At 44.7% G+C, this 52,394-nt stretch overlaps 1 protein-coding gene across 1 annotated transcript; it reads left to right on the top strand.

Annotated features, from left to right (window-relative positions):
- The first annotated feature begins 21,609 nt into the window (after positions 1-21,609).
- On the top strand, positions 21,610-51,430 carry ATP1A1 (ATPase Na+/K+ transporting subunit alpha 1). Its single transcript, XM_067546015.1, has 23 exons — positions 21,610-21,855; positions 29,936-30,046; positions 30,941-31,000; positions 32,994-33,197; positions 33,592-33,705; positions 34,322-34,456; positions 34,656-34,773; positions 35,989-36,257; positions 37,379-37,577; positions 38,848-38,957; positions 40,018-40,152; positions 40,670-40,862; positions 41,406-41,581; positions 42,431-42,567; positions 45,005-45,155; positions 45,947-46,115; positions 47,023-47,177; positions 47,565-47,688; positions 48,452-48,597; positions 48,724-48,854; positions 49,316-49,417; positions 50,155-50,246; positions 51,121-51,430. Exons 1-23 carry the CDS (start codon positions 21,844-21,846, stop codon positions 51,147-51,149), a joined length of 3,072 nt encoding a protein of 1,023 aa, XP_067402116.1. The 5' UTR covers positions 21,610-21,843; the 3' UTR covers positions 51,150-51,430.
- Positions 51,431-52,394: the final 964 nt, after the last annotated feature.

The following is a 52,394-nucleotide window of genomic DNA, read 5'->3' as shown; positions in this document are numbered from 1 at the left end:
GGGGAACACAGATCAGAGGAGCAGTGTTCAAGTATAGTATGTCCCAGTCCAAAGTGCGTTGTTCCTTGAATGACATTGTCAGGGCAGTACACGGCTGTCTGCCAAGTACATGTCTCACCAACAGCCAAGAGTGATTTCCCTACTCCGCACCCCCATGGGGCTTTTTGTGATTGAGTAGTTTTTAGATATACGTAGGCTTGGCTTGCAGTGCACAGCTACTGTCCATATGAGAGTATCGTAGAGAGACAATGCAGAAGCACTGGATGCGTTGTTGTTAGAGATATGAACCATATAGTTTAGGCCTATTAGATCCACCCATAGTCTAGGGGTATTCAACTCCATTGGGTCTGTTTGTTGTAGATGGAAGGTGCCAGCCATGAAGTTTGGATACAGATAGGAGCTTTCCCACAGTTGTGCAGATCCAGGATTTTAGTTTGGCTCATCATAGAGGCAGAGCTCAGCCATGGAGTTTGGATCTAGATCTGAATATTAAAGTTCAGGGGTGTTTGGATCCACTTGGTAGAGTCAGGCCCCATCTCTAGTGATGAGGAGTACCCAGTGGGAAGGGATTGAATCAGCATTGAGTAAAGGAAAGTCTGTGGGGAAATTCAATCTGGGGCCAGGTCTACACTAGGAATTTTTGCCAGACTTGCAATGTTGGTTAGGGGGTGTGATTTTTTGCGACTTTTCTATACCCGTTAAAGTGCTAGTGTAGCCACAGTTATACAGGCATAAAAAGTGGTTGTGGCAGTATAGGCTATTTCACTTGTCAAACCTGTCCAGTGTAAGCTGCACCTACACAAGGTGTGGTCAGTATGGCTATACCAGAATAGCTATACCAGCAAACTTTCTCTAGCGTAAACCTGGCCTGAGTCAGAAATGTTTGCAAAGAATTAGTGAAAAGATTATTGGGATAATAGCCCTCAACTGCTCTCTCTCGTCCTCTGTCTTGCTCGCTGCACTCCACACAGAGATATGGTGAATCTTGGAGCCTGCCATGGGTGGCGCAAGCCATCTGTCCGGTATTTGCACTCAGACGACCAGCAGAGCAAAGAAAGGCAGGAATAACAAATAATGGTGCTGTCTTCATTCTTTTTACAATTCCGCTTTTTTTTGCTTTTTTTTCCCAGAAACCGTTCCCAGGCGCTGCTAAATTCAAACCTATCTCCCACAGGGATGTTCAGAATAGCGAAAGCATTTCATACCTAGATGAACTAAAATCCTCTCCCCCATATATCTCTGAGACCTGTGCTACACGACACAGTTCAGTCGATGCAAGGGGGCTTACGTCGAGCTGCGGAAGTGTCTTCACTTAAAGTTGGCTCCCTCTTCTATGCCTATTTAGTAACACCACGTCCCCGAGCGGCACAGAGTCACAGTCAACGCAATTAGGTCGCTGCAGTGTAGACACCGGGTCGCTTATGCCGACTGTTACTGGCTCTCAGGAGCCATCCCACAATGCCCCACGCTGACAATACAATTGATACAAGCGCGCCCAGTGAGGATGTGCACCCCCAACGTAAGGATTAAAATGTGCACGCACCCAAGCGATTTAAGAACTGTGGTGGCTGTATGCTGACGAAAGCTAGGTTGACATAATTTTGTAGTGTAGACATGTCCTGAGCTAGGCAGCAGGCTGCCATAAGCCAGCACAACATTAAAGTCAATGGGTCGTCATTGCCTAGGCACTGTACAAACACATAAAAGACACTTCCCTGGTCTGAAGAGCTTCGAATCTAGATAGATGAGACAAACAAAGGGTAAGGGGGAAACAGAAGCACAGAGCGGTGAAGTGACTTGCCCACAGTCACAGAACAAATCAATGACTGAACCAGGAATAGAGTCCAGGTCTCCTGAGTCTAGCGCCAGACCTATTGGGTCAAACCTTTTACTTTGCTTTACTTCCTCAAGGTTGACCCTTTGGTGGGGAAGTAACCAAGACTGCTTGTGAGAGAAAGTGCTACACCACGCTACAAAATTATGATGGCATATCTATGATGGCTAGGACTATGAAAAAAAATCACAGACGCTCAGCTGGTATAGCTATGCCAGCAAAACCCCCAGTGTAGATGTAGCTATGTTGACAGAAGAGTGCTGTTAATAGTTAATGTTGTTTGGGAAGGCGGCTTAGGTTTGCTGGCAGAACACCGGCTTCTTTCGGCATATGCTACACAAGGGGGTTATGTCAGCAGAGTTGGCGTAGGTTCTGTAGTGTAGACATGGCCTAAGTGTTACAAAACTGGACATGCTGTGGAGCTGTTACTGTCACGTCTTTCCTTTCCCCCCCCGTTACATGCTTTTTCTCCTGGCTTCACAGCTTGAGGAGATACCTTTCTCCTGGTCCTTTGTATTTTGTACAGCACCTTGCAGTTTCACTTCTAAACGGCAGTCGTGTAAACTCACATACTGCCGCATAGCAGACCCTGGTGTTCACTGAGAGCAGTAAGTCGGATGCTGACACTTCCAAAACAAGAATGCACCAGGAGAAAAAATATACATCATCTCTTTCCAACGAGCCAAGGCACAGAACACAGAGGGCTCTGCAACCCTATTCAGTCAGAGAAACCCTGGGGGGAAGCCAAGAGAGACGCTCTTGCTGAGCCAGAGCACTGAACGTGAAAGCAACAAATTGAGATGACTGTTAACAGAGAAAAACCTTTAACATCAGTAATGACTAAACCAGTTCAAGGGGGGGAGGATGTTATTTATTGTTGTAAATGTAGATAGCCTCAGTAAGAAGTTTGTGTGTGTTGAGAGCCACAGGATGTACAGTATTCTATGTCCAGTTGAGAAATGGATTTAGGCCTGGCCTGGGTGGATGACTATCTACAGCGCCACATTTCATGAGGGCACTGAGGCTCTGCGAGGAGTTCCACTGCAGGGAAGATACATAGGAGACTCTATGCTATGGGACACCATCCCCAGATCCCCGGGGAGAGGGGGGAGGGGAAGAGAGAGAGAGAGAAAGGGTAGACAAGGTGGCCAGAAGACACTTCTTTGGTTGAGAAAGGAATGGGGGAATTTAAGGGGAAGAGAGAGAAGGAGATCCAGGAAAAGTTAGGAAATAGGGGGCCTGCTTTCCTGAATTCAGAAGTGCTCTGAAAACATCATTTGCCTAGTCACCAACTTACCTACGGCCAGCCCTGCACCACTGCCAGATTTTCCAGGATCACCCCTAACAAAGCCGGGATGAGCCCACAACCAACCGTGACCGTCACGCTGTCTGGAGCGGCTCATGACTGAGAGTGCCAACCACCACACTGGGTGGTGTGTTCTGTAATTAGATTTCACCAACCCGTGAACTCCTGGGTCACTGTAACAGTCTTATCATGGGGTCACAGACAGTCCCCTTGGGCTCTCCAGTCTATCTTGCCACCCAGACAAGCTGGACTTAGTGATAAATGGCCACTTACACCAAAAATCACAAACCATTCAGGTCGCTCCCGGTCCCAAGAGACCAGTCACTTACCTCAGATCATTCGTACCTTCGATCTCAGTGCTGCTAGCCAATCCGATAGCAGACTAATTATGGATTTATTTACTAGGAAAAAGAAATGAGAAAGTTATTTACAGGTTAAAGCAGGTAATATATACACACAAATGAGTTCAGTCTATGGTTCCAAAAAGTGACAGAGATGTGGTAATCTGTCAGCACTGAATGTCTTTTCAGGGCTAACCCGGGCTGACCCTGGGGATCTCTGCTTTTTGTTTCTTAGCTCCAGCCCTTGTAAGAGTCCAAGCAGCAAAGAGCTGACATGAATGTTTTTCATCTATCTTTATTTCCCTCTTCCAGCATTCACACCGACGGGACGAGGCCTTCTTCACGTACTTCAACATGGGTGGATGGGGCAATCAGCAGAGCTTTCATTCAACAACAGCTCACTTCATTTTGGATGGGTGGGGAGAACCACTCTTCCCCTCTGAGTTCACACGTTCAGAGTAGGCATTTTTACAGTTATAAAACAAACATATTTGCTATATTACCTTATAGCATGGAATACAGAGGTTACAAGATTAACTCATACAGCAATTTACAAGCATTTTAAAGAGTCTAAACACTCAACACATCCTTACAAGTCTAACACTTATACTAAGCAATATTAACATATAGGTGAGCTGGTCGGGTTTCCAGCTATGAATTTGTCAGTGCTCAGCTGATGCCGACAGACTTGGCAAGAGCTGGCACCTGGTTTACCAGCACTGCAGTGACATCAGTGGATACTGAAATCACATTCTGGGCCTAGAAAGGGTAATTGCAATGGGACAACTTGACGTTTTGACCAGAGATGGAAATCCATGTGTGGTATCCTGAGGTAGATAGCACAGCGCCATGGCATACTGGGAAAATGGCAGCCCTCATCCCCTGTGGCCAGGTCTCCATGACTGCAGGGGGACCCAGGCCTAGCTGGCACTCCCTCCTCTACCTCTAACTAGCCTTTCTTTTTTCCTTCAGTTCAATTGCATGTGAAGAACCTTCATTTTTCCTGCCCTGCATTAGTTCAGCCCTGGCCCCAGGACACAAGAGGCCTGTTATAAATCCCTGGCCACTAGCAAGTGTATTGTTCAGAGAGGGCTGTGGCAGAAAATGAAGTATGTGTACTTAGCTGCAGTTTACACCTATTACTGTTACCAGATCTCTGCTGAATCAGGATCCTTCTGGTTTCATGTGGCTAAGGCAAGAAAGCCAAGTCCTGCACTGCCAGTCTACCTGAGGAGTGAGTTAATCAGCACATACTGCTGTCAAATCATTGTACAAAGGAATGCCTTGAAGGGAAAGGGTGGTGTAATATAAAAGGTAATCTAACCAACCAGCACATGCTTGGTGTGCTCACTGCATGGAAGAAGGCATGGACATGTGGGGTATGGGTTTTAACCAGGCCACTAGTCAAATTACCTCCAAGGTTCCCATCGGGAGACAGCCAGCGCACCCCATTGATCCTTTGCCAATTCTTGGGGGCTCCCACCTCAGGGGGGAGCCAATCATCACATTAGAAGGGTCTCTGGGCACCTCCACTCGCCCGCTAGCATCCCCTCCACCTTTTGGGGGTTGAGGCAAGAGGGAACCTCGACCCCTGAGCCAACACCGCCATCACGCGCACTGGCAGAGCAGTCCCCCTGGGTAACACCTGGGCCCCTGGTTCTGATGTGCCCCCAGTCGGTTAGACACGATACCTGCAGTTTGAAAGGAGATGCCCTCAGGGTGCCCACAATGCTACCTTTTGGGGTCTGGAGCCTAAATCAGTGAGTTCCTGCACTGGGCACCTGTCACAAGGAGGCACCAGCATCAGCTTGGCTGCCTGCCTCCCCACCCCACATGGGCTGCCTAGAATTTCAGCCAGCCCAATACAAAGTTCATCCAGGAGCAAATCAGTGCCTAGATCAGAGATGCACTTCGCCCTCTCTATAAAGCTCCGCTGCACTCTGGGTTATGTAGCCATGACTGATCACTCAGACACCCGTGGAGTCCAGCCCTGTCACTGTTTTCCAGCTGGCCTTCCTGCGGGCTCTATCTATCTTTAGCGGGTGTACTGCAGTCCACCAAACGCTGCGGGCCAGCCTCTCTGACCGTACCGTCCTCACGCCAGGGAGCATGTTTGTCAGCAGTCCAATATGCCACTTAGCCTTCAAAATCAGCGTGAGGCTGGAGCACGTTCCAAGGTCAGACGCCTCTAGTTGGATAAGAATGATGTCCCGTGCACTCTCCTGGGGCACCTGCCCAGGCAAGGGGGGGGCATGAGCTGGTCCAAGCATGTGCCCTGTCTGCCATGCCCAGGCAAAGTGGCATCCCTTCCAAGGCCCGGCTCTGAGCCTCTCGCCAAATCACATGCTCTCTTGTAAGCCCAATGCCGTGCCCGCAAAGCCATAGCCCCAGCCATGGGCATGCTGTGGTACATTCTATGGGATTGACAAGGGGAAGGAAACAGCCACGGTTACAACTCATGGTGCTTACCGCCCACCTCTTGCATTGGCTTCCCCTCAGGCAGTCACATGTAGGACTTGTAGGCTCTGGATCACCAGCATCCGATAACCTGGACCTCTGACGCACTCACATCCAACCAGGCATTCAATGTTACAGCCCCTGTGTGGAACGAGTGGAAGCCAGACTTTCCTGGTGACTCCAGAACCCAAGAATGACAGCCCCTTCCTACACATTACCACAAACTGATCTCAGTTACAGTGGTGTGACTCCAGAGTCACTCAAGCAAAGCCACTGGAGGGGTTCACTATGGATTTACACTGGTATAATGGAGAGAGCAGAAATTGCATTGTCAATAAAGAAAAAGTTAAAATCGAAGCTGAGCCAAGGATTGTGATCCAGAGTCTACTTAACCTGGAGCTTGGGTTTGGGGCTGAAGCAGGATGAAGGGTCTGGGTATACAGACTTGACAGCACCCAGACCTCATCCTCACTTTCCATAGGATTTTAGTACAAAACAGTGCGGCCAAAATCATTTCAAAACCTCGGGCTGAAAGTCCATGAGAAGTGGTTCTCCTAGGATTCCAGCTGCATCCTGACTGGAAAACAGGTCTTTTCTGGTTATGGAACTAACCCAGAATCAAATTGATAGTGGTTAGGTTCCAATCCAGAGATTCAAAGGGATTTGGATTGGAGATCTTTGTCCAGGGGACAAGGCTGGCAAAATGGGGCATGGTCATGGCACCTCTACACTTCAGCTTTACCTACCTGTCACAATTGGCAGAGCCCACCATAAATTAGAGCGACTCTTGGACTTGTCTAAGGGCTGGTCTACACTGGAAGATTAGATTCACCCACCTGCACCACTTAGGGTTGTGAAAAATCCACCCTCCTAAGTGATGTAGTTAAACTGACCTAAATCACTGTGTAGACAGAGCTAGGTTGATGGAAGAATTCTTCTGTCAACCTAGCTACCACCTTTTGTGGAGGTGGATTACCTACATCAATGGGAGAACCCCTCCCATTGGCATAGGCAGTGTTGACACTGAAGCGCTACAGCTACACCGCTGTAGCATTTCAGGTGTAGACAAGCCCTCATTTTCAGGGGGGATCAACTCCCCAAGGGCCTCAGAACCTGGTGATCAAAGATGGCATACAGCCATGTGCAGCTTGGGCACCACTTAGAATCCATGTCCATGGTATGAGCCTGAACCAAAATCCCTGGGTCCAATTTGCCACCTACACAGGAAAATTCCACGGACATCAAGAGGAGTGATTTGCATGTTGCAGGGAGACCATCAGTCTTCTGGATCTGAAAATCCCTAGTCTTGGGGGAAGCTTGTATCTGAATCCCAGCTTCATGGCTCACTGTAATTAACCTGACTTAAAACCCTGCTTCTAAACAACCCCAATCTTTGGGTAAGCTCCAGTCTGAACTTGGTGTCCTAGGACTTGTCTACACTTAAAAAATAAGTTAACCTAATATAGGTCGACTTACAGCCATCGCTGTAACTACAGTGCTGGCTGATGTCCACGCTGCCCTCCGTGGGTCGGTGGAATGTGTCCTCACCAGGAACACTTCCACCGACGTAAGGGGCAGTGTGGGGAGCTGAAAGCCCTGTCTCTCAGCTCCCTGCCAGGAGCCGCACAGACTCCTGGGCAACTCTGTGGGGTGCCCTCCCACCGCACCTCCTGGTCCCATCTGGGAGCTTGGGATAGCCACCAGGGACTTCTCCCTTTCCCTGCTGAGAGCCAGGGGGAGCTGCACCAGACGTCTCTGTTCCCTAGTCTGCTGCAGAATGGGCAGCCATGTCAATGTCACAGCTCCAGAAGGGGAGCAGGAGCAGAAGCACCTGGACTTCTGGCCCCAGCTCCCAACCAAGAGCGGAGACCAACAGTCCGGGCTTCTCACCCTGCTCCCAGCCGGGAGCGGGAACCAGCTGCCAGGGCTTGGGCTTTGAGTGGTGAAATTGACAAGAATGACAGCCTCACAACCAATGTAAGGGACACAGAGTCTACACTGACACCGCATCACTCCAGCTATGCTGACAAAAGCCCTACACCTCTCGTCGAGGTGATTTTATCTTGTCGAAAAAACAGGGCCGTTTTGTCAGGGGGGTTGATTGCAGTGTGTATACCACCCTGTTTTGCCCACCAAAACTGACTTTGATTGACAAAACTCTCTAGTGTAGACCAGACCTTTGGCGCACACACTTCCTATAACCACAGACAGAGCTGCGTGAAACATGAATAAAGTAGGGTATGAGAGACCTGAAAGACTCAGATCACATTCCCCATAACTTTTGTGAACCTGCACTGGGTTGCAAGCAATCTTGCCAAGATTACCCTAGAGACAGCAGCCAGGAGCAGAGAAGCCTTGTAATAAAACTCCTTCAGAGGTGGAATTCCTTCTCCATCTCTCTCCCAGAAAGATGAGCTGGGGAGGGCACAGCATTGTTAGTGATTTCTGTTCCAATGCCTTTACCTGCGTAACTAGAGAAGCCATAGCATGAAGAATTGGAAGGCGAACAGAAACTGATCTGGCCCACACCTGCCCCATCTACTTATCCTATTGCAGATCCTGCCATGAGGATGTTAGTGCAGCAGTATCAGAGATTATTACAGAATGAGTCTTGACTCTTTTATGTGTTATTAATTTAAAAACAAACAAACCACAGGCTGGTGTATCTGTATTTCAGGTGCCCAGAATTGGAGTGCTCAGATTAGTTCTGCAAGTAAGCAAAGGAAGGGGGGAGTAGGGGAAATGAAAGGGAGAGTAAGAGATCTGAATCTCACGGCTATCAGCTTGAGCTATGAAATTCAGTATCCAGGAAAGTGCATTATCTGGACTGTTAAATGACATAAGGGATAGTGCTACTCTTGGCAGATCCAAAGGTCTTGGTTCTTCACTGCACCCCAGCTCTACATTGTGTGGCTGGGTTTGTGTTCCACTCTCAGCAAGGGGAGGAAGGAGTTAATAAGATTCCTAAGGGAGGAAAATTACCTGCCACGTTTTGAAGGGAGAGTACCAGGTGTCAGTCCTGAAGGGAGGGGCTGACATTAACTAATCTCATTAAGGAACAGGCCAATAAAAGGAAGGGTTTGAGGCATAGGAGGTTTTTAGTCCTAGGGTAAACTGTGCTCCCCATCTGAATCCTAGGTCTCAGAGGATCTAATCTGCAGAGCTCAGTACTGAACAGCCAAAAGGGTGAGAGATTCTGTATCCTTTCCTCTCTCTAGAGAGGAGCCTCTGCAGGGGTAGAAAAATGTGCTGTGGGCATTGTAATGTGTTTTGTGCTCAGCACTTATGCATAGCAGTACTGAGGTGAGAAACCGATAGAAGGAAACTCCCCCCTGCATTATGTAGGGACTGTGTTCTTACTGTGGATGAGGGGAGGTCTGAGCTGTTCTCCACTGCTATACCCATCCAGTGCCCTTCAGAAACAAATACTTTAACTTTACCCCCCTCTGCCTCTGTAAATGCCAAGTCTGAACATCCCCTGTTGGGAACAGGAACAGAGTCCCAGGCACAGAATAGGAGTTGCTCACACAGTAGACTATGCCTCTTACAGCTGATGTAGGCTATAATCACGGAGTTGGGACAGGGAGGAAAGATGTTAGTGGTGAAAGCTTGAGGCAGGTAGGGAATCTGTATTCCTGCTTCAGTCCTAGATTTGCTGTATGACAGTGGGCAACTTGCTCCGCATCTCTGCATACCTTTGTCTTGCCCAGCCGTGAAACCAAGCTAATCCTCCCAAGGTGGTTGCAGGGTTCAGTTTGTGAATGCTTAGATAGTCCAGTGAGGTGTTTGGAGAATGGTGATGTGGTAACTGATGGCATTTCTCTAGCTGAAATACAATAGCCCCTTTAGCAGGCTGGGAGTTGAGCTGTACCCACCAACTATCAGATGCTGGGAAGGGGAGAAGATGAAGGTGCAAAGGGGGCAGCAGCTATTTAATGATCCCCCTCCCTCTCTGGGTCAATATAGCAACAACTGTGGGATGGCACCCCTCATCTTTTGCATTGGCCGAGGGGAGGGGCGACTGGGATGGATGTCATTAGTTGCTAGCAAGCCTGCTTTTGAGTTGCCCATATGCAATACTGGCCCCCCTAGTAAAATAACATGCTGGCTGCTGCTGTCATGGACCAGGCACGTGGCTATGCAGAGAATGGGATGCAAACTTCAAAACCACAGCTCTGCGTGTGTGTGTGTGGGGGGGGGATAATCAGGCCCTTTCGCTGGGGCGCATATCAAAACTGCATGGCAGCCTATGTCCAACACCCTAACAAACCCCCTGGGTAATGCTATCTGCAGGTGGCATAACTGGTATGTACTGCCCCTTATGTCACAATAAGCAGACCTCTGCGGTATATTTAAAGCACGGAAGACTGAAGTACACTCACAACTTTACTGTAAAATGCTAAATTCTATCCTCATTCATACTATAAATCCTGGGTAACTCCACTGAAGTTGGGGAGGTGGGAGGCAGGACATTACTCTGTATTTTCATTCATGTAACAAAGACTAGATTATAATCCTAAAATTTGGATTTAAATATAGAAAATATGCTTGTTGTATTTTTAGGGTCCAACATATAGCCCAAAGTCCTAAAGTAATTTTTTGGATATACAATAAATAAGTAAATCATACCTTTCTTTTAAGAGTCTGCAGCCATGTCACCTTGGGCTGTCGTCTGAACTCCACTTGCACTTACAGCTGAATATAAGACTCTTCACTCCCTTTTCTCACCTGTTGGTTAATATTGTTGAATGCTGTTAATCAGCTGTTGTGCTCTAGACCAGAAGTGGGTGTATTTTCAGTGGTGAGTGAAGTGATCAATGTATACTTAAAGTTCTTTGGGTTGAGAGATGGTGTATAAATATAAAATTATCATTGAACCTAAACCTCATCCTAAAACCCCCTCACAAATTAGAATTCGCATCTTCAAGAACAAGTCTACTATTGGTAGAGAAATGGATGTTAATCTTCATTGGCTCATTCTGGGATGGGGGTATTGTGAAAATGTAAAATAATGTAGTCTAATTTATAGTTTCTCTGTTGAATAACTTGCTGATGAATGTGGATGTTTATTATGCAGTGTTTGTTAGTGGGGTAATCTACAGCTCAAGACTGGCAGAAATGTATTCACAATATGAAATCAAACTCCTCATACCCATAGTTGTCTCACTTCATTCCCATGTGTTTTCAGCCCTTGTTATGGGAAGTGTATTTGTTAATAAGGCTTTTTTTTTTTTTTTTTTTGCATTACGTTTTGGGAAATAGAGGAGCTATTTTGTTGGGGTTTTTTTAAAGCATTTTATCTGTCACTTTTTCCAGTAATTAGTTGCCTAAAAATAGCACAGTACAAAAATATTTCATAGGCATGCGCTGAAATTGCTTTCATCATGGTCATTATTTCTGTTACAGAAGCCTCTAAAGGTCTCAGTCCAGACTGGGTGCCAATTGGCTTAACTCTGCACCCAGGTTAGCCTCGCTTGTGTGCGAGCAGTCACAGTGCAAAAAGCTTGATCTGAGTTACTAGGTCCTCCCTGGTGCTGCATTTACCCAGGTGTGTTGCTAGAATGTCTGGAGGCCGGCAATCTGTGCCGCAGGAAGCTGCCATGCTGTATGAATTCTTTCCCAGTGAATTGTGAGAGAACTTGTGTCCTTCTGGTCACATGGGGGGAGCTGTGGAAAGGCACCGGAATGCTATCAGCACTTGAGTGATTTAGCCTGCATTATCCCTGCAGAGCAGCCTAGTGAAAGAGGATTTTAGCCTATTGGCTCAGGCGAGCCAGGGAGCCCTAGTTGAAAGCACTGCTAAACTTGGGCAGTGATTTATTTTTTTGGTATATGTGGATGGGAGAAGGGCTAGGAGCAACACCCGAGTAAAAACCTGGGTGATCTCTGCCATGAAAAGCCATCCTAGGATTTTACATCAAGATAGCTATTTAGAGTTAAGCCTGGTCTACAGCAGAAAATTAGGTTGGTCTAACTACGTTGGTCAGGGTATGAACGCCACTCAGGGCTGTGGATTTTTAAGCCGACCTAAGTCCCCGCATAGATGGAGCTGGGTTGACAAAAGAATTCTTCCATCAACCTAGCTACTGCCTCTTGGGGAGGTGGATTACCTGCACCAATAGGAGAACTCCTCCCATCGGCGTAGGAAGTGTCTACACTGAAGTGCTACAGTAGCACAGCTGTGCCACTCTAGCATTTTAAGTGTCGACAAGCCCTTAACTATCTTGATGCAAAACCCCGACTTTCTTATGCAGTGAAGGCATAAACTCAACGGACAAGTCAGACAAAGTGGGAGGGAGGGAACAGAGAATGAGCAGTGAAATGATTTGCTCAAGGTCATGGAGCAGGTCAGCTGGAGAAGAGGGAATCGAATGCAATTTTTTTGCCTTTCCCATCCAAGCATCTCAAGATACTGTATAAATAGCAGTTTAGAGGTGCATTACTCCTGTAAAGAAGAGAAATAATATTAGTCCCTGAGGCACAGAGCAGTGAAGTGACTTAGCCTTACTGTGTGACCTGGATACGTCTACACAAGCACTTTTGTTGGCCACGGGTGAAAAAAAACAAGCCCCTGACCTACATAAGTTTCACCAAAGACGTGCCAGTGCGGACAGTGCTTTGTCAGACATAGCTACTGCCACTCGTTGGGGGTGGTTTACATGGGAGACCTTACAGAGGTGCAGCTGCAGCGGTACAGCTGTGCTGCTGTAAGATCTGTAGTATAAACATGGCCTGCATTACTGTAGGAGAGGAATAATGGTGCAGAAGTTAAGTTGCCAGGCGTGGGACATAGGCAACCCATGTTCAATTCCCTGCTCCACCACAGACTTCTTTGTGACCGTAGGCAAATCATTTCATGTCTGTTTCCCATCTATAAAAAAAAAAAAAAGATGATGGAACTGCCCGTACCTCATGGGTGTTGAGGATAAATAAATTAAGGATTGTGAGGCGCTCAGATACTACAGTAAGTACCATAGAAAGTTACTGGAGGGCTTGGGAGCCAAAAACAAGAGTTTTGCTTCCCAGACTCCTTCTATATCCACTAAACTACACTGCCTACTTCATTCATGTAACTTGTCATGCACTTAAGTGATTTCCCCTCTCGTTTTAGTTTCCATCTTACAACGTGTTGCTTTATGGGCAATTAAAATAGAGCAAATACAATATCTGATTTATAGCTGTTGCATTTACACCAAAACAACAATGCTGCTTTTGTGGCACTTTGCAATAATCCACTTCCCTCAATGTGAAAATCTACATCAAGTGGATTATCCCAAAGCGAAATAGCACAACTGTGTCCTTTTTGCTATGCAGCACTTTTAACCCTCACTTGATAAAGCTTGCTTGCTGAGAATGGAAAAGCCTTCCCCATATCTTATTTGCAAAGGATCCTGAAAACAATTCAATGCAACCACAAGCAAGAGACAAACAGCCTAGTCCTAGAGCTCAGACACCAATGCTACAGTGTAGTAGCTGCAAGCTAGTAACGTATCCCAGAGTAAGTAGGGCACAGGCCTGGGCATTGAGTTTTCTGTTCTGATCCTTAAAAAATCCTCTTCCTTTCTATATGGTCTACTAATGTGTGCGCTGACTACCCAAAAACTACCCACACAATGATGCAGGGCTATAACGTACTCACTGCCTTTTTGAGTGAAGTACCTGATCGATGAGTCCCTGATTCAGCAAAGTCCTAAGTGCTTTCCTGAATCGGGGCCAGAATGCACATTTTGTCCAGGACACAGCTGTCTAACCGATAGCTTCAAATATTTTATTGATGTCTTTAAATCTAAATGATTAAAAAGATGGCCATCCAAGACTCTAGATGCCCAAACACATCATTAATACAGTAAAACTCTAAGCATTGATCATTTTGGTAGGAACTCAGCCAGCCAGACACCTACAGACTCCTTTCCACCCCTTCGTCATTCTGGAAAGCATACTCTCAGCCCTCTCCAAACACCCCATCAAAGAGATGACTCTGGCATGGAGCCAGGATGGCCACTAAATTCGGGCTATTTCAGACCAAGGATCGAAAGCCAGTTCCAGGGTCTTGGGGAGCCCCCAGAGAACACTCTGCTGGCAGACCTCTCTTTTTTTATAACAAGGGGATCTGGCTTGAGGCAGGAGCTTTGAGTATGGATAGAGAGGAAATCCCTCTTGTAGGCCCATTTAGGACTTTGTTGGTCATGACCTATAGGCAGCCAGTGCAGATTGGTAGGATGTGCTCCAGCAAGATTCCCTGCTCAGTAAGTGGGGTGCTGTGCTCTGCACCAGCTTCAGTCTCTAAAAGGATTTAAGGTATATTGTGTACAGCGCAATAATCCTGTCTCTCGCTTATCAGTTTTCTTTTTTTAAAAGTGTAGGCAATGCTATTTAAATAAAAGGACATTCCAAGAGCACCAACTCTGCAAAATTAAGCATTTAAAAATCTGAAAATGCCCAGAGCTATGATTGCTCGTGGAACTATAACTCCACTTCCCTGTGCAGATGCAAATTCTCTGCTAGTGTACATGGGTGGTGGCTCCATTGAAGTCACTAGATTAGTACCCAACAGCAAATTTGCCCCACTGTCTTTATTTACAGGCTCACATGCTGTTGTTCCTGCCAAACTTCAGCCTTATGCAGTACAAAGGCTGTATGGTGCTTAGTGAATGAGGCATGATTTCAGAGAGAATGAGACAGGTTTCCCAGATCTGTGCTTGTCTTTGGTCAAAGTCTATTTATACTTTATGTAAATCTGGAGTAAAACCAAACACACACACAGACGTAACTGAAAGACCATATTTCTGCCCTCAATGGACAGAAAAGACTGAGTATAGTGTAGGAGGCAGGGGTTCATTTATTGAATGAGAATAAAATATTAATACTGAACATCTCCCAGCCTCATTCACAGGGCATCATTCAGCCTGCAAACTGAATGAAGCAGGTGTTGTGTGCCATCATTAGTTTGAGATCACGGAAATGAAGACTGTATCATAATGCATATGCATAAAGGGAAGAGTTACGGTCATACTGTGCCACTTTCTGACTTCTTCATGTTTCACTTCACAAGTTTAATGTTCTTTTAATGTAGTTTTTTTATATGGAATGCTCTTATAAATGTAATATTTTAGTAAAATGGAGATATGAAATTCTTCTAACTATATATTAGATAGCTAGAAAAAAGCTTTACGTGGGGGGAAAAATGCAAAAATTTCAACCAGCTCTAATATAAATGAACCACTCACCACTGAAATGCGGTCACCATAGTCAGGTAAGAGCATGTAGAAGACATGTTTTTGGCTGAGGATAGTGGGGTCAACCTCTACACTTACAAAGGGTGCCATGGGACAGTCAATGTAAACAAAGGACCAGGGGGTTAGGGGGGTCTGCTTCAAAAGAAGCAAGTACACAATATAAGCTACATGGTACTCCCCTTATCTGCCTTGGAATGTTGATGGGCTCAGACAACCCTGGAGCAATTTGAACCTGTGGTTCCAGGGAGTCTAGGGATTTCAAAGCTGCTTATCTTCCAGATAACTAATTGGCAAAAAGAGCAGCAACCGAAAGAGTCTGTCTGCAGCTAGAGAAGGGGATCACATAGTACAGGTTTTCCAAATGTCACAAAAATAGCTGTGGAGAGTGTCTAGTGGTTAGACCAGAGGCTGCAAGTCAGGACTCCTGGGTTCCAGTCTTAGCTCTGATTTGCTGTGTTAAGGCCACTTTTTGAAAAGAAATTTTTATTTGGAGTGCCTCCCTTGACACCTTGAGCTTGACATTCAGAAGTGCTGGGCAAGTGCAGCTCCCCTGTTCTTGAGTTGGAATTGCAGTTTGCTTAGGCCCCAAGACTCAGATACCCCAAAACCATTGGCCAGTTTTGAAATGTTTGTCTTGCCTTGTGTGCCTCAGATGCCCCAACTGTAAAAGTAAAAATACTTCCCCACACTGCAGGAGGGAGGAGCAGCGGGGAGGGAGTGGCACGAAGCTGAATTGTTAATGTTTCTAAAGGGATTTGAAGACCTTAGATGAAAGGCACTAGAGAAATGCAAAGTATTATGACAAATGCAAAAATTTCTAGATTCCTCACCCAGAGGGGAAAAAGCGCATGAAGAAAATTAGCAAAGAATGGCCAGTCGGTTTGTGTGTGTGTCTTTGTTTTAAAAGGTTTGGGTTAGTTTTCTGTTAATGGCATCAGGAGCTTATCTTCTAAGGCCATCTCATTAAAACTACAAGACAAGCCAGTAGGGGGTGCGAGAGCTGTAATTACAGCCGGGAGGTCGATGGAAATGCAGTTACATACAATCACCTTGTGTTCTCTCTGTCCTCCCTAAGTGAATTACCCTTTAAAAAACACAAATCTCTTTTGATTGCCTTTTTAACCTCGTTCATAGAGAGAGCTACTGGTCAAATGTGCATCTCATTTCATCTCCCCTGCTGCCTCTGCCTGGTTTGTGGGTTATAAGTAATTCCGTTCTTTGAAGACTTGAGAGAAGGGAGGGCTGGATGGAGAGAAAAGAGAAACAGCTTCTTAATGGGAGCGACAGGTGCTTGAGTCCTCTGATGTGAAGGTCATTCTACTGTCTAATGGTCAAAGATTACCCATCCACCCCAATGTGCATGTGCAATTCCCACTGCAGTCAAGAGGAGTTGTTCGTATATTTGAGGATCTTTATGCAGCATACACACAATACTCCTAGGTGCGTACGTTCCTGAGTTCAGGCTCTGTCAGATGAGTGGAAAAGCTGGCTTCTGTGTGTATGCCAATATACAGCACATTGTAGAAGCAGGTATATGTATGTGTGAAAGGCAGCATGTCTAGCAGTCAGAACAGGAGATTGGGTTCTTATCCTGAATTTGCTATAGATGTACTGCATGGCCTTGGGCAAATCTACCCTCTCTGTGTGTCAGTTTAATTAAATTCACCTTTGTTGAGCACTATGATAAAAAGTGCTATGTAGATATTAAATGTTACGCACGTGGTAAAAATAATAATACATACTTGCATTTTATCACCTGCTGAACCTCAAAGGGATTTACGCTGTAAACTCCATATGAGGTTCACTTCATCTGCCACTGAATGTATCCACTCATAGGGTGGAACTTGGTAGCTGTTTAACAGCTGAAATGTGATTGACATGGGAGTCCCTGAGAAGTTGCCTGATAGCAAGAACTTTCAGCCCAGTAAACCTGGTCTGAATTTAATCCACTGATCTAGAGGTGAAAGTCTCTGTATACCGTTACTGATCCTCCAAGCACCTAGCTCCCCCTACGAAACATGCTTTTTTTAACTTGCATAGCTAGATGCTGAGACAATAGGCTTCCTGATTCTCCCTGTGCGAACTGCTGTACCACTTTCCGCACAAAGGATGGGTAGAAGTTATTTTTTCTATTTTTGCCCTCAACAACAAAGCACTTATACACAGCTTTACACAGGAGTAACTCCATTGACTGCTCTCCGGTCACTCCTAATCTACAACAGCATGAGTAGAATAAGCCTGTTATTTCTGTGCGAGATGTTTTAGTGGTGAATTTGCAGTGCTGTGCTCTACAGTTTAATTACATATCACATTGGCAGTCACAACATGTGAGGAGTATGCCTCAATGTATAAAGCATCCCAAAGTGGCAGTATGACATTTTGGTCAGAACGGCTATGCTGCAAGAGGCTGAATGGCTCATGAGTTTGGAAAAAGGATTTGGTCTCTCTCACCTCCAAGTCACAACCGACAGTAACTGAAATTTGATACTATTGACAGCTGTTTAATAAGTGGAAAGAGCGGGTAGTTTTAGTCCAGTTCCTACTAGGCAGATGTCCACATCAGACACTTACCATCACAATGGACAAGCACTATCGCTTTCGCAGGCAGTTTAGCAGAGAGGTCAAGGATGAGTCATGTTTTCCCTAGATGAGACCTCCCTCTCCAGGTCAGGGGTAAAGTACCTGGGCAGTGCAACATGTAAGGGGAAAATGCTGCCAAGAAGTATGTCTTCTGGACTGATGGAGGACTGCAGTCTTGAGGACTGTGGATCCAGGCCCTTTCATCAGCACTTATTAAAAAAAGAATGGACATACTGAATTCTGAGGGCCCCTTCCTCAAGCGGAGCTAAAGTAGATGCTAGCAACACACACCTGCCCTGAAAACAGTTCAGTTTATCATTCTATAAATTGCATCTTAACAGTGTTGTGCATTGCCAGAGTGCCTTTCAAAGCAAAGACTCTCAAAGGGTTTTATGTACTCTGTGCACAACGTACAGGGATCACTTACTGCAATAGCCTTCTGTACAGTGGAACATAATTAGCTGTTTAGAAGCTCCTGGCACCATGCGATGGTTTTGGACAGCAAGGGAGAAAAAATCTGTATCCAGCTGAATTTTGGTAGGCAGAATGTAATGATGGGGACTGGAATCTGATGAGGGTTAGCACACCTACCTATTGAAAAGATGCTTCTTTGAAAGTCTGCACCTCTACCAGTATAGTGTTGCCAAGCAACAAGTTAGGGCATGATTCACTGTTGAATCCAGGGCCTTGTGGAGTCTGGGATTTAAGCTATAATGTTAGCAAGTGTTAGCTGACACGTTTTAAAAATCTAACATAGGCAAGGCACGCAGCCTTTAACACATGCTAACCTGGTTGAGCTGACACCTACAGGGGAAGATGGGCTTTAACGGGACCAGCGTAGAACATGTTAAAGTATGCACTGCCTGTCTCCACTAGCCTTTTAAATCATGTTACTTAGCGCGTATTAGCTATCACACCTTTTAAATCCTAGTCTGAACAAGGCCGAGCAGGCAGAGTGCTGCTTATGCCACTTTGTGAGCACCAGGGTTTGTCTTGGAGCTCTCCTATCCTAGTTCAACAGAATCCTTTTTTATTCATGTTGAATTGGAACCATGACATTTCTTCTGATGGATAAAAATGTTGAATAATGCTTTTCCTTTTCAAGGCACCTCACAAATAAGAGGGGGTCTTTTCATGCAAATGATGCAAAGTGAGTAACATAACTGAGTATAAGCGGAGGAGGAAGAGAGAGGCCGATAAGGAGTTCCACTGTACCAGCTTGGCATGACCGTAGTTACATAGTTGTTTGGCGTTTTGTACTTGTGTTGGTCCCAGGATATTAGCGAGACAAGGTGGGTGAGGTAATATCTTTGGTTGGACCAACTTCTGTTGGTGGAAGGGACACGCTTTTGAGCTACAATTAAGGCAGTTTGGAAGGAGGCAGAGATTGGAACCCAGGAGTTCAATGCCTTCTCCAGTGCTCTGACAGGTAGATACACTAGGAAGTATGCTGACAGTGTGGGTTACTAAATCAGGGCTAACTTGAGAGGATTTGAAACCAGAAACTGCATAGGCTGTTGAAGTGAAAGAATCTCTCATGCTCCCATCTTCTCCTTTTTAGTGACCTGCTCTTGCCTTGAACTAGAGTTCAATCCTTTAACCATGAAGCTATCCTTCCTCAATAAAATGAAGGTTCATCCACTTTGACCAACACTAAATCCAAGAAGAACTCTAGGTCTTCCAGTCCATTGAAAACAAAGCTTTACTTCTCTCTTTGGCTAGCACCGTTTCCTGCAATTGAGCTCTTTAAAGATCCACATTTCTGTAATGCTACCGTGCTTGCTTCTTGAAGAGGAAAAGCTACCTCTATACAAGCAGATATCTTTAAACATCAAGATACCTTTAGTCATGCTCAGCTCTGAAATGCAACTAGAGAGATGGAATGACGGGGTTCCCTATTTTTTGTCTAACTCTCACTTCCAGGACTGAATGGGGTCTACTAGGCTAATGAATAAAAAATAGTAAAGTATTTATTTGATTGTCTAAAATAGGATTTGTAAGCAAAGGGAGCAAACCTGCTGAGCAAGGAGAATTTGTACATAGTCCCTTTTCGTAGCTCTTTAAGACCAGAAGGGACCCCTGTGATCATCTGTCTGACTTCCTGCCTTGCACAGTACTGTTTGTGTCAAGCCCTCGTCACAACTTTCTGGTCATAACTATATTTGAAAGCACTAAAGTTGGCATGGTAAAGTCTGGCGCAACCTCTCAGTTGATTGCTATTCATCAGCTATTTTTTGCCAAATTAAAAAGAAATATACATGTTTACTGACCTTGAGAACTGGTTGTATCAGGGCTTTAACCCTGGGGTAGCAGGGCCACTGGCATTTTAAGCACCATGTCATGCAACCCTGCTCAGAGCTGGTCTTAATCAGCCTGGTGTCAGCAGCCAATGGCCCATCTATGTTAGAGCTCCCGGTATTGCACACACCAGTAGAGCTAAAGTAAAGTTACTGCTGACAAGGTTTGGTTGTAGAATGGTGCTAGTTACCATCTTTTAAAAACAGTCACTGCTTAACAGGGTTTCCCCTGCTGACACAGACAGGGACTCTTCTTCACTGAAGACAGTGACATTTCCAGTTGTGTGTTCTCAGCGTTTCCATTGTGTGCTCTCAAATGTGTTTGGACTACATTTACTTGGATGTTCTTAATGCCAAGCAAAATGAAGGATAGTGCAAACAGGCTTGACTGCTAAATGTGAGGAGCTGATACCTATATCTGTAAAGGTATGGTTTGGGTCAATATTTATTTAAGCAACGTAGCTGATATAGTACATCTGGTTCCCATTGTGCACTTGAAGACTGTTGCCACAGACGGGTTTGAATGAATGCAAATAATGATTGCTAGTGATAAATTGTGCATATCTGGCTTCAGATCCTGAAGTCTTGAAACAATCTGCTGTGATAAGGAGGAAGGGGTAACCCAGGCCTTCAATTACCAAATGGCTACAGCTCCTGGAAATTATTTGATTATAGAGCACATTTCATTCTTATTGCTCACAAGAGACTCATTCTTTTTTTTTTTTTTTTTTAAATACTAGAGTCCATACTCAGCTTGGAGACTTAAAGATTACTTGGTAGGTCAAGCCCCCAAAAGCGTGTGTGTGTGTGTGTGTACAGTAATAGTAACAAGATTTCATGCATCTTGTGTTAGAAGGTGAGCAGGTCTTGACACCATTTGATGTGGATGTCTATGACATGCATGTGTTCTGGGTATGTCCATGCACACCCATGGCAGTCAGGCCGGCAGGACTTGATTCTCCACTCCATGGCAGCTGGTGCCTTCCCAAAACGCTACCAAATCCGAAGTCTTCACTCATGCCCTGAGGTGTGTGTTGTGTTCACTTTGCCCAGCTATAAAATGATGGCCCCAGGAAAGCGCGTGTGAGACTGCCTGCTGTGAAGGGTTTTCTTCCTGGTAGGAGGGCGGGCTGGGTGTTGGGTGTCTGTCTCTCTCTCCCCCACAGGGGGATGGGTTAGGGTGTCCTGCTAGCAGGCAGTGTTCCCTCTGGGCAGGTGTAGCGACCGGGCTGTTGTTGCTATGGCCGAGGCGGCACAGGCCGGAGGGGTGGGGGATCACTCCGCTGCCAAGGCGCGCGCGGGGCTGAGGCAGGTGGGGGAGGGGAGGGGCCTAGGCCCGGCCCGGCCCTGCTGGGCGCGCACAGGCTGGGTCTGGCTGGCACCCAGGGCGGCTGCGGCTGAGGGACTGAGGCGGGCGGGCGCGCGCACTCTCTCTCTCTCTCTCTCTCTCACACACACACACACACCAGGGGCCCCTCTCAGTGGCGCGCTGGCGCACACGTGAAGCCGGCGGGGGGCGGGCCGGGGGGGCGGGGCCGCGCTCGCTGCCTTCTTTATGCGGCGGGAAGCGAAGCGGCGGGGCGGCCGGCGGCAGTGGCGGTGACACTCTGAGCGGAGCGCGGCAGCGGCAGTCTCTCTCTCTTAGGCGGGCGGGGAAGCGCCGGAGCCGGGCTCGTGTCACAACAACAGCAACAAACAGCAGCCGCCGCCGCCGCCGCACACGTGGCAGCCCCGCACCCAGCGCCCCGCACGCCCCGGCCCCGAGCGAGGAGCGAGCCCCGGCACCGCCACCATGGGCAAGGGGGTGAGTGAGTGAGCGAGCGAGGGAGGAAGGGCGGGGCTGGGCCCGGGCCCCCTTCAACGGGCAGAGCCGGGGCCCCTCAGCTCCCCGCGGGGACCGCCCAGCCCGGCCGCTGTTCCGGGAACGGGGGGAGCTTTGTCTAGGCCCGGCGGCGGGCGGGCGCTAGGGGTGGCTGGCTCCCGGCCCGGCGGGGCCGCTGCCCTGAGGCGGGGGAGGCCGGGCGCTGAGGAGGGGGGGCCCGCTGGGCCGGTGGCTGCTCCGACTAAGTAGTAACCCAGAGGAGCAGCTGCTCTTCCGCCCGGTGCCTGGCAGTGGCTACCCCCCCCCCCGGCTCCGGATTCAGCTGGGATGTGGCGCGGGGGGTGGAGCGTTTACACGAGGGTGCTGGCTCAGAACGAGCTCGCCGGCGAAGTTCTAAGGCCTGACACGGCGGGGCGGGAGGGTGACCTGGTTCCTGGAGGTCTGGGACCCAGGCCAGGCCATGGACACGCTGGCTGGCGGCTTAGTGGTCATCGGGGGGATCACGGAGCTGTAACTTGGCTGAATGAAGCGCTGTGAAGTGATGTCTCCGCACACAGGAGGAGAGTTTTTTGTTTTTTAAATGTTTTAAGGAGCTGCCGTGGTGCAGCTTTCTTCTTTGCAAGGCCTGAGATCATCCTAGGAATAAAGGGCTTTTTAATTCTCTTATTTTAAGTCATAACGCTTAAAAGAATTGAAATTTGCTCCAACACCAGTAGAAGTTGCATAGGGAAAAAAACCAGGAGGGACTTATTTAATGTCTGGGCTATCATAGAAATCTGATGAGCAGCTCAGTCTTCATCACTGTTAAAACGGAGTGCTTCATCTGACCAGGTTCTGTGAACGCTTCTGATCATGTTAACATATTCTTAGTGGCTGTGCAATGCTGTAGACTTTTCCCCCCCTCTCTCTTTCCCCTGCTTTTGCTCTGTGGCAAACATATTGGCTAAAATTTTCAGGTTAAAAAGGGCCTTTGCCTGTGGATGGTGTGGGTGAATGCGTGTTCCAGGTTGAAGGTTATACTAAGTCCCCAAGTCATCATGGAAACAGGAATCTGAGTTGTATGGTAACATTATCAGATGCCCTTCTGGAGCTAAACTTGAAAGTGTGGCCATTTAAAATATCTTCTGGCTATTATAAAAGTACTTTAGACTTCTTAAAGTACAAGGCCCCAAGGGGAAAGTTTGCATGGTAATAGGTACTATTTGTTTAGCAATAGCCGCCAGAGCGAGTGATAAAAGGTAGGATGGGGGAGGGAGGGAAGGAAGGTGTCCAGGATTGGGAAATTCATTGCGTCACACCAAACCTGCTAACTGCTGGCATAGTACAGTAAAACAGAATGCTTTGTGTGGTTCTTCCCTCTTGGATAAGGGGTCTCTATCAGCATTTTTTATTCCTTGCAGCTTGCCAGGTTGTAACTGGCAATGAAAGAGCTTCTTATGGCTGATTATGAATTTAAAAAAACAGCAACCCTGACTAAAAAATGTAAGGTTGAGTGAAGCCAAGAAAGCAAAAGCCAAAACTTTTTGAAGCAGACAGAGAAGAACTTTGTGTCCTAAAGCCAGCATAAGGAAAAAGAAAATATCCCCTCCTTAGTTGATCCCTTAGGCTCAGTTTTAAAAATAAAAAGCAGTGTGTGTTTTCATTCTGAATATTTCTAATTGCTTTTTAGGTGGTGTACAGGTAACTGTTATTTGGGGTGTAGGGAAGCTCTTTCTATTTAGGGACTTAAACATTTCCTGGAAGGTTCTCAAATTACTCTGCTTATTTAGTAATAATATTTAGCAGTTAACAGTGGTCTGTTTCCAAAGTGCTGTACGAACATTGAGTAAGGTAACACTGGCTTGATCAATGCCATTTAGCAGTCACAATGTTGACATAAATACGTGGATGGTAGGAGACCCATGAGAACACAAGACTCTGCAGACATTGCTGAAAAAAGAACTTTTTGAATTAGTGTTTGATATTTATTAGCCCAGAAGGTTGTTTATTTAAAGTGGTCCAAAAGAGTAGTTGGCACTGCAAACCAGATGTGGCCACTGTCACTAGGTATACTTAATCTACTGTATTATGTAAATTGGTTTTGTAAAGCTCCTGTCTCAAACACATTATCAGAACATCTGTAGAAACTATTTACTGCAGTTATGGCCCAAAGGCCTGAGTGGGGCGTGAGTTAAGGTGTTTTGAGTGGTGGGGATTGTGTTTTTATTGATAAAAGAGATTGTTGGTTATTTTAATGTCTTGTATTTATAAACAAGCATTAAAAATGTCAAGTGACATAGTTTATGCATAAAAAAGACAATTTGACCTAGTACCGAACCTAAAACAAAGGAGTGGGAGGGGTACTAATGGAAAATCTGAAACAGTTTGTGTGTGTGCGCTTAGTCAGAATGTGTACTATCTTGTGATTTTGCAACACTGTTCTTTCAAATGAGTTTAATCAGAGCCTGTTAAAGACAGGGATGTGAAATGGAACAGAGTTAGGAAAGACTGTGGTTTAACCACTTGAATATTGTTCACTCATCTTTGCTTGGCTTGTCCAAACTGGAAAAGCTTTTCTTTTAACCAGTCTCAGTTCATGGGAAGAGAGAACTGTGCTCCTTGTAACTACTATATATGGGGGAGGGAGGGGGGTATGAAAAGAAGCTGATAGAAGCAGCCAATCTACTTAAATGGTAGTGTGTAGGAGGAGGGACCAGATGACTGGCTGCCTAGCTGGGTTTTCAGCCCAAGTGGTACAGCTGTCGAGCTCAGGTCCTCTCCCCTCCAGACATACAGGAGTGTGAGAAGCAGAGGTAGTTAGGCAAGGTAAATATAGAGAATGAGACTTTCTACCAACTGCTTTTTGTATCATTTGCCTGAAAATTGCCTAAGGAGCAGCAGCTTACTTTTTGCTTATCCCCTCCACTTCCTTTTATTAAACTGGTACAGGGCACACTCACTGAGGGAGTACAGTTTCACCTCTGGAAGTGAGACTCAAAATTGAAGCCTGCTAAGCCTGGTCTAGGCTTCTCTTCTTGCCAGAAGCAAGGAAGGTTTGGGGGTGAACAGACTAGTCGAGAAAAGGGATTCAGGTGAACGTGTCCAATATCTGTGTACACTGAACTTCCTATTGGAATAACAACTTTTCCCCTTTTTCTGTTGTATGGCCAAGTGGCAGAATTCCTGCCCCCAAAAGCTTAGCTGACAAGTATTCCCTGTTTTTAGAGCAGTGCAGCAGACAATGGCAGTCTTTCAAAAGCAGCCACTGATTTGTGGGTGCCCAAATTGACCTCTTACAAAGGCCTGACTTTCAGAAGGCAAGTGGTTTGCACTTCCAGAAAATCAGGCCCCTTCAAGGTGTTGAGTTGGGCATCTAAAATCACTTGGCCAACTTTTTCAAAAGTGGTAACATGTTCATCTCCATTTTGCTGTATCTGTTTGACTCTTCATGGCTAGTAGCCTTGAATATTGGAGCCTATTTGTGCTGTCATGCAGCAACAGGAAATCATGATTCGCATTCAGGGCAGCCCCACAAATCAGAAAGGACTGCTCTGTCATGAGTTTTCTGGGTTTCAGAAACCAGCTCTGCTTATGGTTCTGATGAAAATAGTTTCATGGAGCACAGCTTATATAGCATTTATTGTCTCTTTATTCCATGAATGGGCCAGTGTTTGAACAGAGCTAGTGAAGTGTGGCTTCCAAATCTCCCTTTTCATAAAGGGAGACAGAGAAGTTGAGTACAGCCAGAGTATAGGATTGAAAACAGCAAGTCTGCTTACTGTGTCCAACTGGGGTGTAATGAGCATATCTAAGGTCTCACTAGCGCACTGCCACAGATGTGTCACTGAATGGCTAGTCATTGAGCATACCCATGTTGTGTAGTGTAAAGTCAGAAGCAGGAGGCTGAACACACTCAAACTTGGCTTTTTTGAGGGGGCAGAAAAGGGGAAGGCTAGCTGTGGCATTTCCTAAATTGATGAGGGGCAGTTTAGCTGTCTCACAAATCACAGGGAAAGTGGTCATTGCCCATGACTCATTTGGAGAATATAATTACTAGAAACTGTATTTGAGACAGCAGGATAGTAACTCATTCTGCTGTCTGTGCCATACTGTTCATAATGTAACTATCAAAGCAGGTCTCCAGTGACTTGTTTTATTTACTCTGGCTCTCATCATGCATCATTTCAATTAGAGTAGATTGAGACCTTATAGATGGGCACATCTGAACCCCTCTTCCACTGACTTTCTCCCCCTGCCAATAATTGCTTTTGTTATTTAAAGTGTCTACCATAGCCTGTTCTGTTAGGCTTCCTGCTCTCCTTTATTTTGGACACAACATAGTCACAGCTCTGGGATGTGTGACGTATATAAAGCTTTGGTGAAGAGGCTCTGACTGGCCAGTGGAAAAGAAAGCAGGGAAATTTCCCAACCTCTTGCAGAGACCGTTTCCTTTTGTAGCTCATTGAAGATCAGTCATTTGGCTTAAATCAGCAGTAGTCAATTATTTAAAGTCCAAATTTCTTAGTCAAAGTTCAGACTCCAGAGAGACATTTTTCACTCTGTGATAGGCTAGCAATAAAAAGATTTTGCGGTCTGTTCAAAAGTAAACGGTGCTCTGGATTTTGCCTGCTGTCCGCTTATTGACTGCTCCTGGGCTAAATGAAGTACCTGATGTGTTGTTGTTTCCTTAGCGCACCATGCCCTTTTCTGAGATCTGTACCATGTCTAGTATCTATTGAATTTCAAGGAGTAAGTGTAGGTCTTGGGCTTTGTCATTATCTGCAGATGTACGATACATCAGCAAGAATAAAGGCAAAGAGCCATTTGCTGTACCTGCGTTTAGCAACTGCTGCAGAGGAGGAGAGATTGGGGAATCAAAATGGAAAATTCCAAGATTGAAGAGGCGAGGCTAACCCCTAATCTCCTTCTCCCCAAAGCAGTGTGACACATGCCCCACAATTACCCAGAGCCTGTCATGCCAGAAAAGAGGCAGTGACCATAAAGACCGAGAAAAGGAGTGGTGCTTTGATTCTGATCAATGAGGTTTACATTATTCTAACTTGGGTCTGAATTTAATGGCTTTACTGCTGTAAGTGAAATGGTGCACAGCAGTTTGCCCCCCTGCTGCTATTGTTTGGCTGAAGTTTTCGGTAAGTTTTAGGTGCTAGTAATTTAGTAAGAGTCTCTGCTAGTGTAAAGGCTACACATTTCTTATGGCAGCTTTGATTCTTCATTAAACAACATACACAGCTATTTTACCTTCCCCATCTCCAGTCTCTCTCCTGGCTGTGGCTTATGAATATTTGCAGCAATAATGCTAGAGAAACACTGCACCTGTTCACTTGAATCCATATTTAGCTTTTCATTGCAACCATAAAGGCTAAAAAGTTTTCACTTTTGAAAAATGAAAACCTAAGTACCTGCAATTCTCACTGAAATTCTCAGCACACCTGAAAATTAAGCCAACTTTAATGCAGTCCTAACGTCTGTAGAACCTACTGGCATAGGCTAGGGGTCCATTTTCAATCCCTTAACCAGGTTATCACACTCAAAATAACTATTAGACCACTCTAGTAACTACTTAGCTGCTGTAGGTTTAGATTCAGGGTGAGAGCCGAATGGTGTTCATATTTAGACTGAAAATCTCAGTGACAAAACTAACATTCAGTAAACGGTAGAGTAGAAATGGGAAATGTGAGTGTCACAGCAGTATGAGCTTGGAATTATGCTTTCAGTTTAGACTACTAGACTGAAATGGCTTTTTGATATGTAGGCCTTGGAGCAACCACTCAGTATACTTTATTCATTCAACCAGGAACTTGGGCAGTGGGGTGGGTCAAAGTGCTCTCAGCATGTGACTTGGATGGGGGGGAGAGGATAAAAAGCTTAAAAGAGCAAGTTAACATCTAGCTACTTTCTGAACAGGCAGAATTACAAAAGTACTAGGGAGAGTAATGCGAAGCAGATGGATTTTACACAGTATGGTGCACCCCGCCCTATATGTACATTTGGAAATCACACTTTTTTTAAGCTTCAGGAAGACCATGAAATGTATGTACATTGTGCACCGTTGGGGGTGAATGCCTAATACCAATTCATAATTTAAAGTCAAATAAGTGTTAGACTGGAGGATGTGGAGTGAAATTATGGCTACTTTCTGTACTCTGAAAATGTCAAGTTGCCTTGTAGCAGATTCTTGTCAGTACTTAAAAGTTTGGTGCTGTCCTATGCCTGTGTAACACTGCTTTCACCCTTTTAAAAAAAAATGTGGTTTTAGTATGGTGAAGAGAATGTCAAGAATGCTGGCAATCTTTAGCTGTACTTCATTCTTTACAGATAAAACAGGAGGCAAAGGACAAGTTCCACTCCATTCATTAAAAATAGCCTGCAGTGTTCTTTTGACTGTTGCACAGCCTTCCTATGGCTGCATGCAGAAGTATGAAGAACATAAATGCTCATCTCTAGTGAAGAAGGGAACATGGAGCTTTATGAAATCTTTTCTGTCAGCTTGGGCAATGAAAGTAGACTACTCAGTTTCACTTGTTTAGTTAGTTTCACTTTCAGATGTATGGTGTAATTCAGTGGTTTTCAACCCTTTTCATTTGCAGACCCCTAAATATTTTCAAATGGAAAGGTGGACCCCTTAGGAAATCTTAAAAATAGTCTGCAGACCCCCAGGGGTTTGCGGGCAGACCAGACCACAGGTTGAAAACCACTGGTGTAATTAATATTTCTCTTCAACCTAAGTTTCGTAAAAGCTCATTCTTAATATTTGATTATTGGATCCTGTTAACAGGTTCTTGGCATGCATTGCTCTGACTTACCAGGAATCCAGTCTCTGACCTGAGTTGCACGCACAACATAGTGAAATAGATTATTGTATTAGTTTTATCTGAGAGCCATTATATCTTAAGCTTTTATCAGAGCCTGTCATTTTAATTGTGGTGGAAAATGAGCCATGGGAAAATGTTAGTGGTTGTTAGATGTTACGCAAAAGGGAGGTGGTGGGGGGGGAGAGTCACTTGAGGTTTGTGTAAGTCTGGAAATCTACCTTGCAGTCGGGTGGAGTCGAGGCAGATTGCATTTGCATTTCCATTTCATGGTCCCATTGCAGTAGGCAGGGACAGAAAGTGCCTAGGGCTACTAGTGCTTCATAGGGAAACTTCAGTTTTTTGATTTAGAGATGCTTATGCTTCTTAATTGTCCTGTACTTTCTCTTCCCTTGTTTCTTGATTGCCACAGACATTTGTATGAAAACAATCTGTTGCTTAGGTGCTGTTGCTTATTACCCTCCACTACCTGAACTAAGCATCAAAGATCACAATTTCATGCAAATATCCTATGTAATTGAGGGGAATAAGAGACGTCTGAAAACAGATTTATGTAAGCATGATCAGTTTGTTCCATGAGACATAAGCAGCACTAAGTAACTGGATTTTTTTTTTTTTGGTGAGATAACACACACGCCTTTTTTACATCCTGCTATATGCCAAAATATTTACAGGGCAATCTGCTGTATTAAAATAAAACCAGCCTTCAAAAATAAAATGTGCTGTTTGGGAGACTGTCAAAGAGCAAGCATGAAAGTGTCTTGAAATTAACTCTTGCCAAGTTTTTGGGATACATGAAAGGTCAAATCTGTTTTCAAATTGGATAAGCTATTGAATCTCTTCACTTCTTACTCCATCACCCCCACACTCACGTGTAGGTTAACATGAGAAACCAAAGAGTTAATACCTCTGAAGGAATTGTGTGTGCAGTCTGGAGCTGGTTTCTTACGATGTTGATCACTTCTGGTCGGACTGAGGCTCAGACCTCAAAACTGATCAGTGAGTAGTGTGCAGCTTGCTGTTTGTCTAGATACTTAAAACCGCACTTGTGCAATCCCTGGCAGTAATCTGTGCAGCATAGAGATGTTATTAAGCAGACTAGTCTTTTTACTGGCTTGTTTATAAGAAAGTAGCATAATTTACATTTAAGTAGCTGTCTGACATGAAATTCTGTTCACAGGGAATATAGAATCTATATCCACTACTTAAGTGGCTAAACATCAGCCATTTCTCAAAACACCTTATTTTCTCAGACTGGACGTGACAAGTATGAGCCTACTGCAACATCAGAACATGGTGCCAGGAAGAAAAAGGGGAAGAAAGAAAAAAAGGATATGGACGAACTGAAAAAGGAAGTCTCACTGGTAAGAACATGAGGAAGGGGAAGAATGGGTGGCTCTTTAACAACATGCACTGTCTTGAAAACCCTTTCTTTAGGTACCTACCTTTAAAAACGTGATATTGGTACAGAGATGAAACATCTAGTATGTTTTTGGTGCAGCCATAATATAAATGTATACCCAGAGTAAGTGCAGCCCAGGTAGCAGAAGCGCACTCTTCCCCATGTTGTCCTGCCAGTGAGAGTCTGGCCTGCTATGGAGAGACTGCCTTTAGCCAGTGCATTCAGTCTCTATGGCTACACTTAAACATTGGCCTCTGTGGAGACTGTCAACAGTGGTGTGCATTTGTGCTGATCAGTTTTAGTGCTATGGACACCTGTCCACAATGAGTGAATTGTGCATTTGGCTATTATCTGTATTTCAGCAGATTCTATTTTAGATCTTGTTTCCTTGGTGTGTAATGTACAATGTGAAAACAAGGTTGTATAAGCACTTAACCAGTTGCAAGCTTTTTGTGTATGTTAAGAAGGGGAGGTTGGATTGCTTACTGTATGTCTCTTACCTCTTTTTTAAAATAAAACAAAAAACCTTGTGGGATGCAGACCACTTGCATGATGATCTGCATCATTAGAAATGTAACCACCTCTTGGATGGAGCTTGACAGCTTTGTAATACACAGCAGTGCTGCATAGAATAAAGCTATTCTGAATGGTACTAAGCAGGGTGAGAGGAGTCCAATAGTGAGGTTACAACTTTGGAACTTTTTCAGCTTTAACTGTCCTTCCTTGCCATGAAAACCTCCATCTTATGAAACTATTATTGGCAAGGGAATAGAGTAAAAACCCAGTAGCATTTGTTCACTGTTATGTATGGACCGTTATTACACATTCCCACTCCAGTCTCTTTTCTTTCCTTCAGGATGATCATAAACTCAGCCTTGATGAACTTCATCGTAAATACGGAACAGACTTGAGTCGGGTAGGTAGATTTTGAGTGTCCTATTTATTGACATTTAAAAAGGAATAAATTCACCAATATGATAAACCTGCTGTGAAGAGAGACCTGGGTGCTGTCAAATTTGTTTACCACTACTCTTCCAGTTACGTTTTCTTCCAGTTACGCCTCTGAGTCTGTGCACTAACAATTCTAGCATTAGAGTTCACAAATATTTCTTTTCCTCCCTTTATAGTGACTGGCTCAAATATTTTAGTGACTGATTAACAACAAAGTTGGGATTTATTCATCTGACTCTTAAGTATTCCAAGGTTAGGTTGATTCTTAGGTTTTGCATTAGGAGCTCGTAATTTGCTTGCTTGTGTTCTCTTGTACATGTATGTGTCTGGTAATCCTCTGCTTTGAACCAGGATGTGGCCACAGATGTGACACTGACCATCAGTAGTTAAAATATTACTTTTATAACGGGGGTACTGGAATCTTAAAGAGGAGGCAGCCCCCCCCCCCCCACCGAGTTATTGTACTTGGTAACTAAAGGGATGGAGCACTATGAAATAGTCTTATTTACAAAGCAACTTAATGTCCTGATTATTAGGGGAATAAAAATAATGTACAAAACAAAAGGACCGCTCAGCAGGACAGAAGCTGACAGTATAGGGCGCCCACAATCTGGAAAGTAATTTTTTCAGCTTTCAGGCCAAAAAAAAATCTTGTAGGTAGGTCGTGTAACTAGTAGGTTTAAAAAAAAAAAAAAATCTTCAGACAAGACTTTTTTTTTTTTTTTTTTTTTTTTTTTTTTTTAATTTTCTACATCACTTGTCTCCCATTTAACGGTTTGGGTTCCTCCTCCTCCCCCCCCCCCCCCGAGGATTGCAGGAACTTGTAAAATGTGTTAGCATGTCAAGTTAATGTCGCATAAATGACTTGATCAGCACTTTGGGCAGGGTACAATGCTGGTTTCACACCTGGGTTGGTCCTGTTTAGTTGACAGCTGTTTCTTGCAAGTTTTGATGCAACAAGAGATCTTTTATTTTGGGTCTTGTAGCACAGTAGGGCGAGAAACTTAATTCTTATACAAATCAAACTTTGAAAACTTGAGAGATTTTTGGGAAAAGTAAAATCAAAATTGCCTTTTCTGTGGCTGTCTTAAGTTTTGCTTGTACTATAATTTCTGAGCCCCCTGACAGTCTGCTATAGACCTTTGGGGGTGGGGAGTGGTTATAACTTCCACAGTTGTGGCCCCATCACACCTGTGTTTGACACTGTGAAAGCCCATCATTATTGTGAATGCCTATATCATTCCCTTCACCTGACCATCTTGTATTTTTATCTGTGAGCTGGAAATAGAAGTTACTGGGGGGGGGGGGGTTTATTGCGCAGATTTGTAGTACTAATACTTTTACCTGGAGATACGAAAAGGCTACACAAGCTCCCATTGATTTTTCCCGCCTTATTGTAAGGAAAGCATCCTCTCCTTTAGCTTGTAGGTGCAGGAGGAAGCAAGGCAGAGGCAGGACTGTGCTTTCATTCTTGCAGCAGAGCAGGAATGAACTCAGAATGGCTTGCTCAGTCCACTGAGCAGTGGTTCCCAAACATCATTGCTCTGCAACCCCTTCTGACGACAACAAATTATTACATGACCCAGTGCACTGTTACTCTAGAATCCGGGCCAGCATTAGGGGGTAGCAAGCAGGGCAATTACCCGGGGCCCCACAAAGCTAAGTTGCTCAGGCTTCGGCTTTCTACCTTGGACCCGAGTGAGTCCAACGCAGCCCTGGTGATGCATTATAAAATAAAATAGCTGTAAGTTAATAGAACTGCTGCATTATTATTGCTGTTATGTCATTTGTCTCTGCCTAGGGGACCCCATTAAAACCAGCTTGCAACCCACTTTGGGGGTCATGACCCAGCTTGAGAACCACTGCTTTAGACCACCACACCTCAAACCGAGGAAGCCTGGTGGTTGTGACTGTACTGCACTTCTATAACTGAACTACTTTCCCATCCTGCGTTCTAGGGTTTGACACCTACGCGTGCTGCTGAGATTTTGGCGCGGGACGGCCCAAATGCCCTCACGCCTCCCCCTACCACTCCTGAATGGGTAAAGTTCTGCCGACAGCTGTTTGGAGGATTCTCCCTCCTGCTGTGGATTGGAGCTGTTCTTTGTTTTCTGGCTTATGGTATCCAAGCTGCCATGGAGGAGGAGCCAAATAATGATAATGTGAGTAAGTGTGTGCTAGGCTCGTCTGCAGTGAGTTAGACATGTTGTTTCTCTTGTATCTAAACCTTCAGTCCAGGAACTTTTCCTGAGGCTTTTAGTGAAATGGTAGTATTTCCATAACATAGTCTCACTCTGGTTTAATTCCTGCACTTCTGCATATGTGGCCTTCAATCCAGGCCTTCAGCTGCTGAATACCAGCTCAGCTCAGATCCCACTAATGAAAGTTTCAGCTGTTTCCCTGAACATTTAAATTGACTGTAGCTCTTGGCTGAACTTGTGCGCATACGCTGTGCGGAGACTGCAAGTAGCTGTGCAGTTTAGTGTAAGCATTAGACATTGGTAACTGAACCCTTCAGTCAGAATCGCCTCTCAATTGACTTTTTGCTCATTGCAGTTGTATCTGGGTGTTGTGTTGGCTGCTGTCGTTATCATAACTGGCTGCTTCTCTTACTACCAAGAAGCAAAGAGCTCGAAGATCATGGAATCCTTCAAAAACATGGTGCCTCAGGTATGTTATGTCTGTTCCCCCAGCGGTCGATCAAGCTTTAGGTAGCTCAGGATTGTTAACTGGATTAGAATCTTGCTGTCCTTGCAAAAGACCTGACTAGATTTAGGGAGCATTTACTAGTCTTTAGCAGACCAGATCTCTTTAATGCCAAGCTGTCAGTATGGGTTCTCAGCTGTTAAAAGTGGAAGTTTCAGATTTCTCTTGGCATGAGCAAAGTTACATAGAGCATAATAGCAAATGCTAGCTATATTCCCCACTGGATGAGTACCAGTTATTGGTGTCCAGTAAAGCACTTGACCGCAGCTTCTTGGTATTTTGGGGAACTTCTATTGGCCTGATTATAAAGTAATTAAAGAAATTTAGCTCTTTGATTGAATTAAAAAGTCTGTCTCACACAACCTCCATAGTGCCTGTCTGCATGGCAACAAGGAGCTTTTAATAACAGGAAAACAAACAATCTGTTTTCTTCAACCACACGCCCATCTGAGATAAATAAGTTGACTTACCCACATGAGAGGAAACTGGACTCTAGCACAGTATTTTTAAAGACCATCTAAACCCTTGAAGCCTTTTCTGTGTGTGGTTTAAAGTAGTGTATTCCTTGACTCTTTTATAGCAAGCCCTTGTGATCAGAAATGGTGAGAAGCTGAGCATAAATGCTGAAGGTGTTGTAATTGGAGATCTAGTGGAAGTGAAAGGAGGAGACAGAATTCCAGCTGATCTTCGAATCATAAGTGCTCATGGCTGTAAGGTGGGTGCATTATCGAATGTCTCTGAAAACCCCATGCCATACTAAGGGAATCACTTTTTTTAATTGATAAACTCAGTTCTGAACTTATGGGATGTTAGCTTTTCAGTGCCTTAGAAATTCGTGTTTCCTTACATTTATTTTCCTTCCTGTGTGTTTTGTCCTCTTGTGCAAGTAACAGTGTGATATATCTTTCATGTAGGTGGATAACTCCTCACTCACTGGTGAATCAGAGCCTCAGACCAGGTCTCCAGACTTCACAAACGACAACCCCCTGGAGACCAGGAATATTGCTTTCTTTTCCACCAACTGTGTGGAAGGTACATAGCTTTAATGCTCTATAAAGCATGCACTACTGGAACGCTGGGGGTTAAAACATTAAATCAAGAAACTGCTATAGCAGTATAAATGTTTAATGTGTAACTTCATATAGTTGGAAGCACCTGAACTCCACTTCCAACCCCCATGTAAACAACCAGGGTATAGACCCCTGAGAGAGGGATGTATCTGATAGGAAATTGACTCTGTGTAATTGGATGGTAAGCTTCTGCAGCAATACTAGTTTTGAATATCTGGTTTTCTCTGAGATGCTGCTTTACTGAACTTCTATTAATTTAACTAATTCAAATGTTTAACGAAAACAAGGAATGGGTGTTTGTACGGCTCCCCTGCACTGTTAGCACCCAAAGGCCCAACTGGGACTGGGGGCTACTGTAATATAATATTCAGACACCGATGTTGTGCTCAAAAGTAACACCGCTGCTTTAGAGAGCTTAGAATTCCAGGGCCCCTCAAATAGAACTAGTAGCCCTCCTGCAACACACTTCAGCAGGTTGAGTGGCTGTTGTTCCTTAGATGACATGTGGGGAGGGAGGACTGTGTGACGTGACATGACTCGGTAACCAGACAGAGTGCACTGAGGATTTACAGATAAAAAAGTACTATCTTTGGTAAACATGTGGTGCTCAGTTCTGCCCTCAGATATGCATGTACATTCCTTTGCTACAATGCCCATAATATGCCTAGGTCAGACTGTCACTCCTGTGTTGGAGCAGCAATGTTCTGCTTTGTAGCCGGCTAACACGTCCCATGTCCTACCTGAGGGATAGGCCCCAAAATAGGGACTGATGGGGATCCCCTTCTGCTATAATAAGTGTGCAGAAGTCTGTGCCTACTTATGTCATGTGATGCTTGGCTGACATTGCTGTAGTGGAAAACTATCTGCCCTCTTAAAAACCCTGTGGGTGTACTGCCATGCAACAGACACTAATCAGAATCCAGGGGAGGAAGTGTGTAGGAAGGCGGCATGGCAGTGGTGGTCTGTCTTACGCAAGAATCCCCGGGGCCAGGGCTGTATTAAGAGATTTGTCATCACATATGCTCAGTGTGGATGGGGGCATAAAGGCTATTGTGGTGTGAACAAATACTGATGTACGGAGATCTGGTCAAGCATCTCCAAACTTAACCAGAGCCAAGTAGCTTTCTGTGTCTGGCATTAGTTGGTAGTCAGTTAAAGCCTGTTGTCTCACTTTCAGGCACGGCCCGGGGTATTGTCATTAACACTGGAGACAATACTGTGATGGGCCGTATTGCCACTCTTGCGTCTGGACTGGAAGGGGGGAAAACTCCCATTGCAGCTGAGATAGAGCATTTTATTCACATCATCACTGGAGTGGCTGTGTTCCTGGGAGTCAGCTTCTTCATCCTCTCCCTGATCCTTGAGTACACCTGGCTGGAGGCAGTCATCTTCCTCATTGGAATCATTGTCGCTAACGTTCCCGAGGGTCTGCTTGCGACGGTCACGGTGAGCTGGTGGGGAATATCGAGATGGGTTAAAAGTGTAACTGATTTAAAACTTTCTCAGATTATACTTCAAGGCAAACTGCAGTGTGACAAAGCATATTCTCGTCACTGGATGGTTGTCTTGGCCAAGCTGTGATGGTAATTGTTCAGACTAAATTAATCATGTTTCTGCCTAGCACCAACTCATCCAGACTACTTTGGAAACCTTTTGCAAAATTACCCGCAGTTTTGAAACTCTTCAGCTAGTGGAGATGGGCCCCAAATGACTAAATCATAGAATAAGTTTGATATTGCAAGAGTGTTAACTCTTTAATCCAGCGGTTCTCAACCTTCTCTCCCCCCCCCCCCCCCCCCCCGAGTACCATTTGGGGGAAAAAAGGGGAGGGGAGGAGACTTTTGGTGGCGGCGGGTTACATGGGGGGGAACAATGCCCTCCGCCGAAACCCTTCTGCCATTTGCCCCTTTTCGGCAGCAGGGTTTCGCGGGGGTGGGTGGGTGGGCACTTCTGGTGGCGGATTCAGCGGAGCGGTACGGCTCGCGTACCTACCACCCAGCCTTCTTCGAAGTACCACCGGTGGTACGTGTACCACCAGTTGAGAACCACTGCTTTAATCAAAAAGTCAAGACTACAAATGCAATTCCCTTCCAGATACAATGGAAAGCAGGATGCTATCAAATGTGACATCCTCTTTACTTCCAAATAGAAATTTAAAAAAAAAAAGGGAAAAAAAAGCTACCTTCCATCTACAGGCTCATGTCTTTGAGTTCCCAACTGAAAAGGCCACTAGCACTTACTTCAGATGGTAAATCAGGGTCATGTCTGGCTAAATGGTTTTAAAAACGTCTTCTCATGTTCTTGAGTAGTTTCTATACTCTGTTTATTGGCATTTCACTTTAAGACCTGCTGATCCAGGATATGCTATCTTCAGAAATGTTTAAGGAGGTGAAAATACAGTATGGTCTAAATTTAAATGAGTTTTCTGTTCTTGTTGGGGGAGTGGTAACTGCAGCTTCTAAACACAACATTTAACTGCAAGCTAGTGCCAGTTGTGGGCCGCGTAGCACTACATTAGTATACAAGCACCAGTCTGATTTTTCCATCTTCCTCACTTCCTCTCCCAGGTATGTCTGACACTAACAGCCAAGCGTATGGCTCGTAAGAACTGTCTGGTAAAGAACTTGGAAGCCGTGGAAACCCTGGGCTCCACATCCACCATCTGCTCTGACAAAACTGGCACCCTAACTCAGAACCGCATGACAGTTGCCCACATGTGGTTTGATAATCAGATTCATGAAGCTGACACCACAGAGAACCAGAGTGGTAAGAGAAATCCTTTCTAATTAGAGTGTTGTGTTAGAGATGTCTTAGCTTACAGATCGTGTAAGAAGACTTGGTGTTTGGAATGCAGAGTCGAGAAGATTTAGAACTTGTCTGCTACAGTTCTTTGTTAATCCATATAAACCTTATTATGACTCCATGCTGTAAATTTATTCTTTATCCTGAATGCACAACTCATTGGACTTAGGAGTCCTAAACAGTGAGCATTGAAAAGATCACTTCTCCTAGGTCCAATTCAGGTTTTGGATTTGATCTAGGACCGTGATGTTACCTTTTGGCAAAATATCCAAGTCTTACCACCCAAAGTAGGATCTTACAAGAGTATTATGTAAAGTGCCTGTAAACAGCTTCAAAATCCGCACTCTGAGGGACATGCCTGCCAGAGCTATAGAATGTATGCATTCAGACAGAGCATTCCAGTTGTGCGTGGACAATGAGGAAACCAGGAATCTTTCTTGGCACATCAGTCATTTGAAGCAGTGTAGTTCATTGGCGTGAGCCTAGAACTGGGAGACAATCAGGAGTTTGTCCTAGCTCTGCCATTGTCTAATCTTTTCTAAACTAGAATGATGTACTAGTTATCAGGTGGACTTGCAATGGTGTGTAAGACTTGATTTCCCCAGGTCTGCTCAACGCTTGTCTGATCCAATTTTGAGAGTGGCGGTGTCTGGTCTACACTAGTACTTTAACGATTTTTAATACAGGGCAAAGTATCAAGTTATATAAATACAGAGCTTTATTGGAAGCACTTAGAAGAGTGCTGTATAAATCTTTGGCCTGACTACAGTAGGGATAAACCAGTGATTATTCCATGAAGGTAAATCTATGCTTAACTAGAATATGGCTTTTTAAAAGGCCCTTTCCTGATTTACTATTTCCAGGGAAAGCACTTCCCTAACGGTGAGTGGGAGAGCTGGAACAGAACCCTGGAGTTCTGATTCCTAGTGTCCCAATCTATGAAAGGAAGTCAGCCTGACCCTTGTCACTACTGAAAACATAATTAGTAGTATATAGAATCTAGACTCCAAAAGCCTACTCTTAAGATGTTTAGCTACTCACCATCTGCTCCCCAAATAACTGGTGACTAGATGAGTGGCTTAAATTCAGGAAAAATATAGTAGATGTAAAACTCCCAGTAGGACAGATATGAGCTTTCTTACACTCTGAGGTAGAAAAGACTTTACACTGAGCTGAACGAAGCCTTTTCACTGATCTATTTGGCAGCTTATTTCCCTTCTCCCCCTGCTTCCAGGTGCCTCCTTTGACAAGACGTCTCCCACCTGGAATGCTCTGTCCAGAGTTGCAGGTCTTTGCAACCGTGCTGTGTTCCAGGCTAACCAAGAAAATGTGCCTATTCTCAAGGTGAGTTCAGTAAAGGCATCCTAAACTATTCTGACAACCATTTTTGCTCTCATTTTAATGGCATTACAATCAAGCTGTCTAGAAGGGTGAAGGCAGTGCAATAACAACCTATGCCTTGTCTCCTTGTCAGTCCCAAGGTTACAGTGGAGGTGTGGGGAGGGAAGGCCAGCTGGGCTCCTGGCTTTTTCTGCAAACAGACCCGTAGATTGTTTCCCCAGCTTTCTTCTCCCTGTCTATGCTTCTGGTAGAGGAGGGAGGTGGTTCTGAAAACTGATGTATGGCTCTGCAGCACGATCTCTGCTGTCTGCTGATCCCCTGACATCTGCAAGTTAAGGGAGTAGAACACATTAGGGGCTGGGTATGTTCCAAAGGAAGGTTTCGTACACAGCTTGGTGGATTCTCTCCCTTCAAGTTATTCCTATATGGTATGTGGGGAGGGGCTTCCATGACAGTAAACTTTGCTTAAAGAAACTGGGAGAGGTGGGTGTAGGAGTAGAGGGAGCAGCTGTCAGTCTTTTAACTTCACAGTATACTTGTGCCTAATCTTCTGTCTGACTTTTTGATGACATTGTATGGTATGAAAGCAAATTCTACATGGAGAAAATTGTGGAGGAGAAATGCTAAGCTAATGTCTGCACAGGTGAAGCCCTGTTCTTGTATCCAGTTTCTTTGGAAGAGCTTAATCATGTCACTTAATGCATTACTGGAAAGTGCTTGAACACTATGCTGATGATAGCGTAGAACAAAATAACTGTCTTGACTATCCTTCAATACTGGTTCTGGAACTATCAATCCTATCTCTGTTTTTAATATCAATCTGCTACCATAACATCTTACATCTATTGTAATCCTGCTTCTTGCCTCTATTTCATAGCTTGAAGCTGTTAAAAAGAATTGCTTATTACTCTAATACCTGTCTGTCCTGTTGGTTACATAATTTTCTCCACACTTTAGAGGCCTGCTTGACTCTGGTTTCATCCTTGTTTGAAATGGTTGATCTCTTTTTCTGGAAGGAGTATAAACTTGCCTGTGTTCATTGTTTGAAATTTTATTTTAACAGAGGACGGTTGCAGGTGATGCGTCTGAATCTGCACTTTTAAAATGTATTGAAGTGTGCTGTGGTTCTGTTAAAGAGATGAGAGAAAGGAATGCCAAAGTAGTGGAAATACCATTCAACTCTACCAACAAATACCAGGTAAAAGCAAACAAGATTCTCTTGGGGGGAGGGGAGGGTTCCCAGCCCCTATATATTCGTTTACGCAAAGCGCATCACCTGCACTGTCTGCAGTGGGATTGCATTGGCAGCAAATAAAGGCATAAGATTTTTTGTTTGGGTGTTTCCTAGTGTAGCTTGTGTGGTGGAGACCTGGAGAAGTTGAATCTGGGGAACTAAATGAATTGCAAACGTGATTTTTAAAAATAAATAAAACATGCACACCAGAGAGTTCTTAACATCCCCATATAACCAAGGTTGTGGGAGGAGACTTGCTAGAATTCCTGTGTTTCCAGAGCACCTTAAAATGAACTGCCTTCATTTTCCAATTCACCACCGTTGAATACTTAGCGTGGGTGTTAAGCCCTTTCTGCTTATGCGACTCCTCCAAATCATCGTGGACACTAACCATTCTGGGTGGCATTTTTAATGGAAGCAGTCCCATTGATCTCATACCATGTACATATAAAGTTGTAAAAGCTCTTCTCTTACAACCTAGCTGTCCATCCATAAGAATGCCAATCCATCAGAGTCTCGCTACCTGCTGGTGATGAAGGGAGCCCCGGAGAGAATCCTGGACCGCTGCAGTTCCATTTTGATCCATGGAAAAGAACAGCCACTGGATGAGGAGGCAAAAGATGCTTTTCAAAATGCCTACCTGGAATTGGGAGGCCTTGGGGAGAGAGTATTAGGTAAGGAAACGGCAGTCATAGCTCACTGCCAGAGGCTTGGCCTCCATGCATAGTGCCACAGAAGCAGTGGATTAAGTACATGGGGTTGTGGTCTGTTCTGGCAATGTAATTGGGCACTTCAGCATTGATCTGGAAAGAATCTCTTCCTGGGGAGGGATATGCTCTTGTTCTAATATGGGTGCAGCCCACATAGACATCACAGGCTCCCAGGTAGCCAGACTGCTTGGATCAAAATGAAGCAATGCATGCTGGAACCTGTTATTTCCATAGACTGCATAAATTAAAAATTCTCTACTTCGTGTAAACTAAATAGCACGCAACCACCTAGTATTGGCAACTAGCCACGAGTCTAGAAAAACTTTTAAGCCAGCAGGAGCTGTGCTTACTCTGAATAACATTGACTGGACTCCTTAGCAGAAGACTTGGCGCTAACTTACAGAGCTCCTCCCCACTGTTGTTCACAATAAGGGAACCCACAACCAAACTTGCCTGCTTCCTAGCATGTAGAGGCACAAACTAATCATCAGTTTTGACTTGCTGCAGGCTTTTGCCATTTGGCTCTGCCAGATGATCTGTTCCCGGAAGACTTCCAGTTTGACACAGATGAGGTCAACTTTCCTGTAGAAAAACTCTGCTTTGTTGGGTTGATTTCTATGATTGACCCTCCTCGTGCTGCTGTGCCAGATGCTGTTGGCAAATGCAGAAGTGCTGGAATCAAGGTAAGTTAAAATACTAACGAACTGAGTGTTCGGACTTGGAAGAAACTGGGTTCTCCTCGGAGTGCTGCTCCCTATGTGTATTCCACATGTGGGTACATGTGTGCTGCATGCACCTGAGACTGGAGATTTGTAGCTAGTAGTAAATATGTCCCTGGGCCCAGTTCACTCCAAAAATCACTCTGATGCCATTCTTAAATGCTAAGACACTTAACATTGCTTTGGAAGTTGGTCATTTAATCTAATGATCCAGGATCCATGCTAGTCAAATAGCAGACTAAAAAAATAGTTTTTGGTAGAGAGTCCAGATTCTTAATATCCAATGGCTGAACTGCTCCAAGAGTCCGACAAAATAGGAGTTAATATTCTGTTTGTTACCTCTGTTTCTTAACTTGGTGCTAGTTTAAAAGTATTGCTGGCAGCTCTGTAGATGGAAGTTTTCTTCTTGACCAGGGAAATGCAAGCTTCCCCACACTGTTCTCTTTTCTCTTTCTAAGAGGAACCATCCAGGGATAGGGATGGGGAGCTCTAATTCTATGTCCCGTTCACTTCTTGGCCTCTGAGATCCCCAGCAAATGGGCCCATTGTAATGCAGTGGCCATTAAATATCTGGCTGAGCTCAGATTTGCTAATCATGGATGCCACTTTACTAACACTTTTGCAGTCTGAATTGACATGACGGGATTCAACAAGACCAGAGCAACTCTGGATACAAGAGTTAATCCTTACCATGATTTACTTGGGACGACATAAGGAAATGTTAACACTCCTTCAGCCTGTACTGTCTGCTACAGAGTCCTGCTTGACAGTACAGAGTTGGGCTTTCACAGCAGTCTGATGTTTGCATTGCAGGTTATCATGGTTACTGGAGACCATCCAATCACAGCCAAAGCTATTGCCAAGGGTGTCGGCATCATCTCTGAGGGCAATGAAACAGTAGAGGATATTGCTGCTCGTCTTAACATCCCTGTCAGCCAAGTCAACCCCAGGTACTGAATAGAAAAAACACTTAACATGGGGGGGGAAGGGCTGTCTTAGAATAAATACGGTCTCCCCCAGATAATCCCCTCTAACTTCTAGTCTCAGATACAGTAAAACTAACGTATCTAGCGCTGCATATTGTGTTTTGTTTGCACTTGTCATGTGCCCAGCAAGGTACTCAGTGGTTTCCAAAATGCTCCAGTAAATACTAGATTTTTGCATAAAAGCAAATAGCCTTGAAGCAAAACTGAAAAAAGCCTATTTGGATCTTTTTTTAAACAGACTTTTGTTTACAGACATTGTTCCATCCAGAAAGAACAGGAGTGATAATGACAGATACAGAACATCTGTACAGAGACACTTTAATTACATCAAAAGATCTCTGACTACATTTGGGGGCTGGGGAGCGGGGGGTGAAATGGGTGGAGAAGAATTCTTACAGATAGGAGGGTACATGACAGGGAGGGGTGTAAAGAATGTGCTGTTCTCAGTGTGAGGCAGAATCACTGAGTGGGCATCTGGCCTTCCAAGTTATTAGGTATTTACATATGCCATTGTCCTTGAAACTATGGTATGCCTGCCTGCAAGTTACTGTGGATTTCGGTTTAGCTGAAAACTGCTTCAGGCCTAACAGTTTGCTTAGACCAAAAGCAGGACACTCCTTCCTGATTTCATAGCTGCCAGCACTAACTGTGGCCTGAGTGGAGATTGTGGAATTATTAACTAGGAATTTAGCAGATGAACAACTGACCAATTCACCACCGAAGATGTTCCAGTGGCTTGAGTACTTAACTGGACTAAAACACCGCTCTTTGACCAACACTTATTTAAACTTTTTATATTAACAATATTGTAACATTATAGATAAGCTTGGAAGGATTAGAATTTTTTATTGGTAAATGTCAGAAAACATTGATTTCACCGTACACACACAACTGATGAAAATCCATCAGTCATTGATATGTAAAGGTAAAGAGAAAAGTGCTGCTTGAGAACTTGGTTTGATTTAAGGATATTTACTTCGTATATTTTGATGATTGGTGTCTTACTGATGATAAAGTTTTAACTTTTTGAATCTCAAATGCCTACTGTTGTTAAATTATAGACTGACCCTCCCCCCCAATAATTTCCCACAACTGTGAAAATTTAAATAGATAAAAATCTTAATGTGTGTAAAATCAATTTTAGCAGTTGAAATTATATTTAAAAAGCTTAATTAAAGAAAAGCTTAACTATAAATAAGTTGCATGTCAAAACTGGTCTAAAAGCACCCCGTTACGAACTAAAGACACTGAAACGTTGATTAAAGGTTCATGGAAAAACTCAAAGGAAAAGTAAAAAATGAGCAGTCTGTTTTAATTGTCTAAACTGAGTGTCCTGCAAAAATTCAAATAGAATAAATAGTTAAACTGAGTGTAAGGTTCCTTACTTGTAATGTAAGGAAACTTACCTGGAACTCTTTAAATTTGATCTCTCATTCAACTCTAAAGATAAATATTTTAATCAAACTATATGACTAAAACTCTCAAGTCAAAACAAGACCCTGTTTCCCCAAGCATTTTTTGGGTGGGCAGAGGAACTGTGGAGCTCTGGGGATAGCATTCAAAGCTGACCTTAAGGTCTATAGCACCAGTGTAAAGGTAGGTAAGTTTCCACAGTGAGAACAGACCTGTGGACAAATACTTAGTCTCTCTTCAGGACTGCCTTTCCCCTCACTGGTTAATACACAGCTCCTTCACTACCTGAGAGCACAGCATTTGAAATACTTATCAGGCAAAGTCACCCTGTTCATAAGCTGGCTTCTTGTACATTGCTAGACTGCCTGCATTGTTTAGCCTGACCAAGCCTTTGTTTTGCTTGGAAGATCTCACAAAGAGTTTATGAACTGTGAATAGACGGCCTGTGGAATGAATTGAGGAAGATGAAATATTGTGATTAAATTTTGAGAGGGTAACTTCATAATACTTATAAATAGTAATGCAGGCTAGGAGGATAATTGGACCACATGTTAGAGGGTCTTGGGGCTGGCAGTGAGGTCAGAAAGGAATTTTCCCCATGTTACATCATTAGTTGCGTGTATCATCCATTTAGCTAGTAATCGGTGGGATGCTGGACTAGATAAGAGCTGGTGTTCTAATGTAGTCTGGTAATCTAAACACGAAATATACACCCTACATGTAGAAAATACAAAATATTGTATATAAACACAGCTCATGTTCAAATATTTTGTAACAGTAAAACACGTAAGGAGCGGTCTTTCTTCCCTCTCCTCCTACACTAAGAGTTGGTCACACAAGATCTGACATCCCAAACCTCATAAAATTTGGAATTTCCTCCTCTGAAGGCAGTGGCTTTTAAGTATATTAAAAAATGAGGCTTCCCTTTTTGTAGTGTACATAAGAGTTGTGGGTTAATAGGAGGTGTGTGGGGTTTTTTGTTTTCCAGGGATGCCAAGGCCTGTGTTGTCCATGGCACAGATCTGAAGGACATGACCAGTGAACAACTAGATGACATTCTGACTTATCACACAGAGATTGTGTTTGCCAGGACATCTCCTCAGCAGAAGCTTATAATTGTGGAAGGTTGCCAGCGGCAGGTAAGGAGAAAGTGCCAGGCTATTTGATCATCCATAAAAGTATTCGCTTTAAACTACCAGCTCAAGCATGAAGCATATTCAAGAGTAGCAGCATGGCCTAAACATCTCTCACTGCTCTGGGGTATGTCTGCCCAGTCGTTGAGGGTTTTCGTTATAGTAGCAGCAATGGCTGCAGAAGCACCTTGTGATAGTGGTCTGAGCACAAGTAGGCATTCATTATAGACTTCATCTGTGAAGATGGACACTACAAGGAAAGGTGTATGGTGTGCATTTTCAAATCAGTGTTGTGCATCAATGCAGGCCTCTTAAAGTGACCTGCAAAGGGAAAAGTAGTTGCTCAAGTTGATTTTAAGGTCTAAACACTTGACAGTGTTTAGGGGCTTAAACATTCAACATTCTCACCCCACCTTAAGGCAGGAGGCATCCAATATATTCTCCAGAGAAAGCAGCAAGTCCAGATATGACATTCCTGAATGATTATAGGCTTCAGAGAGATGTACCAGGCCTCTTGACTTCAAAGGAGCAAAGAGGACACAGGCTCTTTTTTTCAAAATCCTTCACTGGTCACCTACAAGACCTTGATCGGGTCCCAAACATAGCACAAGAAGAGCTGTTTCCAGCTAGAGGTGCTGTTCAGGGCTGCAACAGACCCTTCGGGAAGAAGGGTTAATGGTAATACCCGTGGAAGATAGGGACACCCTCATCCAGTGTACTTGAGGCACTATACATACAAGTTTACACATTCCTATTATGGGAACTGAAATCTTCCTTTTCCCTTTCTCTGTGCGTAGGGAGCCATTGTAGCTGTTACTGGTGATGGTGTGAATGACTCCCCAGCTCTGAAGAAAGCAGACATTGGTGTTGCCATGGGTATTGCTGGCTCTGATGTCTCTAAACAGGCAGCTGACATGATTCTCCTGGATGACAACTTTGCTTCCATTGTAACTGGTGTAGAGGAAGGTGAGTTTCCAAGCCACTGCTGAACTTCAATTGGCACTCAGCGGGCACATTCTAGCCACTTCCTTGGTGATTCCCTCTGGGATAAACTAGATCTCTGGGTTTCCCTTAACTTGGGTTTATAATTCACTTCCATGGTAATGTCTTACAAAATCTACCCAAGCAGGGGATTCTACCCCTGAAAAAGTCACTTGCTGGACTTACTCTGGGTTAGGGCTCCCTTGGCTACAGTTAGGGTTACTAAGTGTAGGGATTTCTGGGTTAGGCCTGAGACCTGTTGGGGTCCTCCAGCTAATGTTAAAGGTAGAGGCTCCCCTGGCTAGGGTTAGGGTTACTAAGGGTATGCCTACACAGCAAAGAAAAACCTGCAGCTGGCCTGTGCTAGCTGACTCATGCTCTAACTCACTATCCCCCTTCAGTTCTCTAAGATCAGTGTTGGTTGCTGTAGAAATAAGGATCCTAAGTTTTTTATCGGGCTGTTCACCTCCAGCAAAAGTAAAATGGAAGGCAGTCTAGCAATAGGGCATGCCTCCCCCCGTGCCATCGCTGCTACCGATGGCTGTAAGGTGTCAGGTTTTGAGAGGGCATGGGCAGGTGGAAGCAGGGGCTCATGGGAACAGTTGTCTGAATCTCTCCAGTGAACTTGAAAATCAAGAGATTGTTTCCCTTCCACATACACAGTGGAACCTGCTGGTGATGAGCTAAGATAGTGAGACTGTCTTCATAATGTCTTACACAGAATACCTGAACTTCCACTGCACTACAGGTCTGCTTGTGACTGCCGCTCTGCTTAGAGAGAAAACTAGCATCTGGGCTCTCAACCACTAGCCTGTGTAACTTTAGGAATAAAGCCTTCTGTAAGCTGCAGCTGCCGTGTGGTAGTAAAGAGTCTGTATTTGTTCCTTCCTAGGTCGTCTGATCTTTGATAACCTGAAGAAGTCCATTGCTTACACCTTGACCAGCAACATCCCTGAGATCACACCTTTCCTGATCTTCATCATTGCTAACATCCCCCTGCCCCTGGGGACAGTCACTATTCTCTGCATTGACTTAGGCACTGACATGGTAAGTACCTTAGAATACCAGAGGCGCACATGGGTTCTACATATCCCTAAAGAACTCAGACAAGAGAATATGGAATCAGCTGGTTTCTTAGCCCTGTAACATAGCTGATCACTAGATGCTGTTTCCATCGCCCAGTTTACCTGTCTCCTGAGAATCGAAGCTTGATGGCTTAGAGTGCTTTGATCCTCTGTAAGGGCCAATATAAAGGCAAGGTCCTACATAGAGGCCTAACTATATTCCCTCCATCTAACTTCATTATTTGGCAACTGCCCTCTGTTTCTTGGTCACTATAATGGAACAAAGAGGAAGCTGTCCACTCTTTTTTTTAAAAATAGAAAAGCTTGTTGTCAGATCTTCTTTGTATGCTAACGGTCTCTCACCCCAAAGGTTCCTGCAATCTCCTTGGCATATGAGCAAGCCGAGAGCGATATCATGAAGAGACAGCCCAGAAACCCCAAAACGGACAAGCTAGTGAACGAGAGACTGATCAGTATGGCCTATGGGCAGATTGGTAAGCGGCCGCTTCGCTTGCACCACGGGGACTGTGCTCACCAATGATGGGGCTGGCCTGTGGTAGAAGGGATTGTAGGGCAGTAGCTGCTACTGTGTTTCTGCATGGTGCCGGTTCTTGGCCATGTAGGCCATGTTGTATTGGGGAGGCCAGAAATTCAGGCTTTTAAGAGAACTTGAGGTATCTTACTTCATCCACTTTCACAGTAATTTTGTTTAATTACAAGCACTGCAAAGTAGCTGACTGCTAACCAGTTCTTCTTGGGTTCAGACTTGTTTGGAGGAACACAGATCCCATTGTTAGTTTAATTAGAAGTAAGGATTCTCTCCAGCATAGCCCTAAACACACAGTATTAGAGACTTGATGAAAGGAAGAACAAAGATATGCCATAGTTCACGGGGTGGTTAATTGCAGCAGACCTTGAAGCTTCATTAATGTTTGTGGAGAGCATGGGATGAGGCTGAAAATAAGAATATAATGGGGTTTTATCCTGTTTCTCCAATGCAGAGTTTCATGCCTTCACAATAAGGTATGCAACATGGGTAGCTGTACAAAGTTGAGGACATCTCCCTTGGGCAGGGGAAGGAACAGATGGTGGTCAAAGGAGCATAATGTTATAGCTGTAGAAATGCAAAGTTTCCTATCATGGTTAAATGAAAAGAGAAGGACTTGATGTGCCTGGGTCTAGCAAACCACTTGTCTGTCATGACCACGTCTGTCATGACCACGCATAGCTTTATCTGTCACTTTCCAATCTTATCAGGTATGATCCAGGCCCTGGGAGGCTTCTTCACCTATTTCGTAATCCTAGCAGAAAATGGGTTCTTGCCCTACTCCTTGCTAGGGATCAGAATACAGTGGGATGACCGATGGGTGAATGATGTGGAGGACAGCTATGGGCAGCAGTGGGTAAGTTTGAGGACAGCATGGAGGCTGCAGGCCCAATGACTAATGCATGCATCGGGATAAAAGTAAATGTGCACATGGAATGGAGAAGGTGAATGTATGAGAACTAACGCTCTTCCTCATTTCCAGACCTATGAACAGAGGAAAATTGTGGAGTTCACTTGCCACACAGCCTTCTTTGTCAGCATCGTGGTGGTGCAGTGGGCGGACTTGGTCATCTGTAAGACCAGAAGGAATTCAGTCTTCCAGCAGGGAATGAAGTAAGTAGTGAAGGATGGAAAGGTTTTAAGGTGGAGTCGCTGGCAGGCAGTGGCATAGTATTCCTTTTCTCTTCAGTATAATGCTGTGCCTATCCCAGCAAGCACCAGAGAATTGAATGAGAAGCAGTAGTAGTAGCCTAGTGCTGAGCAATTAGGTTCATTAAGGGGTCAAGTGGAAAAGGTTTATGGCTTCTGGAGCATCCACCTTTCTCCAGACAGGATATGATTAGGTGGTTGTCTTCTCAGATGCCTCGGCTGTGAGAGCAGCCTAAGATAACCCAGTCTCAAATACTGACTGCAGGGGGAAGGTCATGCAAAGACAAGGATGAAATAAAGACCGTGTAATTCCATAACTGTTTTGTGCAAAGAATATTCTAAAGAATCAGATTCCCAAGTGAAAATCTGCATGTGTGGGAGAGGTGAGGAAAATGCCTTGGCACTAACTTCTCTCTCTTTCCTAGGAACAAGATCTTAATATTTGGTCTCTTTGAGGAGACTGCCCTGGCTGCCTTCCTCTCTTACTGTCCTGGCATGGATATCGCCTTAAGGATGTATCCTCTTAAGTAAGTCATGTCTTGATATTTCAGCTCATAATTACTCCACCAGTTGCAACAGAACCAACTTTTTGCAAAGATGTGATTACATAAATGAGCTCTCCAAGAGTTTGAGTAGCTTATAAAATGTAGTTTTGGATGTCCCCGCTGAGTGGAGACTGGAGAATGACCTTTGAAGTGACCCCCAGGAAGCTGAATTTGTCCAAAACAAAACAACCCCTACACTTAAAATGTGTGGTCTCAATGAGAAAATAAGTGGGACTTTTAAATGATACAAGATGGCATTCCTCGCATTACAGCCTCACCCAGCGTGATGCTGAGGCACCAGTGCCACTTCTGCAGCTCCTAGATGTGATTTGCTTGTGCTGTGATACAGTTTGGATTCAAAAGGCGAGTGGTACAAAGGTTATGTATATGTGGAAGGAAATCTTCCTGGATCAGTACAGTGGGATGGGAGGAGCTAGTATTCAATGGGACAAAGGTGTGGCAGCACACCTGTCATTGGAATCTTTAGCTGGAATCAGATTACCACCACATTTTTCCATGGAAAACTAATTCTTGGCCCTGGTGACTCTTGGTTCAGCAGAACCTCTTGCAGAAGTTGCTGTATGGGCGGGTCTAGGCTTGTCTCCATTCTGTGATCTACGAGATTCATAGCAGAAAGGTGAAGTGGCACTGCCAAATGCCTGTGAATGAGTCTGCAATGTACTGTCTGTACCCTGACTAGTGTCTTTTTCCCTAAACAGACCGACCTGGTGGTTCTGTGCCTTCCCATACTCTCTCCTTATCTTCGTGTATGATGAAGTCAGAAAGCTAATTATCAGACGCAGCCCTGGGGGTAAGAATGTGCTATTTCTAACCTGCATTGTTCCCTGCATGGTTTATCTGTATTACTGTGGCATCCAGAGGCCCCACTTAGGATGATATGCTTCCACTGAACTGAGCACTGTGTACATATGTAATGAGTCCCAGCCCTTTTGAGCAGAGTGTTCCTCGTCTCAGGGCATAATGCTGCAGTGTTGGAGAATGGGAGAGGGAAATCCTCAGTCGTCATTTTATATATATCCTATTGCTTATAGGGGTAGAAATTTTGGGGTTAAACGGTCACTTCATTTCTTTAAAGTGAGATTGTAGAAATTGTAAGATACTGAATGAAGTAAGGAATGTATGTGATCAAACTCAAATTAGGGACAAGACCAACTGAATAATGATACTTTATCCCTATGTGTGAACTTGCCTTAGGAATTGGCAAGATTCATCTGAACTCACCCCTTCCCACTCACTGGTCTGGTGTCATAACTAACAAATAGGGTTCTGATTTCCTTCTCAATATTTTGTTTTCCCCTCTTGCCACTACCTCCCCCACAAGATCCTGTTCTAGCTGAACAGCATGAAGGGGAAGAACTGCCCTGAGATTTGCTACTGTGGCGTTATTCTCTCAATCGCTTCAGATTATGAAATGCTCACAGGGAAAGGAAGGCAAGGGGAGAAGTATTTACACACGGTACTAGAAAATGGTTGGTTTGTCTAGTTTAGGGAAGCTAGAGCAATTTGAAAACTGCAAGTCGTCATGTATTTTGAAAGACTCCATTACAGCAAGGGCACTTAATTTTCTAGTGACGTTTGTGTGCTTCTGCGCCCTACGAGTTCAGAAAGACAATAGACAAGCTGCTTCATGAGACTGACGGAGTTCTTTCTTCCTCTTTTTGTAGGTTGGGTAGAAAAGGAAACCTACTACTAAACTTCTACTGTAAAACAACATTCCCTACACAGCACAGCCCACCACCTCCCCTGTGTATGTGTACTTCCAGCTTTTGACTGCAGAGCTGTACCCTGATAGGAATGAAATGAAGAGCAAAGTGAACCTGAAGCAATGGGGCCTGGCAGAGAAAGGGGGAGGGGAGTGAGTGACATATCAGTCCATGGAGTAGTTTTTATGTGCCTTTTTGTTTTTTTAAAAGGAGAGAAACCAATGAGATTTTATATCTGGATTTTTACAAATAAAGATGGATTATAACAGGATGCTGCTTGTATGTCTTCTACATATGCTGTCTCATAGTGCTAATAGCATGGCAACACATGGATATGAGTGTTCAAACCCATGGAGGTGCAGAGTGTGATCCAAGGCAGTGGTTTTCAATCTTCCCACACTACTGTACCCCCTTCAGGAGGCTGTAACTTAGCGTGGTGGGGCCGTGAGCAATTGCCCTGCATGCCATCTCCTGATGCCAGCCTGCACTTGTGACCCCTGCCCCCAAACTGTCTCAACCCCAGGTTGAGAAACCCTGACCTAACTGAGTCCCTGGAAGACCTCTGCATTCCTCCCCCCAATTCCAAATCACTGATCCAAGCAACTCAACCTCCCTACTGGAGCTTTACAAAAATGGGATGTCCTGTGCTCCATCCCCTTAACTTTGTCATAGGAAGATGAATTACAAACTTAAGTGGTTCATAAAACTCTGTGGGGATCCCATCACCTGAAAAGCCACCTTACACCCCCCCCCCCCCACTCCCTGGAGCAGCATGGCTGCTTTTTCTCAAGCTCTTCTTGCTCAACTTAGTGACAGCCGAGATATCACCCTTTCACAGTCACTGCAAGCTGCGCACTCAGCCCTGTGAGAACCTCCCTTCGTGGGTGAGGGGAAGGGTCCAGCTGAAGTTCAGTGGTCACGGCTGAGGAGTTCAACCTGGAGTTCTGTATGCTGCATTAAGAACTGGGAGGAAAACTGCCTACGGGGGAGGGATCTGGGTTCTGTGTATGGCTTGCTCTGTAACTGAGTCACTTAGCTGCACTGCCTACTGCCCATCTTTAAAAAGGGACCAGCAGCTTTGAAGTGGTTTGTGACCCTTTCAATGAAAGGTGGCCGAGAATTGCAAAGTATGCTTCAAGATAACTTACTGGAGCCCAGAGAAGGAGCGCACACCCAGCCATCGCAAACACGGGCTTTCACCTTCCTTTATGGAGGGAAAGTGACTACTTCAGGAG

This window comes from Emydura macquarii, unplaced genomic scaffold, assembly GCF_026122565.2.
Source record: "Emydura macquarii macquarii isolate MOO-44397 ecotype Brisbane River unplaced genomic scaffold, CSIRO-AGI_Emac_v2 contig_1119, whole genome shotgun sequence".
Classification (NCBI taxonomy): domain Eukaryota; kingdom Metazoa; phylum Chordata; order Testudines; family Chelidae; genus Emydura; species Emydura macquarii.
This window is presented reverse-complemented; position numbering and strand designations above follow the sequence as displayed.

Excerpts from the sequence above, each read along its gene's own strand:
- ATP1A1 (XM_067546015.1), top strand. Across the intron at positions 40,153-40,669 it reads ACTCTACCAACAAATACCAG|CTGTCCATCCATAAGAATGC; the intron begins GTAAAAGCAAAC and ends CTTACAACCTAG. Across the intron at positions 46,116-47,022 it reads TGTAACTGGTGTAGAGGAAG|GTCGTCTGATCTTTGATAAC; the intron begins GTGAGTTTCCAA and ends GTTCCTTCCTAG.